The sequence below is a fragment of the Aotus nancymaae genome, unplaced genomic scaffold (genome assembly GCF_030222135.1).
Source record: "Aotus nancymaae isolate 86718 unplaced genomic scaffold, 86718_ANA_hifiasm-v0.15.2.pri h1tg000019l, whole genome shotgun sequence".
In the NCBI taxonomy this organism is placed as follows: Eukaryota; Metazoa; Chordata; class Mammalia; order Primates; family Aotidae; genus Aotus; species Aotus nancymaae.
In genome coordinates, this window is record NW_026988431.1 from 44312540 (window position 1) to 44381762 (window position 69223).

Sequence of the window (69223 nt, forward strand, 5' to 3'; positions counted from 1 at the left end):
AGATTAGAATCACTGCTGTTCACAAAAATTTCTTTGATCGTTCCCGTAAAGGAGTATCACATTGATGGCAGAACAAGGAGATTCATCAGACCTTATGTCCTTAGTCCTTGGATCTATTAAATTCTTGGCTCTTTCATCTTTTCCCTTGTACTAGCAGCCTCCACTTGAGTATTCAGGACAAGGTGACCTGGGTCACTTCACGGAACACAGTGTTTTCCATGGTGTACCATTTCTTTTTTAAAATGGAAAATTTTTGCTCTATGGAAGAAATTACAAATTGGCTTTTAATTTTACACGGCAATAGCTGGGGCTGCTACAAGTAACTTCAAGCAAAGATTATAGCGATGTGTACATAACAATTTTTTGTCTTTTTATTACCCTGAAAGTTTATGCCCTGGAGTATAACATAACTGATGTTACTCTGAACTGGATTCACAACTCAGAAATGTCTCATTGTATGTACTCGCACATACCTCATCTGAGATCCAGCACTGCTTGTATTCTGGGACTATCCTTCAAACAACAATGAGAAGGCCTATTTTATTTTCTAGAGTGACAGTTGAGTTTGCTTAGCTAGCCCATTTGTAAACCTCTTGTCTCTCTGTGGTTTTAAATTGCTTAGTTAGTGAATCCATCTTGCTTTTGAGTAGCAGTCAAGTGGTTGCTTACCTGCCACTTTGATTTTGTCCATCAGGGTTTCCCTGTCTTTCTGCCTGGCCAAGTCTGATTAGTTCTTGAAACTGCATACTACCTGTAGCACATCTCATGCCCATTATGGTCAACCACTAAGGAGAGGAAGGATAAAGAGTATAGTGAACTTGAGTGTCCTCTGGGAGAGGAAGGGGCCAGTTGAACTACACTAACTAAAATTGAGTAGATCAAAGAATGAGCCAGATGAGGGGTCTACCCATTTTGACCAAGCAGTCTGTTTGTTGCTCCTATGCAACTGAGTCTCTTTGATACCTAATGTATTAATACATACGCAACAAGAAGTATGAGCAACTGCACAGATTTCTGCCTGTTCAGCCAGTAGGCAGTCTAAAGCAATTCTATTATCTAGTACAATTTTAGCAAGATGATTTAAAGAAGTTTGTTGTACAGCTGTAGCTTTTCAGTAGAATCTGCTATAGAGCCAATTATGAGGGAAAGAACCTAGCAAATAATGTCCCTTCAGAATGGTTAATGTTTCTTGGCAATGTTCTCTTTATGATGTAGGTTGAATAGTGGACCAATGTTCTGTTTTTGACTGATTATGGAGCAACAAGGATATCATTAAAATACCTAGCTGATGTTGGCCTTCATCTTCCATCCATCAAAGCATTAGATTGCCTACACGTAAGGTTGGCCATGAAATTCTCCACAAATAAAAGTATACCCCATGGGTGACACAAGCTTCCTTTTCCAGTTCTCTTGTTCATGGACACATTATTTGGAATGTTGGAATTAGCAGTTTCTACCCAAGGGTCTGAATCAGTGTTACTACTATAGTACCTGGGCACATAATGTCAGTTTGCAAGAAACTCCATTTGGGCTTTTGATGCAAACCTGTCTTGTGATATGCTCATTGGTTTGTTTTTTGTATTACATTACTGGGTTAAATTAAAATAGGGAGTGAGAAAAAGTGGGCCTAGAAATCTTACCATTAGTACAATTTCAACAGCAGTCCTGTCAGGAATGTTGCTGGAGTTACCCACGAGGAGAACTAAAGGATCTCTTGGTCATGTCAAGATCTATGTTTGGCATGACGGATCTAACACTTCATCAAGTAGCCCCTGGAAGACACTAATCATGAAATTTTAATTTCAGCATGATCCTGTCAAGTGAAAGAGATAGGCATAAGCAAGGAAACGTTAAGAGAAGTAAGAGTTTCATGATGGTAGAGAAGTCTTGATCTGGGATCTTGGGAAGGCTGTCCACATCTAGGATGTCATCTGCTTCTAAGGGGTAAATTTCCTCGTTAGCTTTACCTTAAGGTCTTCAATGGGACAGTTCTAAGAAATTGGAGAAGCCCTTCTGAGTTTTGAGATTATGGACCCAAGTTTTGAGGTCCAGAGATTTTGCTGCAGTGTGGACTCTAAGAACGTGGTATGATCCCTTTCAATGAGGTTCAAAGGTAGTCTTTGTCTGAAGTTGTTTCCGTAAGATCCAGTCTCCAGGTTCTAGACTATGAAAGGTTTGATTGTCCTCAGTGGTGGATCACAAAAAGCTTCCTTTACTGAGTGAAAATATACATTGGCATAATGCATTACAACCTTGCAGCATTTAGTCAGAATTTAGAAGAGCAAAAGATACATGAGGTTTTATTATTAGGGATATAGGCCTTCCAGTAACTATTTCATAAGGGGTCAACTTATTTTTTCAGTGGAAGTGGATCTTATTGCTATTAATCTGCAATGTCTTTGACCAAGCCAATCCAGTCAATTCACTTTGCTCTGCCTAATGTTATTGTGTCTGTAATACCTTATTTAACTATTTTACAACTTGTCCAGTAATACAAATACCTCTATTGCTGGAGATTTCTCCAGGGATGCGCCATGAAAGAAACAAACTTTCTAATAACTTTTAAGCTACTGTTATCACAGCAGCTTTCCTGCATGGGAATGCTTCTGTATAGCCAGAAAAACACGTGTTGAAATGGCAATTGAATGAAATCTCTCTATAAATGGTCAAATGGCCCATCAGGTAGCAGAAACGTACCTTAAGTTTTGATTGTCTCCCCAGGAATATGAGTTTGACAAAACAAACATTGGTCATAAACCATTTTGGCAAGTTTAGAGCAGTCACCATACCACATTTTTATAATTTTAATCATTTTTTCTTTTCCATGATAAGTCATGGTGTGCAGAGATTTTTATAATGGGAGTTTGAAAGACTCGGGAAGTATCAGGTGACCATCTATGCTTGCCATGAGTTCACGATTAGCATTGGATTTACATTCTTCAAAACAGCAATTTTGTTTCTCCAATTCAGGTACATAGCCCTGTTTATTAGATAAGTTATATATAAGTTGAATTGGATCAATCTTACAAAGTTCATTCAAATTGCAGATGTCAACAATTTCAGTACTGTCCGACTTAGCCTAAAAATCTGCAAAGTGACTGTCAAAGATTTCAAAGGCAAATATAGAAGTTTACATCATTTTGGACAAAAAAACAGCTCTTTTAATATTAAGAAGACTCAATTTTCTTAAGTAATTAAAGATCTAATGGAAGACAACATGAAGAACAGGAAATTATCTTAATAAAACACAGTACTATTGTTCCATGGGCCAATTACCTAAAAAACCTTTTACAACTTCCTATTAAGAGGCTAATACTCGGGCCGGGCGCGGTGGCTCACACCTATAATCCCAGCACTCTGGGAGGCTGAGGTGGGTGGATCACGAGGTCAACAGATCGAGACCATCCTGGCCAACATAGTGAAACCCCGTCTCTACTAAAAATAAAAAAATTAGCTGGGCGTGGTGGCGCACGCCTGTAGTCCCAGCTACTCGGGAGGCTGAGGCAGGAGAATTGCTTGAATGCGGGAGGCTGAGGTTGTGGTGAGCCGAGATAGCACCACTGCACTCCAGCCTGGCGCCTGGCAACAGAGCCAGACTCTGTCTCAAAAAAAAAAAAAAAAAAACCCCCACAATTTTTGTTTATTAACATACCCAAATATATTTAGCTTTTCTATAATGTATAAAAACAAGATGCCAAAGTATATAAAATTAAACTTATGCTTAAAAATTAATGTTTTAGCATTTTAACCTACTTAGAAATAACCCAGACATTTTGTGAATTTCTCTTAATTTATTATGACTTTAAGACTTTAAGTTACTAAAAAAGAATTTTGAAACTATGACAAGTTCATCTAACAGCTTTTATCCTATTCCATCAAGGGGTTAAATCAAGGGACCTTTGGCCTTTACTGACCTGCTTGATCATTACCCTAAGCAATTGCTAGCTAGGTTGTTCATTGTAATTTCTGCCTTCTGGCTTTAAAATTTTCTCCAAACTGGGGTAAATAGAGTGAATTGATTTGGGATCTTGTAATGTTGGCAAACCAGCAGGGGTCCCTCTGTTCTGTCCAATCTTTGGTAGATTTAGCCTTTGTTTTAACCCTATCACTATCTGCTCTACTTATCCCATTTTTCATAATTATTAAAATTTTAAAAAATATTTAAAAAATAGAGACAGGGTCTTGCTGTGTTACCCAGGCTGGTCTTGAACTCCTGGTCTCAAACAGTCTACCTGCCCTGGTCTCCCAAAGTGCTGGGATTCCAGGCATCAGCCACTGTGCAGGGGCAACTATTAAAAAGTTATAACTCAAATTTGCATTTCCAAAATGCTTAGTAAACAAGATAGAAAATTTCCAACTCAAAAGCACAGAGCTGAGACATCAGGTCTAAATACCATCATTTGCCCAGACCAAGAAAGGAGGATATAGATAAAGGCCCAGTTAAGACATAATGGCCAAGAAAAAACACCTTAAACAGGTAAAACTTGCTATACGGTTTGAGTCGTAACAGCATTTCCTGCCGGATATTTTCCTTCTGAGTATTTGGCATAAGGCCCATTCATAGAAAGTATTTATTCAGGATTATCCAGTGGGGTATCTTGTAAATCAACACGAGGGGCCACTGATTCTAATATTACATGTACATAGTTATCATCTTCACTGTCATCCAGTAGAAGTAGTGGAGTATCACTGTTAAGTAAGTTGCAGTGTTTTATTTATTTTATTTTTGAGATAGGGTCTCACTTTCTCACCCAGGCTGGAGTGCAGTGCATGATCACACAGCAGTCTTGAACTCCTTGGCTCAAATGATCCTCCCACCTTAGCCTTCAAAATAGCTTGGACTACAGGTATGTGCCATCATGCCTACTAATTAAAAAATAAGTTTTTTTTTTTGTAGAGACCGCATCTTGCTATGTTGCTCAGGCTGGTCTCAAACTCCTGGCCTCAAGTGATCCTCCTGTCTTAGCCTCCCAATACATTGGGATTAGAGGTGTGAACCATCACACCCAGACTGTAGTGTTTTAGATGGGGTTTGGAAGAAGAAAAAAGAATTTCATAAGATGTTAGTTTACTTACTGACAGATGTTAAGTTTGACTAAAATTTAATGGGCTTTCCACAGCATATGGAACTTGCAAAAAAAGCCTATTCCCTACTAACTTCCCCTTTTTCTATTATCCCCAGAATGAAAAGGTAATTGAACAAGAAGGTTAATGGACTCAAAATACTGAAGTAAAGATAGATGGAGAGAAAAAGCCGCTCTAGGGTTAAACCAGAGTACAGTCCTTTTTCATTACATTCTTAGTTGTTATTTAAGCTTTTTATCTGCCTTTTGCAATTTTTTTTTAGGAAAGCAAATGTTGATGTATTTAATCTTTTAGATGGCTTTACATACCAGTTAAATACTGCATCTCCTTGTTTTTGCTCAGTTTTTGATTCCTTCTTTTCTAATGTCCCTTGCAAATAAACAACTGGATTCAAATTGAAACTTTCCCATTGTGGCCTGATAGGGTCTGGCTCTGTGTCCCCACCCAATTCTCATCTTGAATTGTAATTAGAATTGTAGTCCCCACGTGTTGGGAGAGGGATCTTCTGGGAGGTGATTAGATCATGGAGGCGGTTCCCCATGCTTTTCTCATGATAGTGAGTTTGTTCTCATGAGATCTGATGGTTTTATAAGGGGCTTTCCCCATTTGCTTTGCACCTCTCCTTGCTGCTGCTACGTAAAAGATATGTTTGCTTCCCCTTCTGCCATGATTGTAAGTTTTTTGAGGCTCCCCCAACCCTACAGAACTGTGAGTCAGTTAAACCTCTTTTATTTATAAATTACCCAGTCTTGGGCAGTTCTTTATAGCAGCATGAGAATGGACTAATATGTGGCCACTTTAATTTTGAGTTGTTTCTAGTGAAGTTAACCCATTCTTTCAAAATGCGCACAATCTGGGCTCATAAATATTGATACATAAAATTAGCTGGAGTCCCAAATGGTGTCATCTCAGACACCTTGAATCGTGACAATCAATTTGATGCTCAACTCAATTTAGTTTCTGTCTAATCCAGTCAGTTACCTGAGGTCTCTTGAGTTCAGTTCAGTTAACTATCAAATCTAATCCAACTCTGGACCTAGGACAGTTTTTCCAGTGACTTTCCAGTCACTGCAAACCCCAAAAGTTTATATGCCTCCTCACAGTACAAAACCATGGATTCAAAAGCCAAAAATTGAATGGAGTGCTTAATGAGAAAATAACAGAGCTCAACCTTAGAGGAACTCACAACATTTGAGACTACATGAAGAAGACATGTGACCTCAAAAGAGGTCAGCGGTGCTTCTCCTGCATTCCACAAGGGGTCTCAGAAGTTAGGTCTCATCTGGTTCACCCAAAGTGTTAAAAGACAAAATTCCAACAAATTTAACTTAAAGAACTTAACTGACTTTTATTCATGATTCCAGAATCAACATACAAACAGGATCAAAAATTTGCTCACACAAAACTCAGCTCAAAACACAAGGCTGTGGAGCTTTGGAATCTGAGAACTTAACTATAATCCTCAGTTAGGCCTGGTGGGTGCCTCACTTGGTCACTTGCTGTTCCTGGGAGTTACTGAAAGCTCTACCTCAGATCCCACTTCTGACACCAATCTGTTAAAAGGAAAAACTTTAGGCAAATTACATTTAACAGAGTTTAACTGAGCAAGAAATGATTCACAAACCAGGCAGTCCCCATAACCAGAATAGGTTCAGAACAACTCCAACTGCATGGTCAGATAACATTTATGGACCGAAAAAGAATAGTGATGTACAGAAAACAGAAATGAGGTATAGAAACAACTGGATTGGTTACAACTTAGCATGTGCCTTATTTAAAAATAGCTTAAACAGTCGGCCACTCATGATTGGCTGAAACTTGGCTGCTGTGATTGGTTGAGACTCAGCTACTTGTTACAAGAGTAGGTTACAGTCTGTTTACACATCAAGTTAGTTTATGTTTCACTGTGCATGGAGAAACTTTTAGTCCAAACTTAAAATACCTATGGAGGCAGCTTTAGGACAAACTTAATTCGATTTAACATGTCCTTTTGATTATAGTCCTCTTAGAGGGTGTGAATTGGTATCTCATGTGGTTTTGATTTGCAGTTTTTTAATGGCTGATGCTTGATGGTCTCCATCTGGCCTTGATTTGTAGTTCTTTAATGGCTGATGCTTGATGGTCTCTTGGCCAACCCAGCCTCTCCCATGCCTCTTGCTTGTAGTTCTCAGAATAACTGGCGAATGTTCTGGGAATGCAACACCCTGAGATGGGGAGGGACTGCCTAAAATACCCTGGGCTTTGTTCCTATCCCTACTAGGAAATTTAACATCTTGAGATAGGGAGTAACTGTCTGGGACAGCTTGGGCTTTGTTTCCCTCCCCTAGAAACAAGATGTCCTTCAATGTTTTAGCCTCATAATTCATATTCCTCTGAAGTATATAGCCCAAGGTGGGCTGCTTTTCAAGGTAGCTCAGCTGCAGTGCAAACTGGGGAAGCAGTCAAGTCTTCATGCACCCCAGGCAGCTTTCCTGAGCCTTGGGAGACTGGCTCTCAGTGAATCCAGGCTTCTTGATGTTGGGATTCACTTGGGGTGGCTGGCAAAATATTAGGGAAATATTAGGAAAAGTTATAAGATTACAAACCTTTGGCTTGGGAATGATCTTTGGTGTCCTCCATTCCATGGCAGTCATCCCTTGGGATTGATCATTAGTAAACTTGTTTCACAGCTAATGATGTTGATGATCTTTCATGTGCTTATTTATACATTTGTTTATCTTCCTTGGAGAAATGTATATTCAAATAATTTCACATTTTTAAATTGGGTCGTCCTTTTATTATTGAGTTATCAGTTCTTTATTCTAGATACAAGTCTTATCAGATAAATGATTTGCAAATATTTTCTCTGAGGTCTGTTGATTGTCTTTTCTTGATAGCATCCTTTGAAGCATGTTAAGTTTTTTTACTTTGATTAAATCCAACTTATCTTTTTTATTGCTTACGCTTTTGATATTGTATCTAAGAATCATTGCCTAATCTCAAATCACAAAGATTTACTCCTGTATTTTCTTCTAAGGATTTTATGGTTTTAGCTTTTACATTTAAGTCTATGATACACTTTGAGTTAGATTTTGTGTATGCTGTGAGGTAGGAGTCCAACTTCATTCTTTTGCATGAGAATATCTAGTTGTTCCACCACCATTTGAAGAAAAGACTATTCTTTCCCCATTGAATTGTCTTGCCTTCTTTCTCAGAAATAAACTGAGAAATAAAATTTAGTGCTTATTTTTGGACCCAAAATGCCATCTCATTGATCCTCAAATGCCCTATTTCAGAAAAATCTTCTTACCAACTAGAATATATATAGAAATAACAAATTTTAAATGTATACTTTTGATGAATTTTTGCAAAGTGAACGCAACTATGTAGCCAGCACCCAGACTTAGAAATATAGCATTACTAGCACCTCACAAAGCCCCTTGTACCTCTCCTAGTCACTATCCCCAAAGGTAATCACTCTCCTGACCTTTATCACCAGAAATTAGTTTAGCATTTTTAAAATTATATATAAATGGCACCATATAGCATGTGCTATTTCTTGTCTAGCTTCTTACCCTTTATTTTGTTTGTAAGATCCATCCATGTTGTTGCATGTAGCAACATGCATTCTCATTGCTGTATAGTGTTCTATTATGTGGAACTCCACTGTTTATCTGTTCTACTAATGATGGACATCCGGGATATTTCCAGTTTTTAGCTTTGGAGAGTAGTGTTGCCATACTTAAACCTGTCTTAATTTAGTAAGCATAAATATGCATTTTAGCTAGGTAGATTCAGCCTAGAAGTGTAATTGCTGGGTCACAGAGTGTATATATTCATCACAGTTTTTCAAAGAGGTTGCACAAATTTACATGGAAATAAGGACATCTGTTTGTCAAAAGATGCCATTAACAGAGTGAAAAGTCCACAGAGTGGAGGAAGATATTTGCAATACATGTATTTATATCAGAATGAGCAAATAACTCTTACAAGTCAAAAAAAAAAAAAAAAAAAAAACACAAGAGAGAGACTGAGACAACAGAATTGCTTCAGTCTTGGAGTTTAAACCCAGCGTGGGCAACATAGTGAGGCCCTATCTCTATTTAAAAAAAAAAAAAAAATCCAAGACAGTCCAGTAGAAAAACAGGCACATGACCTGAACAGACACTTTCACAAAGAGAGCAAAATGGCCAAAAACATATGAAAAGGTGCTCAAATTTATTAGTCACCAGAGAAATGCAAATTGAAGCCACAATGTGTTGTATCACAATGTGATACAATATACCTACCATAATAGTGAAGATGCAGGCAACAATGTGGAACAATGGAAAACTCTCACACACTGTCGGGTAGTTTAAATAGGTACAAATAGCCTTTCAACATGTTCTAAACTATGACCACAATATTTCCATTCTCTTCACTTTTACTAGATTGTGCAACCCTTCCCCCACGCTGCAAAACATGTTAATGGGTTGAGGAACTGGGGTGGTGTGGTCACCTAGCCACTGCCTGCTGAGCATTCCCTTTTTTTTCTACTCTGATACACTTCTAAGAAAATCAGTGTCTGATTTTAATCCTGAGGCTGTGGTATTTTCTATAGTAGGGGCGAGCAATCTTAAAGCAAGTGGGTCTGGCTGGGGCAGCACCACAAACCCAGAAACTTCTATGTGGGGCTTCAGACATCTGCATGGTTTCCGCCTGGCTGACTTCCTAGCCCTGTTTACATTTGCTCCTGTGCCTCTTACAGCTTGCTTCTGGTTTGGAATTTGGGTCTCGGCTCTTGCAGCTAGACTCTCACTTGCCTGTTGCCTGCTCCAGGCTCTGCCTGAGCCTTAGCTCTGCCTTGCAGGCATCATCATCATCTATACATGACTCCATAGTACTGGGCATGAGAAATCAAAGCAGGACCAGGAGTGCTCACATTGAGGTGTGGTCAAATATTTGGTGGGATAAGAGGGCAGGAGGAGAGCTTAATCAGGGCACAAAAGTCAAGGCAGGTACAGTGAACATTTCTTGTCAGCCCAATATCCAGTCACTTGTAACAACTCACTGATTGTCCTTGAGGAAGTGTTGTTTCTGCTCTCTGTTAATATGATTTGGATAAAGCTAAATCCATCCCCAGTTTCAGGATGCTGAGATGACTGGAGACTGGCCAAACAGAGCATTATGTTTCCCCAGTCACAGAAATGGATGCAGACATGTCCATGTGACTCTGAGCCTTGGTAACATAGTCGGGAAATAACTGCTTTTTCTGTAGGGGAGGCTGAGAAGAGAGAATGAAAGTGTAGGGTTTGGTTAGTAGGCATGGCCATCTTGCTGGTAGGAAGGGATACTTGCCTCAGAAAGAAAACAAATTGCAGAACAGAGAGACTGAAGACAGACCAGGCCCCAATCACAATGTTGGAACTCCTCAGTCCATCTGTGGAAAGCCAGGACCACACCTAGACTTGTCAGTTATATAAGTCTGCGAATGCTCTTTTTGTTTAAGCCAGTTCGAATTGGGTTTCTGCTACCAAAATAAATGGAACTAATTCCACAGGCAGGACTGTCAGGGGTTTTCAAAAATAGTTTCTGCAGGAAGGTGTGGATTCAAGGAAGGCATCTAAGGCAGCACCGTGAATGAGAAAGGAGACAAAGTGGGCAGAACCATGGGCCCAGACTCTGCTTTATACACATCAACTTTGTGTCTATCTGTTGTGCATGTTAGGATTCTGCATGAAATTTCATGTGAAAACTAGATTTTGCTCCTAAAAAATTTGCAAACACAGTGGGTGAGATAACTGAGGAACAAGAAGAAGAAACACCAGAATGTGATTTTTCCCAGAATGAAGTCTGTTTTTCTTACTTACCTGTCCTGTAACACATTTTAATGACAGCTTTCTAATACTTAAAAGCTTTTCTGATGTGATTGGTGGTGATAGTAACTACTGTGAGTTTTTTGATATTATATTATAAAATATGATTTTAATAATCCTCATAATTCATTGAATCAATATGTTTCAAATGACCAATGCATGGGGAAGATCCATTCAAAGGGTAAGATACACCAGTGGAGTTTAATGAAACAGATTTGAAAGGTTCATTGATATAGTTTCAGGTTCCACTTTGCGACTAACCCTTAAGCTGTTACCCCTTGTAGAGTTTTGGTGTAGTATCAAAGAATAACCACAAAGCTATTAAGATTGCTCCTCCCTTTTTTGACTAAATATCTATGTGAAGTTAACTTTTCTTCATATATTTCAACCTAAACAACATATCACAACAGATTGAATGCAGAGGCAGATATGAGAATATCACTGTCCCATATTAAGCTGGCCACTAAACAAATGTACGGAAATGTAAAATAATGCCATGCTTTTTACTATTCTTTCCTTGAAAAATATAGTTGTTTTCCATAAAATACTATTTTAGGTAAAAATATAAAAGGTTTTATTGTTATTTTAAATGAATAGATAAATATTTAAAATTTTTTTCAGTTTTAATTTCTGATTGGATAAATACTAACAGGTGTAACCCAGATAAATAAAAGCTCTTTGGGGTTCTTAATTTTTAGGTGCTTAAAGGGATCCTGAGATTAAAAAAAGTTTGAGAACCACTGACTAGTGGGTAGTTAGATATTTAACATACAAATAAGGATATAATTGTAAACCTGGGTATATTAGTCCATTTTCATACTACTATGAAGAAATACCTGCATCTGAGTAATTTATAAAGAAAAGGAGGTATAATGGACTTAGAGTTCCACATGGCTGCGGGGGCTTCACAATCATGGCAGAAGGTGAAGGAAGAGCAAAGACATGTCTTACGGGGTGGCAGGCAAGAGAGTGTGTGCAGAGGAACTGCCCTTTGTAAAACCCTCAGATCTTGTGAGACTTATTCACTGTCATGAGAACAGCACGGGAAAACCCACCCCTGTGATTCAATTACCTCCCAGAGGGTCCCTCCCACAACACTTGGGGATTTATGGGAGCTACAATTCAAGATGAGATTTGGGTAGGGACACAGCCATATCACTCAGTGATATAAAGGAAAAGAACAAGGTGCTAAGAGAGATGAACCAGGAGACCTCATTTAGATGGGGGATGGTGTCAGAGGTGGCACCACTGAGGAAGTGGTTTTTAAGCTGATCTGAAGGAAGAGATGGGGATGAAGATTGTTGTGGGCAGCAGGGACAGCAGGAAAAAACCCCTGAAGTGGGGACAAGCTTGGCTTGGGTGGAGCATGGTGGTGAGAGGAGAGTGGCATGAGAGGAGTCTGGCAGGAGATGAAGCAGGGGCTAAACTTTGCAGGCTCTTGTAAGTCGTGTGAAGATTTTGGCATTTTTGCCCTAAGTGCATAGAAATGATCATAACATGAATTACTCTACTATAGTTCATCAGGCTTGAATTTTTTTGGAAGATAATTAATTGCTGTGTGGTGCTGTGTGGAAAAAGGGATTGGAAGGAGACAAGAGAGACGGTGAGGAGAGCAGTTGGACAGCTATTGTAATAGTCTAGGTGAAAGATAGTGGTACCTGTATCATGGAGACAGCAGTGCAAATGGAGCTATTTTGAAGCTATTATAATACCATGTACAGGTTTTGCTACTGCATTGAAGTGGAAGAGGGGATAACTCCTAGGTCACAGCATTCCTACACACTATGCTTAGTGACACCAATCCTAGGCATCACAAAAACGAAATATCCATTATATCGATTTGTATAAATATTTAAGGTTTGTAGGCGTGTGTGCCCATGTATATGCATGTGATTAAATTACCCACATTTACTTTGATAATTATATGTTATGAAATTGAAAGTCACTCTCATAGCACCACCTTGTGGACAGTAACAAAAAGTGTGTGCGTGTGTGTGTGTGTGTGTGTGTGTTTTGTTGGATTCAATCACTAATATAAAACACAATAAAAGTTCTCCAGAAAGTTTGCCAGTTTTCAGCCACCTTAAGTCCTTCTTGGAAGGAGAGGGGCTAGAAATACATTCAGAAGAGTTAAAGTTAAACTGGCTATCCTGAAAATAATAGGTTAAATTCATTCAAACTAGATCCTCTCTGGTTGATTTTAACATAAAGAGTCATTGACTAAAAGTATCTTTTATTCAGATAGCTCCTGACAACCCAAAATAATACTTTTTGTTTTTATGTCAAAACGAGTTTTTTTTAGTGCATTTACCACTTATCTTCATGAGATTAGGGGAAGCATTTTTGTATAAATATCAAGGCTGATAGAAACGGATTTATCTTAATTCCTTACTTAAGTTCTGAACTCACCTAGAATTGCATCCTCTGAGACTGGGCTTTTCTTGCTGCCGTCTTGAGTCTCATTTGGTTTTCTCTGTTGCGCTTTCTTTTTTGCTTGTATCATTTCCTTCACACTATGTCCTTTAGTTCATCATTCTGTCCTGTTCTATTGCTCTGGGCTTCTCAAGAGACCTCTTTCCTTCACAAGACTGGCTTCTCCAGGTGTTAGAAAGTGTCTCTACATGAGAAACAGATCCCTCTCTTAATATCCCAAAGCACAGGGTTAGAATGTTTAACATCTTAATTCAAACACAAAGGAATTACAATGCAGGAAAACCTAAAATTTTACTTCTCCTGATCGTGTCTCCCCTTTGAGAAGCCCCTTGGACTTCTGATAACTTGCAGTTCTCTGCCACTTGGCTGTGTCCAGGCGCTGGGCAAGGCCCCCAACTCTGGCAGGGGCATTAGGGTGGGGAGAGTCTTTCTTCTCTCCTCTTAGGCCTACTCCTTCCAGCTCCCACAATGATTGACAGAAGAAATGCCTGCCCTCACATACAGGGCATGGTTTCTAGACACAGTTCAATTCTCATTTTCCTCTGTCTCTGGCTGTTTCTACTGAGCCTCCTTTCCAGGCTGGTCGCACGCTGCCTGACTGCTGACACTGGGAGTCCCTCAGGGCTCAGCATCGGGCCCAGCTCTCTTCTTGCTTCATACTCTCCTTGGGCAGTCTTATCCCAGGCCACCACGTTACTTGCCCTTAGTGACTCCCAGAGGTATTTATTTCTCTGGTCCAAACTTCTCACTGATTTCCAGATCCTTATTTCTGATCCATTAGTCTGCCTTTCTACTTGAACATTTCATGGCTAAGACTGGACATGTGATTTCTTGCCCTCAAAATCTGGTGTGCTTTGAGTGTTTGCAAGTTCCGTGAAGGCACAACCTTTCATCCAGTTATCAAATCAGAGACCTAGAAGTCATTCTTGATCCTTCTCTCTTTCTTCCTCATCGCCCTCCCCATGCAGCCTTTTTCAGCCTTCTCCATTACCTACCAAGGGGTGTCTCCTGAGAGGCCTGCTTCGATCTGCTTGAATTGCCCCCGCTCTGTTCTGACCATCTCTTGTCCACACCACTGTTACAGCTGCCTACCTCATCTCCGCATGGAGCTGTCTCCAATCCACGTTCCACACTGAGGCATGCGTTCAAAATGCAAATCTTACCAGGCCACTGAAAACCTTTCCAAGGTTTCTCAAACCTCATAATCCACACTGCCTTGGAGCGGTGGCCCCACCTTTGCCCCGGCTGCTTCTCAACCGCTCTCCAGCCCCACAGGCTTTTCTGTTCCTCAGGCGCATTCACCACGCGGCTTCACATCTGCTCGCCCCTCTTCCCCTCACCCCGTTATCTCTACGCAGCCTTCTTACGTCAGCTAACCATCTCCTCCTCAGAGATGCTCTTTCCTCTTCTTTCACTTCTTTATTATAAGATTGACACACCCAAAATCTCTTCCCTCAGTTCTCATTTATCTTTTTTTAAAGTGTTTTTTTGATTAATTGCCATATTCTCAGAGAGCCTAAGTTTCATAAGAAAAGAGGGGGGTGCCACATCTGATTTTGCTCACTGTGCTGATTTTCCCCAGCATTCAGCATAGTGCCTGACACATAGGGCATGTTAAAAAAAACACTGAATGGCTGAGCATGGTGGGTCACGCCTGTAATCCCAGCACTTTGGGAGGCCGAGCAGGTGGATCACTTGAGCTCATGAGTTCAAGACCAGCCTGGCCAACATGGTGAAACCCAATTTCTGCCAAAAACTACAAAAAAATTAGCAGATGTGGTGGCACGCACCTGTAGTCCCAGCTACTCAGGAAGCTGTGGCACGAGAATTGCTAGAACCCGGGAGGTGGAGGTTGCAGTGAGTCGAAATTGTGCCACTGTACATCATGGTTATTTCCACAGTGTGAAGGGAAGGGAATCTCAGGCCTCCCCTACCCTAGCCTGCTCCTACCTGGTCTTGTGACATTGGTGAGAATATTCTTGGAAAAATGATTCACACATCTTCTCTAAAAGCAAACAATAATTCGGGGGAATGTTCCAGTCTAAGTTGATATTTGAAAGAGGAAAATAGTTGCCATCTCCTCAAGGGTTCTTTCCCCTTAAAGATACAGTCAGTTTCAATGACTATTCAGAAAAATTAATATCTCCGTCTTCAAGCAAACAGCTTTCTCCTGCTTTATATTTGAGAAGCTGAAAAAAGCAGTCATTTTTCTCAAAACAAAGTTTAAGAGTGAACTAATGGCTCTGAGAAATTTCTAGTTACTTTTAAATAATATGTCCCCACTCTAAAGAAGAACATAAAATATTACTGGGTACCCTGTTTATAAGATAAGAACTTACTTTCACTGAACATTGACATACAAAGTAATATATTTGTTAAGATTATTAAACTTTTACATCTAAAACATAGGTACTTAAGATTTCCTCCATAATTTTAGTTATTTTTAAGCTTGTTCCAGGAATAATTTAACCCAAATTCCAACACCATATAAAATATGGCAAACTAACATGAATTATAAACAAATTAAAAATAAAAAGGAGAAATAAGGGAAGGAACATACAATGGATACAAGAATGAGGTCAGTTGAAAAAGTGACTTTTGTAAGGACCAATATACTACCTGACAGTCATCCTGCTTTGCTCCCTTCTAAAGAACCCTGATTTTGTTAATACCAGGTGCCCTGTGCTCAGTCTCAGAGGATGAATCATGATTGATCTGAGTCACGCATCCCCTAGCTAGACAGTTCTTGTTAAACAGAATATCTTTATTGTTTGAGACTTTCAGTGAGATCTCTTACTTGCAGCTGAGCAGTTCCTTACTAATGCACTTGGCGTGGTTTTTAACGCTCTAGCATTCGACTCCGAAGGAAACATTGAGTAAGAAACAATGCAGTGTCCATAAAACAAAAAGCAGATCTGGACCTCAGGAAAAGCACAATATAAGTAAGTTTAAGACTACGTAAGACCAGAGTCTGTGGGGATACACTCATTTGTCCAGTGTGTTTAAAATCCCCAAATGAAAACACCAATGATAAAGATATTATAATCCACGGTCCAAGCCAAATTGCCTTTCTCTTCTGACGTAATTTATTATTCACCTTGAAGTTTCATTTTCTGCATAGTCCTTAAGTTAAAACATTATTCTTTGAGCCAAATGCAAATGCATTTAATAAATTAATTTGAATGAGTGCAGAAAGATTGTTCTTTGGAAATTAACCTTTGGATTGTGAATACAGAGCCCTAAGTCTGTAAGGTGGCAGTTTAGTGGGATGGGTGGGAGTATCTGCATTATTCTCGTGTACTTTTTTTTTTTTTTTGAGACAAAGTCTTGTTCTGTCACCCAGGCTGGAGTGCAATGGCATGATCTCAGCTCACTGCAACCTCCACCTCCTGGGTTCAAGTGATTCTCCTGCCTCAGCCTCCTGAGTAGCTGGGATTATAGGCACATACTGCCCGGTTAATTTTTGCATTTTTTTTTTCTTTTTAGTAGAGATGGGGTTTCACCATGTGGGTCAGGCTTGTCCTGAACTCTTGACCTCATGATTCACCCACCTCAGCCTCCCAAAGTGCTGGGATTACAGGCGTGAGCCACCGTGCCTGGCCTCTCATGTACTTCTTTTAGAAGAAATATATGTCTACTCAGTATCTCTTCAGAAAGACCATAGGTATTTAACAGGACAGGGAAAGATTATATTCTAAAAAGAATTGTTTTCCCTTTTGGATGATGAGATAAGAGATTTTATTTTTATACATAATTTAATGTAGAAATCAGAATTTTTCTCAGTGTATCTGTTTGTGTATTTATATCCAGTGTTGAAGAAAAGAAACAAATATAGCACTAATAAAAAGAATGTCTCCTTGTGCCTACTGGAACCCACATGTCAACTGCTATAGCTTCCAGCTCACCAGGAATAGCCCCTGCTCAAGCCCCAAGAAGCCCATTTACTATTTTAATGACAAGAACTTGCTAACATGGGCATATGAACTGTGTCCTTGGAAAGGAATGCTGTGCATACCAGGAAGTCTTTGAGAAGGCTTGAGTTCTTGCCACAACTAAAATCCGATGATGTATTACCAATGACTTCATCCCCAAATGAAAGCTAGGAGCCTGCTTCCATAATCCTTGTGGAGAGTTACACCAAAGACAACTTTGGAAAAACATACAAGAAAGAGGCTACATCTTCTCTTTTGAATAAAAGAAAGAAACAGTCTATGACTATGGAGGAGCCACGATTCCGACCCTAGTGTAGGGCCAGCATTTCTCCTACAACAGTGACAGCAAGGGATTTACCAGAGACTTAAAAGATGAAAAAACTGCTAATGATATTTTTTTTGGTGGGGCTCATGAATGAGAAATACACAAATGGTCTCCCCCACATTAGGCTTTTGCATCCCAGCAGTTCTGACACTTCAGACTTCATTGCACGGCCTAGTTTTCCCTTTAGAAAAAAGGAACGGTCCCATTCCAGTCGATGGTGGCCTCGCTCCACTTGGTTCTGATTGCCATCTCCACTGGAGAAAACCGTCGTCTTGGTCCATGTTTATCCTCCTGTTGGTCTCTTTCCCAGTGATGAGAGTGAGTATCTGAAGAAGGAACAGCCAGCATTTAGACCCAAGCCTATGAGCACCATTCTAGAGGAAACCACTAAGGAAGGACAGAAGGGTGGGTGGGCAGGAGTCAGGCTCGGCAGGCTGTGCTCCTACAGCTGGTTAAGCAGAGGGATATTCAAGCAGGTGGTGTGCTGAAATGCCCCGTACGGAATGAGTCAGTGGTAACCTGAGTTGTTGTGCATATTGGGACGAAACTGTTGATATGTTGTGTAACATACCTTCCGATACCATGATGTGACACCTAGAACCAGGTATAGGTATTATCAGGAAAAAAAAAGGAAAAAGGCCAGGCGTGTTGGCTCATGCCTGTGATCCCAGCACTTTGGGAGGCTGAGGTGGGTGGATCATCTGAGGTCAGGAGATCGAGACTGGCGTGGCCAGCATGGTGAAACCCTGTCTCTACTAAAAATACAAAAAAATTAGCTGCATATAGCAGCGGGCACCTGTAATTCCAGATACGCGGGAGGCTGAGGCATGAGAAGTACTTGAACTTGGGAGGTGGAAGTTGCAGTGAGGACTCTAGCCTACATGACAGAGGGAGCAGAGTGAGACACTGCCACCAAAAAAAAAAAAAAAAACCCCACTTCTCAATGTTTCTCAGAATACATTTGCATTTTTGGATGGAGGGCAAGGCATTTTATCTAAGATAAAAGGCAAGAACTGGGTTCAGGGCTTGAGTTTATCTCATATTGCCAGGTGACACTTAAGAAGGTACTTAGCAGCTGGGCACGGTGACTCATGCCTGTAATCCCAGCACTTTGGGAGGCTGAGGCAGGAGAATTGCTTGAACCCAGGAGGTGGAGATTGCAGTGAGCTAAGATCACCGCATTGCACTCCAGCCTGGGCAGCAGAGCAAGACTCTTGTCTCAAAAAAAAAAAAAAGGTACTTAGCATCTATTGGTAAACCTCATTTATTCAATTAGTAACTATTTATTGGGCACCAGAGTCTCCACTTCATAAAAATAGAAATCTAGTACTTATTTTATGTGATTATTGGGAATGTTATGGGTCTGTGAGGCTTTCTTTTTTTTTTTTTTCTTTTTTCTAGAATTCCTGTCTTAGAGGCTTTCAACACAATGCCCAGAACAGAATGTGGATGATTCTTGTGAGTGAATGAAAAATGTTGCTTTACTCAAAGAAGAAAGTTGAACTAGAAACAATATATTGTAAGGAACATATTGTCAATGTTATACTAAGTTAAATGGGCTAATATGTATTTCTCATAATTAAAGAGAAATAATTAGAAGCTGCACAGATAAAATAGTCACTAGATGCTTTTCCACATAGAATGATAATAATGGAAGATTACTTAACGCTGGGCTTGTGGTGCAAAGCCAGACATAGCAATGCTCCATAAATGCTGCTAAGGCTACAGATACAAACTCCCAGTCTGTCCAATGTTAATACCTCGTCCAGGGGGTCAGTGTTTAAAGACATTTTAAGGTTAGTCTTTTTCCATCAGGAGTTTAAAAATAAGTCCTTTCAGTCATAAATGAAATGATCTGTTTAGTTATGTTTCTCCTGTTGGACTGGAACCTCCCTAAAGGTTTACGGAACTTTTTTTTGAATAAAAGAAACCAGTCTAGGTGACTACAGAGGAGCCACCACGCAGACTCGTGCCATATTCATCATTGTTTTCCCAGTGTCTAGCCCTGTGCCTGGCACACAGTAGGTCCTCAAAAATGTGTTTTGCATTCATTTGAACAGACATGTACTATCAGTTTGGTTGCTTATGTCATTGGATGATCATCTGATGTCTGGTCGTGAGACAGCGTCAGCCAATGCTCCCACGGGTTTTCCCAGTTATGTCCTCAGGTATTATATACCTCATGCTCAAAGATAAAAGGCCCTGGAGAATGCTTTTTGGAAATTTGGCTCCACACCTTTTGTTTTTTCTCTTACCTAAAAGTTGTTGGTTCCTCTGTGCTATCTCTAACCGCCACCCCCGCCGCCCGCACCTAAGTAAAGCAGGTTTAGAACTCCCACGTTGCAATGCTTGGGTTTAGGTCCATGGGATTGGTGTGTGGGCTTCATTTCAGAAACGGAGCCTAAGCATTTTCCTGCAGAGCTAGCATGGATATCCACACAGTTGTTCCACGTCGGCAGCCACATCTCTTTGAGCACATTAAAGTCCATAACGCTTGGAGTCTGAAATGCTCACCTATTGTAAGATGCACAGGCTTTTTTTGTGAGGGCTGGCCACTGTAAAAGTACAGATCAAAGCGACGTTCCATTTTCCAGTCTGATAAGAGCTGCCTGTTTGTGCAAAAAAGGATGCTGTAATTTCCATTGATGTTGCACAGCCAAATAGGTAATTTGGGAGTCTTCAGCATGCTGCCTACCTGGAAGGGGGAAGGGAAATGCAGAGAAATATGGAGATTTTGTCACATTGTCACACATGCCGATACATGATTGTGATCAAAAAGCAGCTCTGAGGTTTCTTGTTGCACTTGTGGCTGTGCAGGGCACTGTACCTAGAGTAAGATTTGAAATGAAGGCTTCCTCATGAATGAATTTGTGTTTATGAATGATGTGGTATAGTGATGCTGCCATTTTTATCTTAATGGATTAAAATTTTTTTGGTGGCCTCATGGAGGAGGTGAAACAACTTCAGTTTGGTTTTGGGGTGAGGTAAAGAATAAATAGATAGGCTGGGTGCTGTGGCTTACGTCTGTAATCCCAGCACTTTGGGAGGCCGAGGCGGGTGGATCATGAGGTCAGGAGTTCAAGACCAACCTGGCCAACATGGTGAAACCCCATCTCTACTAAAATTGCAAAAATTAGCTGGGTATGGTGTTGCGTTCCTGTAATCCCAGCTACTTGGGAGGCTGAAGCAGGAGAATTGCTTGAACCAGGACGCGGGAGGTGGAGGTTGCAGTGAGCTGAAATTGCACCACTGCACTCCAGCCTAGGCTATGGAGTGAGACTCCGTCTCAGAAAAAGAAAAAAAAAAAGAGAATACATAGATAAACTAAAATAGGAATGTAGTGGTGGAATAAGAGAACTCTAATTCTGTCTTTGTCATTGACTAGCATATCTGCCCCCGTTCCCAAGATAGGGCAATAATTCATTCAGCAGGTGGTGGTAAGACTTCTGGCAACATCAACTATTTATAATATAGAAAAAAGGATATTTATGATATATAATATAGCTTGTGGAAAATGAGCAAAACACACACACACACCACATATATACACATATGTCTACAGGTTACCATGCAGATCAATTGTGAAGATGTTCCTAGACAGCAGCTTATCTGTTTTTTCTAAGTACCTGTCAATCAATTTAGCCTTGTTTTTTTTTTTTTTTTTTTTTTTTTTTTTTTTTTTTTTTTTTTGAGACAGAATCTTGCTCTGTCACCCAGGCTATAATGCAGTGGTGTGACCTCAGCTCACTGCAGCCTTGACCTCTTAGGCTCAAGTGATCCTCCCAACTCAGCCCCTGGATTAGCTGGGACTACAGGTGTACACCATCATGCCCAGCTAATTTTTGTATTTTTTGTAGAGACAGTATCTTGCCATGTTGCCCAGGCTGGTCTCAAACTCCTGTAAACAAGCAATCTACCTGCCTTGGCCTCCAAAATATTGGAATTACTGTACCTGTCCTGGCCTTTAATTCTTACAGCTAGTGAATTAGATTTACAAAACCAGCACTTGGAGGGTAGGAGCAGGGAAGGGGACATGGTGAAAGGAGAGCAGTCCTGCACACTTCCAGTGCATCTCTATTGGTGATAGCTTCAGTTTGTCTACACAGGCAGGGAAGCACATATTTTTAAAAGATTTTCATCAAAAGTTATTGGAGGCCGGGCGCGGTGGCTCACGCCTGTAATCCCAGCACTTTGGGAGGCCGAGATGGGTGGATCACGAGGTCAAGAGATCGAGACCATCTTGGTCAACATGGTGAAACCCCGTCTCTACTAAAAATACAAAAAATTAGCTGGGCATAGTGGCACGTGCCTGTAATCCCAGCTACTCAGGAGGCTGAGGCAGGAGAATTGCCCGAACCCAGGAGGCGGAGGTTGCAGTGAGCCAAGATCGCGCCATTGCACTCCAGCCTGGGTAACAAGAGCGAAAATCCGTCTCAAAAAAAAGAAAAGAAAAAAACGTTATTGGAACCGTTTTTAAAAATGTTAAAAATTATTTCAACTTAGAGAGATAAACATGAGTGACATGGACAAACCCGTGATTTCCCTGTGATGCCAAAGAGAATACCTAGGCCCCTCAGCTTCGCCCTTCTTCCCATAACTGAAGCAGCCAATGTTGCATTCTGTTTCTTTTCTTCTCAGTCCTCAGAGTTGTACTGTTTGTTCAGGAACAAATTCTGTTTTGTGGAAATCCAGCTTTGAAAAATTATCACGTGTTTTGTCAACCCAAGTAGTAAAGGCTAATAATTTGACATTTTGATTTCTCAATAATTCTATTCAAATCTCTTTGTTTCCTTTAGTTTAAATTCTTCAGCTGTGGGTGAGTGGGTGAAATCAGAGATGCTTTTGTGTTTAAGTGTTTCACTTTTAGCTACCACAGAAAAGTTCTGCTATTCTGAAAAGAAATGACCCCAGCTGGTAGTTCAACAAAGGCTGGAAACCTAGCACCCGAGTCGGGACATGTTCATAACAGATGCAGGATTTACTCATGCGCATAGTGAGTACAGGATTTACTGGAGTTAGCACCTCCGGGCTGAGTATAATGTGAGTGTTTCACATATCAAACGTGGGGCAAGTCTGCCCACTGGCTACATCAGAAATAAAACAGTGAAGACGTGTCACAGAAGCAGTGGCATATGTTTGGTTCCAGATATCCGCCACTAATTTCCAAATAACTTGGTGATTTTTCATTAGTTATAAAATAAGCACTTTCTTTCTTAGGCCTTCTTCCTATGGCACCCTTATGTATTAAGATTATATGTAATCAAAATATGTTAGGCAGGAAGCCATGGAATTATCGAGATTGAAAATCTTGAATAAACTAGGAGATTGAGAGCTGTTTGTCATAAAATGTGATTCCATTGGAACTTCAAGTGGACATTCTGGTCCGTTTTAATCTAATGAAATTCCCTGTAAATTAGTCTGGGCAGGTGTGATAGAATATACACATAGATGATACTGTTTCACAGAATATCTGCAGTGTAGGTGAAATTCACCTGTGTTTATTCACAGATAAACACACTCTGCCAATAGTACTGACTGACACACTGTTGTTACTTTATGTAACAATACAACAGTTTTCTTTCCTGAGCTCAAAGCTACTCAAGATTTTGCTCTAGTAGGAAGAAAATGAAGTAGTCAAAATGCAACCACCTTGTACCCCGCAAAGTGACCATACAGAGCTCTCCCACTGAGCAGGCAGAGCCTCGCTTGCCCTGACAGATTCTGATGAAACAGGAAATGTCATGCGTGACTGTCGCTGCACTTGGAGTATTAACTTTAAGAGGCGAGCCTTAAGATTACAGTTGAGAACACATCTGGTTTAAAGTGAGTCCTGCAAAAACAAAGCAAAGCACCTTCCAACTGAATCCAGCCAGAGATTACATCCCCCTTTCTTCTTGGCACACCGTATAAGCAGTTTGACTGGCATTTTTGGTTTTAAGCATTTGTATTGCTTTTGGATAGAAACAGTTTACCAGCTACTCCCCAAAAGCAGGATTCTGAATATGTTTTATTGGTAAGATTCCATCAATGCTGAATTTGTGCATGTTGCTTCATGTTGCCATGGTAAAAAGGAAATTAAATTGTGATACAGTGGAGCTATAAATAAAATACCTTTCTCTTTAAGTTCACTCATTGTGTAATAAGCCCAGTATTTTCAGCATTACTTGCAGCAATCAAGCTTTTCATAACATATATCATTTAAGCCAATGTAAAATTATAAGGACAGCAAGGAGGCTGGACAAATTCCACACATCAGAGTGCAAGAATTGAGACCATGTAATTCTTTTTTTATGCTGTCTAGAACAATGACGCTTAGAACATGCCTTTGCATAATGAGCTTGATATTGCAAGTCCCAAGGCCCCAGGCTGGTAATCTGAACAGGAGAAAGGTGTTCGAAACGTTATGCTTTCTTTGCTGATTCCTGGTGACAATTCCTGTGCATAACTGTTAATGGTCTGGCTCTCATCTCTGCCACCTGGAATACAGACTTGATGTAACTTCTCTCACTGAGTTTGCAGGTATGTTGTAAAGACAAATTAGTTCGTGTTTGCAGGGTGCTACCTCAGTGACTTAGTGGCAGAGTGCAGTGGATATAGCTTCATTGGGTACTTCCATGGTTGGGTTTCTTCCTATCAGACTCTCTAAAGGGAAAACATAAATGAGGAAGAAGGTATGACTGAGGTAGTGGCATGTGCTGCCAGGGCTGCCGTAGGAGTAATTCTGGCAAGACCTAAATGGCTTCAGTCCCTGAAACATCAGAGTGGATTTTTCTTCTCAGTGGCAGGTGTGAAGATAATGTGAACCTCCCAAGGCTTTCCAGATGGTGTTAGACTCAAACTGCTTTATGTTCTCACTTAGGTATTGGAACCTCACACTCAAATCTGTACCTTCAAATAGAAAAGTGACAGGGAGGCTTCAAAATAGTGCCTCATCTTGTGGGTAGCTGGCTGCGTTCTGCAGGAACCATCAATCTGGTGGACTCTTGGGGGCTTGTCATGTCATCTAATGAGAACACCACCTTTTTTTTTTAAGTCTCACCCACTGGGCTCTGACATTGGGACTGAAAGACGTGTTTTTGCAATCTCTGCAATTTTATCACAGAGTAATAAGAGATTTACTTAGGGAAGACGGAGCAGCATTACAGGATGCATTTCACCTTGACAGCAGAATCTAGCTGTCAGGCTGCACACTGGTTTTCTTCTGAACTAAGAACTCTTTCTTATATTAGGTTTTTATTATCAGAACATAAAAATAATTTTCAGATTTGTCGCACCTAACATAGGCAGGAGCTACTAAATATCCACAAAGCACTTATATATCTAGCTGGCATTTTCACGGGTCTCATACAGAATCACCATGGTTTGGAGCAGAAAGGAAAAGGTAGTGGCTGCAGCGGTCTTCAATCCAGTGATACTTAGAGCACTGTCCCAGGAGTGCATCACGTTCTTTCTTGAGCAAACTTCTGTTCTGCGCAGTATTTCAGTTCTATGCTAGGATGTTGTGAAATATTAGACTTCTGGGGATAATACAGTCAAATGGTCTTCTGGTTAGCATGTCTCTGAGCACCACTGAGCTTGGTCTCCCAGGGTTAAGGATTTCCATACACCTGACAAACGTGATCTCCCAAACCAGGAGGTAAAGTGGGGGCAGTTCACCATCAACACAAACCAACAACCACTCTATCCTAGAAGTCAGTGGATAAAGTTCCAGCTTGTTGAACAAAACCGTCATGCTGTGATTTGCTACCATTTAAATGTTACCAACATGAGTATACCTATAATAGATATTATAGACTATATCTATAAATAGATATAATAGATGATAAAAGTGCTGATGATAGAATATAATTCCAAGAACTGGCATTTATATAGTTAGCACTTTATCAGAAAATAAGCGAAGATGATAATGGCAGGCAGCATGGCCCAGTGGACAGAATGTGATCATTGAATGTAGATAGAACTCAGTTCATATCTCTGGCTCTGACACTTGCCTAGCTGCTAGCTTTGGGCAAGTCCCCATACCTCAGCCTGGCCTTTCTCATCTCTAAAATGAATGACCAAGCAATAGACCTTGGACTTAAAGTAATAGTGATCACAACTTGGAGAGGAAATGGGGATTAAATAAATGACCCATAAAGGGCCAGGCACACGATAGGTGCTACATGCAAAGATTATTAGCACAATGAATAAATAACCTTACTATATACTTGAATATAAATATACTTAAGTATATAAGAATAAATAAACTTGACTATAAGTAGACTTCATATATGTTTCCTGTATAATAAGCTGATATAAAAAAGCACCTTCATATAAAATCAACTTGAAATGCATATATCTAACATATTCATACATGCCAGGAGTTCAAGTCAGAAAACTAACTGCCAGTCTGTATTTGCTCTTTTTTTTTTTTTTTTTTTTTCAAAAAACCAAACTTCAAGTGCATGACAGAGACAACATAATAAACATCCTCAAGGTTTCAAGCCATTAGTGCACAATTTCAGGCAATTTTCACTGAGGGCAGGATTCACAGGCGTCTCTCTGGGGAGAGAAGACTGAGTACAAGAAAGAAGGATGAAAAGCCACGTTAGTCACTTTTCAAAAAGACGGAAGCATTGCAGTCTAATGTCTATGCAGATTTTAAAGCTAGCCTGGGCAGTTTCCATCCTTTGCCCTCCTTCCAGTCTGTGAGCAGGCATCGGATGGTGCTCCTGTTGTCTGCTATGTTTTGCCCTCTTCCTGGCAGGAAAACTCTTATTTTTTTAACTTGTGCTGTGGTCTCTTGACTGACTTTAAGGTCCCAGCAAACATCCACTTTATCATTGGTTGATATTTTAGGCTTTGCAGGTAATTTTCTTCAGAGCATGATTTAGCAGTTCTGTTGCTCTGAGCAGACTTGTGTAGAAATAAATGTGATCCAGAAAAAACAGCAGTGCTGGATCCCCGTGAATTCTTGACTCTCTCTGCGGTGGCATATTCTCTCATACAGTCCCTTTTCTCACAACAACTTGGTAGCTATTTCACAAACACCTGTTTAATTTTGATTTAAGGTAAAGCCTGCAACTTGTTTCCAAAGCCTTGCAAATGTTAAAAAGGAACCGAAAGCTGTTGACCTTTGTAATACTGATTGAAAGAAGATATACTCTTTCTTGTAAGTTCAGTTGAAATAGCTGCTTGCCCAATCCTGCACACCACGGATTTAATCAGCTAAGCCTGAAGAGATTTTTTCCTCCTTCCTCTAAAGGGGTGGTTCTCAACTATGGTCACTTCTGCTCCTCAGGGGGGCATTTTGAAATGTCTGGAGACACTTATTGTTACACTGGGCCAGTGCTGCTGGTATCTAGTGAGTAGAGGCCAGGAATGCTGCTCAGTAGCCTACAGTGGACAGGACAGCTCCCCACAACAAAGAATTAACCAGTTCACAATTTCAGTAGTGCAGAGGTTGAGAAGCCCTGCTTTGGAACAGAGGTTTCTAATCCTGGTTGCACTTTAGAATCACCTATGGCTTTAAAAACTTCAGTTGCAGGCTGGGCATGGTGGCTCACGCCTGTAATCCCCAACACTTTGGGAGGCCGAGGTGGATGGATCATGAGGTCAGGCATTCGAGACCAGCCTGGCTGACATAGTGAAACCCCGTCTCTACTAAAAATACAAAAAAATTAGCTGGGCATGGTGGTAGGCACCTGTAATCCCAGCTATCTGGGAGTCTGAGGCAGGAGAATCGCTTGAACTCGGGAGGCGGAGGTTGCAGTGAGCCAAGATTGTGCCGTTGCACTCCAGCCCAGGTGACAATGCGAGACTCCATCTCAGAGAGAAAAAAAAAAACCCACTTCAGTTGCCCAGATGCTTCCCAGACCAAATGAAGCAGAGTCTTTGGGCAGTGTTGGCCATGTAATTTGAGGCCCAGTGCAAAATAAAATTGTGAGGGCCCTCGTTCAAAAATTAACAATTTCAAGACAGTGACATCAGACACTAGAGCACTAAACCAAGTGTGGAGCCCTCCAAGTGCAGGGCCTTGTTAGGCTACATGGGTCCCGTGCTTATAAACCTAACGCTGTTCTGGGGGATGACCTGGGCATTGAGAGTTGGAAAAGATTTCCAGGTGACTTCAATGTGCTGCCAGGGTTGACATCACTGCTATCTAGCTTTTAATGCGTGTGTCCTTCCTATAGCAATCAGTGTATATATGGTCAAGTATGACTTATCTTTGTATCTGGACAAAGAGCCTTACAATTAGTATTCAGTTAGCATTTAGCTGTGCTGAGCGAACATAGCTGAATAAAGTGCCGCAACATTATGCCTTGTTATCATCCATTATAAGGTCTTATATGTCTGTAGAACATTCTGGGCTTCCAGTGAGCTTCAGCATCCATGATTTCCTCTGATCTTCATATTAATCCTTAATCTGATCAGGTTGCAGGGCAGGTGCGTGTGGAATGAATGCACCTGTGTTGTCGGTGAGGAAACAGGAGCAGAGAGGGTAAAACTGGTGCAGGTTACACCCCTGTGAATGGCATGGAATTTCCTCACCTTTACACCGGGTCCCCGTGTGTGTGTGTGTGTGTGTGTGTGTGTGTGTGTGTGTCCCCATTGGCAGCATGTGACATGAAAGTGGATGGCACAAGGAGTGAATTTTAAAAAACAAATGTTTAATTAAATATATATTAGGGAAAAAAAGCAGTTAGCACATCAAGCCCATGGCTTCTATTACTGCTGCAGAAAAGGTTAGAACCACATTTTAAGTGAGTTGATTGAAAGAAAAACATTAAGCAAATAATAGCAGGGGTAGCAGAGAGGCATGAAAAAGCTTCTGAATTACCTACTCAAATGACTGAAATAGGAGAAACACTGTTTTAAATTTTTCTAGTTTATAGTGAGGATCTAGTGAAATAATCTTATAAAGGAGCTTTTGTAATAATAGACAAAATATTAAAATCATTATTGTATTTCTGTGTCGCCACCATTTGAAACTTGCTTCCAGTGTATCACTCTGTTTTCAAACCAAGTCTTGGAGTATTACTCGGTTCTTATGCTATAAAATGCTAGACCATGGACACCAAGTGACCACACATGGTTGAAAGAAAAGAAAAATATGTAAAATGAAATCTATAAATGCTCTATTTCTGGTTTAGTTTTATTCTTCATTATATGAGTCAGATTTTAAGATGAATTCCCAAATTATCTGGAAAAAGTGATTAGGAACTTCATAACAATAATCAGTTCCCTGTCCAGGGTGTATTCAAAGTGCAGTCTTTCACATCCACACAATAGAGCTCTGCATCCTCTAAATATAATGTGAGTCCAGGCAGTGGCTCACGCCTGTAATCCCAGCACTTTGGAAGGCCGAGGTGGATGGATCACTTGAGGTCAGGAGTTTGAGACCAGCCTGGCCAAAATGGCAAAAATCCTGTCTGTACTGGAAATATAAAAATTAGTTGGACATGGTGCTATGCACCTGTAATGCCAGCCACTCATGAGGCTGAGGCAGGAGAATCACTTTAACCTGGGAGGCTGAGGTTGCAGTGAGCTGAGATGGTACCACTGCACTCCAGCCTGGACAACAGAGTGAATTCTGTCTCAAAAATAAATAAATGGAGGGTCATATCCTCATATTTAATATTAAATGAGGTATTTGTGTTAAATGAGAAAAGCGGGTTTCAGAAGAGTAGAATAAGACATGGATACAGCTGGGCACAGTGCCTCACACCTGTAATCTTAGCACTTTGAGAGGCTGAGGTAGGAGAATTGCTTGAACCCAGAAGTTCCAGACCAGCCTGGGCAACACAGTGAGACCTCTGTCTCTATTAAAACACACACACACACACACACACACACACACACACACACACACAGAGATATGAGAAAAAAAAAAAAAAGAATTTCTGAAAAACATTCTTGAAAAGATTGACCTCTGGGTAATGAAATTCGTTTTACTTCTTTTACCTTGTCTATCACTTCACATTTTTCTATGATGAACAAAGAATACAAACTCAAGGAATAATAAGCAAACTTTTAACGCACACTTGTACACAAATATATCAATTCTGTTATAGTCAGACACCATTTTTTGATGGCATCAGACATATGTATGTGTTGCAAGATGCTGATGTCATGAATGACATAGTAGCTGGAGACAATAGTAGAAAGAGAGACAGATGAAGCCCTATATACACGAAAGGCATTTTGAGCAGGAACCAGGAGAGCTGGAGGACGGGACAGTTGCTGAGCCGTGAAGCTTTGTTTGCTGCTGGTGTTTGGAAGAGGTGGTTGGAAGGCTTGTGGGGGGTTACATCCTCCATCAAGTTGAATGACATCTGAACTGGTTTCAAGGCCATTCCAGAGAAGTGTTACTTGTTATAGAAGCTGCCTCATCTTCCCTGGGTTTTAGGGTGAAATTTTTGTGAAATACCACAGACGCAGCTTCGATTTGTGGTTTGGGGTAGGTATGTTTGCTTTCTTACTCTTCTTCTCTTTGTTTTTGCAGTATCACATCTTACTTAATTCCCTGGTTGTGCTTTTCAACAGGACATTTTACTTTCTGGTCGTCAGAGGTTATAAATCCCCTGAACTGGAAAGCTTTTTGACAGGAGTTTCAAAAGTAGGGCCACCCCTGGTTTTCCAGTGGGTTTTTTTTAAGCTTTGAGCAATAGGTAGGCTGTGTGCATTCATTTGCATAAATGAAGGATTGGTAGGACACCCATCAACTGGTAACAGTATTTACTTCTGCAGAGGGGATGTGTAGCTGCATGAGGATGACAGGGGACTTTACCTGTGTGTGTGTATAAATATGTTTGTCAACCTTGTTAAACAGGGATGTCTGTATATTTCAAATATTGCTTTAAAATTTATTACTTTTATGACCTATATTTTATGTACATAAAAATATGTAAAATAAAATATGAAGCAAGTGGCCTGGGATACTTCCATCTGTAGGAGTTCTCCTGAATGCCTGTGTGTGGTGGGAGGAGGGTACACAGTCAGACAGTGAGGGAGAAAGCAGGCTCAGGTTTGAATTGCCTTAATAGACAGACTTTTAAACTGTGAAAATATTGGCGTTGTGTTTGTGTGGTTGAGGACTAGAACACACTCACCTGTGAGAGTCCGTCATCTTCCGAGGCGTCCTTACCCCACTGCAAATAGCCGATGTCACTGCGAGTCAGGACTCCATGTAATGTTTCCTGGGACTTTCCTTTCTCACAGCCATTGAAGACATGGGGACTTGCTCTTCCCGTTAAAATCATGTTCAGAACTGCCTACATAGCATATTTTACAGATATTTACATTTTACGTAGCAATGAAATAATAGCTTAATTTTTTTGCTATTAAAAATCATTATTTTTACTGAAAAGAATTAAATCACAGGATATATAATTCAGGAAAAATATGTTCTAAATATTTGGTAGAATTAAAATAATCATTTATGAGCTTTTTTCTTAAAACTTAAGAAAACTCCCTCTGTACCTGACTCTGATCTTCCTGCCCTTCCTCCCTTTATAGTACTTTTAAATGTTGATTTCCACGGTTGCGATTTAAGAAGCATGAAGCTAAGATTTTTTATAGCACTTTTCTTTCCGTGATTAGGGATTCCTGGTGGGTCTTGTCAAGATATTTTCTACTGTTGCTAGGATCTCAGGGATGCAGGGCTCTCGGAGGTAAACTAGGGAGGACTGTTAAGAAAATTGGGTGGTAGATTTTGATGCAACCCAGGGTAGTGTCTTCATATTCTTTCAAAGATAACTGGATTGCTCTTTACTTAAGAAGAGAATATATTTAATTAGAAAACAAGCCTAATTCAGATTGATTTTCTTTTTTCCTTTTTCAAACTCTGCATGTGGCATTTGACTAATTCAGATTGTACAATAGAAAGCAGAGTCTTCCAGCTCACCTGCCTGCACAGGAAGCCTCCAGCATTTGGTTGTAGCAGCTGAGTGGTGGTGACATCTAGGTCCATTTGAAGCCTGCAGGATGGGAGAAGCCATCGGCATCCAGTCAGAGACAATGATTGCACCGGGAGCCTGTAGCTTCTTTTCCCCCAAAACACAAAGCAGCAGTAACATGGGCTCTCCTAGTCACTGTTGCTCACTTGAACTTTTCCATCTCTCACAGGGAAAGCCTCTAGGACTGGGGTTGCAGAGGTAGATGCAGCTGGGGGAAGTGAGTAATCAGTGGTAACGAAGAAGGTGCAGATGTCTCAAGTGTTAGAATCCCTGTGTGTGCGCTCTGGGTGGATTCTGGGTTCAGTGAAGAAGTTCTTTGTTCTATGTGACAAGGAATGCACTTGGCTCAGGGTGGTGACACATGACCACACCAGAGTGCTGGTCGAAGGCAGAGCTCAATAGATTGTCCAGATGGAAAACTGGCCACCACTGGCCATTTCTTGCCTGAGCCCATTTCTTGCCTGAGCCCATTTCTTGGCTGAGCCCATTTCTTGGCTGCAGAAAGGCAGCTTCCGTGGTTGTCAGGGGCCGTGGTCTCACCCTTGACAATATAAGGTCAGGGTCATGTGGCTTCTGCTGTCACTCAGGGAGAAGTGCTGTGTACTAGTAGGTGAACTATATGTGTTCTTGAACAAATCTATTCATGGGACTGGAGCTTCTGTCTTTCTGTGAATGAGACTTAAAGACTAAGTCGAGCGTGGTGAGTACCATGGTGGCATCAGATACAACTCAGGATAATGTTCTCAAAGGGTGGTATGATTTTAGGTGGTATAGACATGAACATTTTAGAATTGTAATAGTGATGTATTTATCTCAATGTATTTTATCTTTAGCATGGTACATGATTTAAAGAATATGAACGTTTAGGAAGAGATTGATATTTAAATGTGTATTAACTTTTTTTAAAGTTAAGTGAATAACACCACGCACCATAAAAATGTGATGGTGGCATATAGAAAACAAGTTTCAGGCCCACTGCTGCAGGGCTTGTCATTCTTCCCTCCTGAGAGCCCTCTGTCTATTTCTGGCTCTCCAAAGGTTACCTTTCTTTCAAGGTTCAGAAGAAAGTCCATTTCTTTCCTGAAGCCTTCCCTGCCCACCCTGTCTGCGGAGGCCTCTTCCTCCTCTGGAGCCCACTGAGATTCATTCTCTATACATCTCACTTGGCAAATCAGGTACCTCCTGGGATTTGCCCGGCCTCTCTGTGTGCGCGCTTTGCCTTTCCCAGCCTGGACTCTGCAGGATGTACTTCTCTTCTTTGTACCTCCCATAGTGCCAAGAACAGAGCTTTGCATATCATAGAGACAAAATACGTATTTGAGGATATACCTTATTGTGAATCTAAATATATTTATGAAACTTGTACTAACAAGCTTTGGTGTTATGCGCCAATATTTACAGCCACAAGAAGGAGGAAACTACTAGGGTACTATAAGAACAGATTCAGACTTGACTGATGACATCCACTTGCCCATTAAGATGGTCAAGCCAACTATAGGAAAGGACGTGTCAACAAAAGAGAATCCACTAGAAAAAAAACCATTGCATTCATGTTTCCAATATGGAGATTTTCAATACAGGAGTACATTGTTTATGTGATCCCAATCATATATTTTCTATATATAGAAAATACCTGTGCAAACATCTTTAGAATTTACCTTTCAAATGTTCTGGAGAAGATCAGGCTGTACAGAAACAGGATGACACCATGGCTTCCTTCCCCTCTGAACTGTTTGGAAAACAAAAGCATTTTTGTCTAAAAGCAATACAGACACTTATATCTGTGGGTATGAATTTAAGAATTTACAGGCTGAGTTTTATTTATTTATTTTTTTTGAGACGGAATCTTGCTCTGTCGCCAGGCTGGAGCGCAGTGAGTTGCACGATCTCGGCTCACTGCAACCTCTGCCTCCTGGGTTCAGGTGATTCTCCTGCCTCAGCCTCCTGCGTACCTGGGACTACAGGTGTGTGCTACCACGCCCAGCTAATTTTTGTATTTCTAGTAGAGATGGGGTTTCACCATGTTAGCCAGGATGGTCTTGATTTCTTGACCTCATGATCTACCTACCCACCTAGGCCTCCCAAAGTGCTGGAATTACAGGCATGAGCCACTACACCCAGCGGCTGGGAGAATATTTTTCCCCCTGGCTGCTGAAAGGATCGAGCTTCCTACTCTCAAATTTATTGTTTCCCTGCTTCCTATCTGTCAGTGGTGCTATCGTTCTCTTGGCCTTCACCTTATCTTTCTGTCCTGCACTTCTAGCGTGTGATTCTCTTCGAACCTTGGCCAAGGCGTAGTGTATCCTTTCTGGCCCACCTCACTGCTGCTCTTGGTTGCCCTGCCCTGCCTCTCCTTTTCCAGCCTCTTCTCTCCTCGTGTCCTTCCTCATTACCCCATTAAACTGAGGGGGAGCAGAGAGGCTTTGTAGAAACCACTTTGGAGTTATACACCTTGGTTCTACTGCTTCCTAACTCCTACTTACTAACTTCTTTGAGTTTCAATCTAATCCACAATCATAGATAAAGAGAACCTTTTCTCCAGGTTCATTGCAAAAGTTAAATGAAGTAATTAATTCATCGAACCTTCCTTGGTTCTTGGAACATGCTAGATCCACAGCAAAATTAGTATGTGGCCCTCTCGAATGCACTTCTCCCTGTCTCTTTTCTTGGACAGGTTTCTTTTCTGCTTAGAATTTTAAGGTGCCTTGCAATCTCTAGGATCAAATCTAAACTATCTAATAAACATTCAGAGCCTCTCATTAGTTGGCTTTATTTTAGCTTGATGTCAACACGCTGCTTGCTGACAAGTAGAGTAACTTCTCTGGCTGGCTTTCTAGGTGCGGAGTTAAAACATCTTTGAAGTCTTCTTTAGGAAGACTTTTGCTAAAAGGCATATGCTTTTCCCTGTGTGGATTAATTCATCCATTTTGCTGTATGCGACCTGACAGCGGGCAGGGCCCTCAGATAGGAGAATAAATTCTAGTGCCATAGGAGCCAGACAGGAACTGAAATGAGTAGGAGAAATGGGAAGGGGTGGGGCCTAATGCAGACAGGGATTCTTTTACATATAGATTCCTTATTGCAGCTGTAACAAAGTGCCACAACTTTGGTGGCTTAAAACAACATGAATTTATTATCTCACAGTTCTGGAGGTTAAAAGTCCAACATGGGTCTCACTGTGCTAAAATCAAAGTGCTCACAAACCTGTATTCCTTCTGGAAGCTTTTGGGGTGATTCTGTTTCTTTTCTTTTTCCAGCTTCTAGAAGCCCTCCTCATTCCTTGGCTAGTGGCCCCACATCACATAACTTTCTCCCTCTGCTTCCCTGGTCACATCTCTCTGACTCTCCTGCCTCCCCCTTTCCCTTATAAAGACCCTTTAAATTAACTGGGCCCATCTGGATAATCCAGGATAATGTCCCCTACCCCCTCTCAGATCTTTAACTTGATCATCTGCACATCCTTCAATCAGTTAGGTGACATATAGTAGTCTCCCTTATCCATGAGGGATAAATTCCATTATCCAGTGGATGCCTGAAACCATGGATAGTACCAAATCCTGTATATACGATGTTTTTTTCTATATATACATACTTTTGAAAAAGTTTTACATTAGGCACAGTAATTAATAACAATAATAGTGTAGAACATTTATAGCAATATACTGGCAGCATTATTCTTGTGTTTGGGTGCCATTATTAAGTAAAATGAGGGTTACTTGAACATAGGCATTGTAATGCCACGACATGACTGTCACTGTGTGACTAACGGGTGTGGAGCCTCCACAGTGTGGACCCACTGGACATAGGAATTATTCACATCCTGGGTGGGATGGATTGAGATGGCAAGATATTTCATCACAGTGCTCAGAATAGCATGCAATTTAAAACTTATGAATTGCTTATTTCTGGAATTTTCTATTTAGTATTTTTGGACCCTGGTTGACCAGGGTAATGGAATCAGCCGAAAGCAAAACCAAGGATAAAGAGGGACTACTGTGGCCGGGCGCAGTGGCTCAAGCCTGTAATCCCAGCACTTTGGGAGGCCGAGGCGGGTGGATCATGAGGTCAAGAGATCGAGACCATCCCGGTCAACATGGTGAAACCCCGTCTCTACTAAAAATACAAAAAATTAGCTGGGAATAGTGGCGCTTGCCTGTAATCCCAGCTACTCAGGAGGCTGAGGCAGGAGAATTGCCTGAACAGGAGGCGGAGGTTGCGGTGAGCCGAGATCGCGCCGTTGCACTCCAGCCTGGGTAACAAGAGCGAAACTCCATCTCAGGAAAAAAAAAAAAAAAAAAAAAAAAGAGGGACTACTGTATTAATATGTTTCTGGGATTAGGATGTGGACATCATTCAGTCTATGAAAACTTGTCTAATGAGGGTAGCTGCCTCATGTCAGCTAATTGAGGACATGCAAGAATATAGGTCCTGTGTGGCCAGATTTTCTGATTTTTTGATAAAAACCAAAAATGTAGGTTTTTATATGGAATTTCCTGATTGCTTCTGACATTCACTGATTCAGATTTGTAAAAAGCAACACTGTAGGCTAATTATAGACAGGTGTGTTTGTATCCTGGGGCTGCCATGAAAGACTACAGAAAACCAAATGGTTTAAAACAATAGGAATGTAGTCTGTCACAGTTTGGGAAGCTAGAAGTCTGAAATCAAGGTAGGGCCATGCTCTCTCTGAAGGCCCTCAGGGAGGATCCTTCCTTGCATCTTCCTGGTTTCTGGTGCTTGCTGGCCTTCCTTAGCTTGTAGAAGCATCACTCTGATCTCTGCTTCCGTTATCACATGGTGTTCTTCCTGTGTGTCTGTGTTCAAGTTTTTCCTTTTCTTATAAAGATACCAGCCACTGGATTAGGGCCCAACAGAATTGAGTACGACCTCATCTTAACTTGATCACATCTAAAAGACCTTATTTTCAATAAGGTCCATATTCACAGGTACCGGGAAAGGAGGTTAGAACTCCAACGTATCATTTTTGGGGGACACAGTTCAACTCATAACAAAAGATCTGCAGCTCACATGTAGCCCTCAGACTTCTAGCTTGAGATCTCTGCCAAATAGAATGAGACACAGGATTGATGCATTTTGATAGTGAGGGGGGTTTGGTAAAGTTCTGGATGGGGTGCTAATCACAATGTGCAACCCTGTCTTGGGGAGGTCCTTGAAAGGAATATATATACCATCAAGTCCCCCTCACTCAGGAAATGGCACCTGCACTTGCCCAGTGTGGCTAAGGTAATGTTTAGCTCTCGTGTCAAGCCCACTTATGTTTCAGAGCCCACTTCTGTACAGGGCCTTCATTATTCCAGCTCAACTGTTAGTCTTGACTGGGGAAGCTTGTATATAGCTTCAGCTCTGATCCTCTGATCTCAACCATGGCTAAATTTAAGAATTTCTTGCAGATATGGGTGGGGCCGGGGGGGGGCGGGGCAGGTTCTTCCTATTTATTGAATCAGATTCTCCCAGATTTGAGTTGAGGAGATGGAAGACGGGGTGGCCAGGGGAGGGATTTGCCTCTTTTTGCTAAAAGGGTCATTTCTTAAATGGATACTCTGTATCTGTGTAACCCCATTCAGTGTCTCCTGCCCACAACGAAGAATCCCTAAGCAGGCTTCTAGCTCAATATTTCATGTCAGGTACTTCAAATCTATCATACTAGTTTTACTAGGTTCATATTGCTGCTGTAACAAATTACCGTAAATGTAATAGCTTAAACAATACAGATTTATGATCTTATAGTTCTACAAGTCAGAAGTCTGAAATGGGTCTTAATGAGCTAAAAATCACGATGTCAGCAGGACAGCTTTTCTTTTAGCAATGCTAGAGAAAAATCTGTTTCGTAGTCCTCATCAGTTTCTAAAGGCCCTGCCCCATATTCCTTAGTTCGTGGCTCTGCTCTTCGGTCATCGAAGCGGATCCAAGCCAGCAACAACAGGGGGCGCTCTTCTCCTATCGCTTCTCTCTGACTTCCTCTTTTGCTTTCTCTTCCGTATTAATGACCCTTGTGATTCCACATGGCCCACCTGGGTCATCCAGGACTTTTCCCCTATTTTAAAGTCAGCTGAGTAGCAACCTTAATTCCCCTTTGCCATGTAATGTAATGTATTCACAAGTCCCGGATATAGAGTTTGGACCTCTTTAGGGGGACTAGTCCTCTGTCTACCATACAAGTTAACAACAGACCTGTGAGATCAGCTTTCCCTGCTCCATACTATGAACAGTTGTATCACTTCATGGTTATCTTGCTAATTGCCCTCTGCTTTCACATTGTATATTTCTGATTTTTCAGAAAATCAGCTTTTATTCTTTTCTCCATAGAGGATTCTTAAAAATGTACCTTTCATTTTCTACCATCACTGCACCCTTCTTTGTCCCCTGTCCACTCTGGGGGTGAGGAAGAATTGTTGCAGTGGAGGACATTGTACGGAAGGTGCTGATAGACGAGGTGAAACAGGACCACCTTTTTAAGGCCAGAAGCCAATTATGTGGAGTCAATGTGAATGCTTTGACAGCTTAGATAAGAACCTTATTTTATTTTTTCACCATTTTTATTTTTCATTCATTAGATGACACAAGACTGCTTTAACATTCTCTCTTGCTGCAAAAGAAATATTGGTTACATACTCTAATGTATTATTCTCTGGTCTTGATTAACCGAAGAAAAAGAGGCATTTGTGGGTGGGTCTGTGTGTGATCTGGCCTCTTTCTAGGTTGTGAGGAGGAAGAGGCAGATCTTTTTTGTTCTCTCATTCTGCCCTTCTTAGCCCTCAAAATGACCTGGTTTTCTTAACAGGCATCATTGGAAATAGACTTTATCAAAGGAAGAAGATCCCTGTAAGATCAGGCAACATAAAGGAATTAACACTTAGACACTTACACATTGTAGGTGATCATAGATGAATTTCTCAGCAGCTTCTTTCTCTAAAAATTCAAACAGCTGGAGCTATAAATCAGGAACAGAAGATAAAAATGAAAAGGAAGATGAAAGTTACATCTAAGAGATGTCAACTCACTGTTTTGCCACAAGTGAGATTTTTGTTTCATTGCATAATCACATTACAAAAAACTGACATATTATCTTACAGAGGGCCATGCGAAACATATACGATGAGACTGGGTAGCCACCAGCATCACCAGCATTCCTCAGGTTGAAATCATGTAATATCTTGAGCAGTAAAACTAGAAAGAGATTTTTGTCTAATAGGTGAAATTTAGCTGTCTTTCAGACTGTGGATATGGAAATATACTTTGTGATGATTTCCGATGGGAGATACTCTTGTTCAGGGTGAATTCCGGAAGGAGGAATTTACAACTGGACTCCCTGCTTTGTCTGCTTGGATCACTTATAGCCCTTGGTATTTTCCTCCACTCACATCAGGAGCATGGATGGGGCCCCACCTGCATATCCATGGTAAATCTATTACATGCTCAGGATTCGTTGGCCTTTCATCTGGCAGGACAGGGAGGACTGTTATTACCATATTTCACTTACTCGCTTAGTGAAATTGTCCACGGAGTAGTCTGGAGTCGAGGCAACATAAGTCTCCTCAGAAACAAGACAGATGGTGGCCTTCTGAGCTGCTCCTGCAGCCCACAGGATGCCAGCAAGTGCCGCAGCCAGGGCTTGGTCCTGTTCCTTCTTGCTTATTTCACGTAAGCTACAATGCAGAAGCAGGGGTAGGAAACCATTGTAAAGAACATCACCTAGCCATGTGCTGTGGCCTTCAATTTTGTGTTCTCTTCCGAATATGGGCAGCAGAGGGTGTTGACCTACAATGTGAGAATGTCACTGAGGGCCTTTTCCTTTCTGCTATGACCTCAGCCAGTCTTACCCTGTGCAATATGACCCCCAGGAATCCCAACACTATCTTTTCTCCTGAACTCAAGCAGGAATCAATCCAGACTCGTCAGCTGATAAAAAAGGCCTGTTTCAAGCTCAGTCACAACAATCCTTGTAGCGTTATCTGCAGGTTTCCATTTTGCAAACCCTCTTCCCCAGAGGGACCGGTCCTCTGAACAGGCACTCCATCTCCATGTCTTTTCTCATGCACTTCTGCTTTTAGCGTCCACATCTGTCCTTTCTGCCTAATCACATCCTATGCACCATCCGATGGCCACCGCGGATCTCCCCTATTGGTCTGTAGGTTACACTGACCCGGCACTCACTGAGCCTCAGCACTGTGTATGCACTTCACACCTATCCCACAACAGCCCTGTAATGTAGACACTAGTATTACTCCCATTTTGGAGGTCAGGAAAGTGAGACAAAGATATGAGAAGTAATTTGTTCCTGGTCATTCATCTTCAAAGTCAGAGAGCAGTGATTTACACCCAGCTCACCTGGCTCCCGAGTTCCTGCCCTTGAATTTTATACTGCGCTGAACACACTCAGGATCTATCCAGTCTTCCCAAGAAGTAGGAGCCAGTCTTTACACAGTGGGAGACCTTTACGCTGCTTATTTCCTAAATATTTAACATTAAGAACTGTAGTCTCTCTAAAGAAACATGGATAAGGATTAATTAACTCAGCAATGATTTATACAATCTATCTAGCTCTGTGGAGGTACAGAAATAACAAAAGGCCAGCCATGGTGGCTCATGCCTGTAATCCCAGTACCTTGGGAGGCTGAGGCAGATGGATACTTGAGGTCAGGAGTTCAAGACCAGCCTGGGCAACATGGCGAAACCATATCTCTCCTGAAAATACAAAAATTAGCCGGGCATGGTGGTGAACACCTGTAGTCCCAGCTACTCAGGAGGCTGAGGCAGGAAAATGGTTTGAACTCGGGAGGCAGAGGTTGCAGTGAGCTGACATTGCACCATTGCACTCCAGCCTGGACAACAGAACAAGACTCTGTCTCAGAAAAAAAAAAAAAAAAAGTAACAGGGAGCCTAATACTCCAAAACCCTATTGCAAGATAGAATGAGAATAACAGAGTCTATGAGAAAAAACGGGAAGTAGAGACCTTGTGACTGGGGGCTCAGGAAGGCTTCATGCAGCATGCCTGCAGATGTAGTTACTTATTCACATTTATTTAATATTTGCCACAGGCCAGGTGCAGTGCTGTGCTACGTGCCTTACATTTATGTGACAAATGTGTGTGTTCCATTGGAATTCCCTGTAATCCATTTTACTCGGGAGATGGACTCATCCCCAGCTGCTTTGGGTACTGTGGCCAGTGGCTCCCACTTTTCTACTTTCTCTGAAGGATTGAAGCCACCTTGCCCAGAAGTGACCAGGAGTTATGCCTCCTCCCTAAGAATGGCCCACAGCCAGTGCCTGATTGGAGTAAGAGGTACAGAAGGCCTGCTCCCTCATCTGAAGACGGGGCTGGCTCTGCAGGGCAATCCGTATGCCGAGCTCCCAGTGAAATCAGACTGATGTTGCTGGAAACCACGGTCTTCCTCAGCTTCTCCTTCCCTGTCCTGGTTCCCTCACTCCCTTACAGTGTTCTCCTGAGGGCATTTGCTTTATAAATCACTTGCGTCAAAAATCCCCGTCATGGGCTCTGCTTCTAGGGAACCTGGCAGTTCACAATCTGAGAATATATTATACATTTAGTGCCTCTTTGGGGGGTAATAACTTCACCTGCCTGAGGTTAGAGTATTTATATTTCCTCTAATATCTAGCATAGGGCTTTGCACATGATAGGGGCTTGTTAGCTTCTAAGAATAAAGTAATTTGAATAAACTTGAGCTGATCTTTAAAAATAGGCAAAAACTAAACATCATACCTTACCAGCCTGGTTAAATAGGAGGTTTGATCATTTATCAGGTTGTTTATATCACCCCTTTATTCCTCCTAATTGTTAGGTTAGCGCTTCCCATCAAATACGAACAAGCAGGCCCACCTGAGACCTGGTGCTTAATTCTACCTGACAGGGTGGTCTGCAGTAGAGCATAAAACCTGTCAACATGATCTCTGCAACTGAACATTCAGAATGACTCCAGCAAAGCCCTTCCCAGTGGCGAAATCCAGCCTCTCTGGGACAAACAGGGCCATTTCTGTCTTAGGAGGCAGATTTCCTTCCTGAGACAACCTGAATTTTTCAGTTATGATTATTTAGTATATAAAGATTCTAGTGAAATGGATAATTCAAGTACTTTTCACAGTCCTGTTACCTGCCAAGGTTACAGTCTTTTCCTTTCCTGGTAAACAACAAGTATTTGATGATGGATCCTTGCACAGCCATCTGAATGCTTCGGGCCCCTCCCTGAAATGAGGATGAATGACGAGGTGTGAGACGGAGCGACTTTACAAGTGTAGGGGAACCACATGGGCCAACATTACAAAAGAGAACTCTTGGAAATTAATGTTATCGATTCTTCTCTGCGGGCTTTTCCCTTCTGGTATTCCCTGGAGCTTTGCAAAGGGACACCATGCTATATTTGTTGCACTCCTTTCTGCGGCCACGGCTGGTGCTATGGCTGGGCTGGATTCTGCAATGTCCAGCATCTTTGTGGAGACCTGTGTGCTGGTGACTGGGGATGTATGTCCTCCATCCTGCCTTCACCATGTCCCTGCTTCATATCAGTTTTTTTTTTTTTTTTTTTTTTTTTTTTGAGATGGACTCTCACTCTGTCTTCCAGGCTGGAGTGCAGTGGCCTGACCTTGTCTCACTGCAACCTCTGCCTTCCAGGTTCAAGCTATTCTCCTACCTCAACCTCCCGAGTACTTGGGATTACAAACATGTGCCACCATACCCAGCTAATTTTTGTATTTTTAGTAGAGACGGGGTTTTACCATGTTGGCCAGGCTGGTCTTGAACTCCTGACTTCAGGTGATCTACCCACCTCAGCCTCCCAAAGTGCTGGGATTACAGACGTGAGCCACCGTGCCCAGCCCATATCAGATTTTTAGATGTGTTACAAGGTAATTTTAAATAGTCTGTTATCATTTAAGGTTAAACTTTATATTATAAATATATTTCTACATATGATTATAATAACATGAATTTACATGGATGTAGACAGAGAGGGTACATGGATAAGTAACATGGGATTAAGATTTTTTAAAATTATAAACTGGCCATTACCTTTCCCACTTCCAGAGTGAAAGCTAGTTCAGAAAAAGGATCGTGGAATCTGAAATAGGCCTTTTTCCAGTTATAGCTGAAGACACGGACTGTGTTTCCAAACAGAATCTGCTGCAGCTTCTGAAAAGGGGATAGAATTGATTCAACCAAAGATAATTTTTCCGAGACATATTCCTCATGGTGAAACCAAGGAGGTGGGCCTCGTCCCTTCTGCATTCAGGCTTACATATTACTCTAGTCCTCAGTTTTAATTGTGTGAAGTCCTGGGCAGAAGATGCCTAGACAACATTTGTCCCTCGCGTCTCACCTTCCTTTGCCAGCCATCTACCTTGTAGTTCACCGCAGCTGCTCTGTGTCTACAGCTCTTGCCCCATAACTGTGACTGTCACCCGTGCCTCTCCCATCTTTGGGTTTTTGTCTCTCACTCCACAAAAAGGGAACAGGCAGGACCTCATGTATCTAGCCTAGTACAGTCGCAATTTTAATGATATGAAACAAGCATTCTCTCTGTCTCAGGGTCTTTGAGGTTTTCCTAAATACTCTGCAGCACGCTGAGATTCAAGACGATCTTTTAGAGCTTCCCAGAAAGATGGGAACAAGATTTTTATAAACCAAATGTATGGGAAAAAAAGGGAATCTATTCGTAATCAAAGACTGATTGATCATTTAGCACGTACTAGGTCCTGTGTGGGATATAGTTATGTAAAAGTCTAATACCCCACAGCTGTGTACAAGACAGAACATGTGACTCTCCTTAAGTAAACGGCGGCAGGAGAGAGAACTGATTGAAGCACTCAGGAGGGCTTCCTGGAAGAACTAGCATTTGAACGAGGCTGGTCAACGGCATCTAGCATTTACTGAGCATTTTCTATGTACCAGGCACTGGGATAAATGCTTCCCATTTATTCCCTTCATTTAATTTTATGAAGTAGGTGCCATTATCCAGCTTTTGTCTGGATGAGGGAACTGAAGCACAAAGAGGTGAGAGTATTTGCCTTTGTTCACCCAGCTAGTCGACATAGCTGGGTTACCCGTTCTCTTAACACCTATCTTTAATCATGTATGTGCCATCTTTATGTTTTCTATCATTTTTGTGTACCAATTATTATCTTATTAATACTTGAAGAGGCTGAAGATAGGGCCCCAATCTCTTCTAGCTTGTGGGATTTCTGCTGAGAAATCTACTGTTAATCTGATAGGTTTTCCTTTATAGGTTACCTGGTGTTTTGGTCTCAAAGCTCTTTTTGTTTGGTTTTGTTTTGAGGTGGAGTCTCACTCTGCTGCCCAGGCTGGAGTACAGTGGCATGATCTTGGCTCACTGCAACTTCCACCTCTGGGTTCAAGTGATTCTCCTGCCTCAGCCTCCTGAGTAGCTGGGATTACAGGCGTGTGCCACCATACCCAGCTCATTTTTGTGTTTTTGGTAGAGACGAGGTTTTGCCATATTGGCCAGACCGCTTTTGAACTCCTGGCCTCAGGTGATCTGCTCACCTCGGCCTCCCGGAGTGCTGGGATTATAGGTGTGAAACCACCTGGCCTTGTCTCACAGCTCTTAAGATTCTTTCCTTCATCTTAACTTTAGACAACCTGATGACAATGTGCCTAGGTGATCATCTTTTCACGATGAATTTCCCAGTTGTTCTTTGTGGTTCTTACATTTGGATGTCTATGTTTGAAAAGAGGGGAAAGAAATGAGAGCCTTCCCCTCTAGTAAGGCTGGGGACGTTATCTTCAATTATTCCCCCAAGCATGTTTTCCAAACTTTTAGATTTCTCTTCTTCCTCAGAGATGCCGATTATTCTTAGGTTTGGTCATTTAACACAATCCCAGACTTCCTGGACGCTTTGTTCATATTTTCGGATTCCTTTTTCTTTGTCTTTGTTGGATTGGGTTAATTTGAAGACCTCGTCTTCGAGCTCTGAATTTCTTTCTTCTACTTGTTCAATTCTGTTGCTGAGACTTTCCAGAGTGTTTTGCATTGCTGTAAGTGGACCCATTGTTTCCTGAAGTTTTGGTTGTTTTTCATTTATGTTATCTATTCCTTGAATATTTCTCCCTTCACTTCTTGTACAATTCTTTTTTTGACTTCCTACATTGGGCTTCACCTTTCTCTGGTGTCTCCCTGATTAGCTTAATAACTAATCTCCTGAATCGTTTTTCAGGTAAATCAGGGATTTATTCTGTTTGGGTTCATTGCTGGTGAGCTAGTGTGATTTTTTTTTTGGGGGGGGGCATGTCAAAAAACCTTGTTTTGTCTTATTACCATAGTTGGTTTTCTGGTTTCTTCTCATTTGGGTAGACTCTGTCAGAAGGAAGATCTAGGAGTGAAGGCTGTGATTCAGATTCTTTTGTCCCACGGGGCGTTCCCTTGATGTAGTGCTCGCTCCCTTTTTCTATGGATGTGGCTTCCCGAAAGCTGAGCTGTAGTGATTGTTGTCTGTCTTCTGGATCTAGCCACCAGCAAGTCTACCAGGCTCCTGGCTGGTATTGGGGGTTGCCTGCACAAAGGTCCTATGATGTGAAACATCTATGGGTCTCTCAGCCATGGATACCAGCACCTGTTCTGGTGGAGGTGGCAGAGAGGTAAAATCTATCTAGTTAATACTCTTCACTAGCTTGGGATGCATTTTGTAACTTAGAAAATATTTAAGAAGGATACTTTATATAAACTAAAGAGGAATCAAAATCATTTGCCACACATGCTAAAAATATGAAAATAAAACAACATAAATTACAGCTAGAAACTGCTGCCTGTGAAAGCTCTGATTGGGCCTTGTACTCTTACTAATTTAAAAGGAAGGTCAGAAGTATTAAAGAGGTGTGAATGTGTACTGCCCTTTACTGTACTGTCCGTCTCTCTGATCTGTCAGAGTAGAGAAGGGGATCCCTTTCTCACTAGGTAACTCAATGATACATAATATGTTACTTAATGCCGTATCCCTAGAAGCATCCCTTGTTACAGCAGAGAGACACATCCACACTCTGGAACACGCCACACACCAGCCTATTACCTGTAACAGTGGGGAGGCTGGAAAGAGAGAAAGATCTGCAAACACGCACACATCAGTACCTGGGGTGTCCTGGGATGAGGAGTAAGAGTTCGGTGTGACTGGAACTGTGTGTGTGTGTGTGTGTGTGTGTGTGTGTGTGCGCGCGCGCCAAGGGGTGGAAAGATGAGTAGAAGCTCAGATTGGAAAGTATCCTGAGCCTGATCCTGGATGACTTTGAATATCATATTCAGGTACTTGCAGCCATTCAGAGTGTGGACAAATGGAGCATGGAGCTCACTGGGCCCAGAGCCAAGGTGCCTCTTCCCAGCTGTGCATGGAGCAGGACCCGAGAGCAGGCCCTACTGGTTTTATAAAAGGAAAGATGTGGGAGAAGCATGCAACTGTAACATTCTTCCTATGATTGGCCCAGGGGCTGGTTTAAGGTTAGAATTTATTTCCTGGCCATCTCTACTTCCACCCTCAAAAGAAAAGATTGTTTGTACCAAGAAAAGGTGCAGGTGCATTTCAGTGTGAGCAAGGACCCACTTGAAGAAAAACCGTGCGTTCTCTGTCTCCAAGCAACAGCACATCAAGGAGAGGCAGCGAAGAGGCACAGAGGCTGCTCTGGAAGACAGACTTGGTATGTGCTATGGCCAAGGAGGGCCCTCGACCCTGAACATCCCTAGGACAGGCATTGAAAACTAATGGAAAATATCTCCCTGACATTGAAGATTGCACAGTACAGAAAGACTGCTCCCAACTCAAGGGCAGGGAAGCCCCAGTTCTGCTCCTTACTGACCATGTGAACTTGGACAAATTACTGAAACTCGCTAAGACTTAATTTACTTAACCAGAAATGGGGTGACCCTTGCTTGGTCCACATCCTGGCTCTAACTGAAAGAGAAGCATGGAAAAGGACTTTGGGAACCGTAAGTTCTAAGTGAGTGTAGGGTGTTACTACCTTTGTGAAAACACAGCCTGTCTACCCAGGAACATCTTGTGCTGTATGGAAGAAAGTCCTAACACAGATGGAAGAAGACCAGAGACTGGCATCAGTAAGAGAGGAAAAGCCGTGTAGAAATGCAGAAGATTAAGACCGTTGAAACTAAGAAGGCTTAGAATTTAACTTCAATTTAAAAAGTTCTGCAAGGCAAACCACACTTGTGTTTCTGTTGCCAGTTCCCACCTCCAACTAGAAAGCTTCTCTCTCCAGCTGTCCCTCTGAGGAGGCTGGAGAACGGAGGGGCTGCGGGTCTCTCTGGCCAGGCCCCACTGGCCAGTGTGACGAACATGACCCGACTTAACTTGTGTAACATTTACTTTCAAATATCAAATACTATTTAGACTGAGATTAACCTGACACATAACTACATGTGCTGTTGTGCTGTCTAGTAACTAGAAGCAGATGGTAAATGGTCCTAATAAGTGGCTGCCATGATTATTAATACAATCAAGCATGGTTTATAGTTTTCTCTTTGTGCTTTGCTAGTATTCTATATTTGTGAAGAATTCCTTTCTTTCCTGGCACTTCGTTCCATTTGATTGCTATGATGACAGTGACGGTGATCATCATTTATCACACACACATTCAAAGATAGAGGCCCTCATTCATTCTTTCCAACAGGTTTAATCTTTTTACCCTGACTGCCTTGCACTTTGTCCCTGGGTTTAGAGCTTTCCTGTGACCACCTGCCCACCCCTAATTTGAGGTAGACCAATCCTCTTTGAAGCTCCTTCCCTAAATCTCTTCTTGCCTTGTGAATTACTAGACCATCATGGAATCAGAGCTTTCAGAATTAGTGAGTTCTAAGAAGACATTTCTATCCTAGACCGACGAATAGAGTAGGAAACTCTTGGTTCTATCATGTCTGCCATCAATTTCTTAGCATCTGGTATAGTGCCTGGTATGCAGTAGGCTCAAAATAAGTATTTGTTGAATTTTTAAAATTCTAATTTGACTCTTTCATTTTACAGTGAAAAGACTAGAGGCCCAGAACAGCTAAGTGGCACTTGCAAGGTCACATATGTAGTTAATGGTAGTGCCCAGACTCAAATGCAAGCCTTTCAACTTGTAGCAGCCAGTGTCCCAGCAGGAAACAGATGGCATTCTCAAGTCAGATAATTAATTTGAGGAACATTTAAGACAGAGACTATTTATAAAGATGTGGGTTGGGTGTAGGGACACCACTGTGGGTAATGTAGTGTCCCAGCAACAGTGGGAAGTCATTATGACCCCTAGCCCTGAAGGAGCACGCAAAGGAATGGTGACTTGAACCAGAAAGAAGAGAGAGCTGGGGAGAGGACCGCTGTGAGAGGAGAGGGAGCCACGAGCAACCTGACTTCCTTCACTTCCCTTCCCTCCCTTTAGTTTCCTTTCAGGCTCCCCATTGCTCAGATTCAACAGGAAGCCAGAGGAGCAGGGTGCCCTGTTGATGGAGGTCAGCCTCTCTACAGGTCCGCCCCGCTACTGGGCAGAGAGTAGGCTGGAAAGGGTGGACCATGCGTCTGGAGGGTACACAAAGGACACCCCTACTCTAGCCTGAGGTGCACTAGTAGATTATCCAGAGGCACTGAATTAATTTGTACCTATCAAGGCCCATCTATGAGCTAGACCTTATGGGGGGATGCCAGGCTGTGCTTCCTTCTCCCAAAAAGCACACCCTGCCTATTGTCGCCTTTTAGAGATTCATTTATTTGAGTGTCTCCAGAATATTTTGGTCTCTTAGTATTACATTGTTGCTGTGATACTTCTGGATGATATTGCAGCTACAGAAATGTGTTCAAGGCTGAGTCCAGAAAAGGGATTGGGAGTGGGAGACGGGGAGAAACTGCCACTGGAGAAAAGGAAGACCATTAGGTGAGGCTGGTGGAAGAGCCTAGAGGTGATGCTCACCTTTCCCACGATTTCACCTTGGCCAGAGTTTGCTTCTCCACACACATTCAAAGATGTCAGGTTGGGTGAAGGAAGAAGGCTGTAGTATTGGAAAGAGGGCAGCAAAAGGTAAGAAACAGGAGAGCTAAGGAAGGCGAAGGTGCATAGAGTGCTTTACCCAACCCCCACTTTCAGAGAAGATTCCCAGCAAAGAGACGGTGTGTGCCAGTGTCAGGAAATGCCATGCATTCCTAATCCAAACAGAGAAAAGAACAGCAGAATGACAACAAAAGGCCTTCTGGAGTGAGCATTAGGATTCAATAGCTCTGACAATTTGCCAGGTGGCTGCACTGCTGAAGCATAGATTAGAATTGGTCAAACTTCCAACCTGCTTCCTTAGAACAAGCATATTTAGAATCCCAAGCTCATCATCCTGAATTCCCAGGATGTGTTTAATTAATGCTACTGCTATTTAAAGGACACATGATCATCTGGCCCATATAATGGGAATAAATCCAAATTCTTTTTTTTTTTTTTTTAAGAAAAATCAGTTATCTCTATTTCTGGGACTTTCTTAACACTCCATCAACTTCATTTCTAAATCTTTTGTCTTCCAGCCTTTTCCAAAGGAGAACACTACCCTTGGCATAGTCATGGGCAGCCCCCGGTTGTATCATGTTTGTGATTGTAAATAACTGGGAATATCCAGACTCAGAGTTTTTAACCTCCCTAATACAGAGAAAGACTAGGAGATTTAGCAAACATCTGTGAATGCTTTTTCTGTTTTGAAAATTTGTGCGTGTGTTTAAAAAATAGTATATTCACGTGGTTCAAAATCCAGAGAAAGGAAAAGGTATGTGGTGAAGACACTCTCCCATCCACGTCTCCCTTGTACCCACTGTTGTGTTTTAGGAACCTTCTGGAATTTACTTCTTTTACAGGCAAGTATCAATATAGAATCATAATTCTCTCATTTTCACATAAAAGGTAGCCTATTTTTCAGATATGTGTAAATTTTAAAATAACATTCTCCAAAGAAATTCATTGCAGAAGCCAAAAATATATTTTTATTAAACTTTTTCATTAAAAACATTTCCTTGTCAAGTAAAATGCAAATAGTTGCTCTAACTTCTGGTCTATTTCACAGTGTAGGCAGCAGAATCACTGAGGCCTGGGGGCCCTGGCAGGATTACATGTTATCTGTCTTCATTGCTTGAAAAGGCAGCGATGAACTATCTGTATAAGGCAAAACTTAAGGTTCCACCAAGAGGCTTCAAGGCCACTGAGTCAAGTGCAGTGTTCCAGGAGCTCTGTGGACCTGCCCATCTTCCTGTGACTTCAGGCATTTGAGCAAAAAGAGGGAAGCAAGGTGGATTGAGGCAGATAGATTTCTTTTCTTTTTTTCTTCTTTCTCTTTATTCTCTTTCTTTCTCTACCTTTTTCTTTCTTTTCTTCCTTTACTTTCCTTTTTCTCTTTTCTTCTCTTTCCTTCTTCCTTTTGTACTTTGTATTTTTTGAGACAGAGTCTTGCTGTGTCACCTAGGCTGGAGTGTATTTGCGGGATCTCTGCTCACTGCAACTTCCACCTCCTGGGTTCAAGCAGTTCTCCTGCCTCAGCCTCCTGAGTAGCTGGGACTACAGGCATGTGCCACCGTGCCTGGCTAATTTTTGTATTTTTAGTAGAGGTGGGGTTTCGTCATGTTGGCCAGTCTGGTCTTGAACTCCTGGCCTCAAGCGATCCACCCGCCTCGGCCTTTCAAAGTGCTGGGATTCCAGGCGGTCTGAGCCACATGCTCAGCGGAGGCAGACAGATTTTCGACAACGAGAAAAAGCAAGTGAGGCCTCCCAGGGCATCTGTACTGCACGTGCGACAGTGGAGAAAGTTGTCCAATGAAGCCTGGGAGGATTTGTATGATTAAAAAAAAATCCAGGGGCTGTGGTTGCTGCATCTGATTGTGTCCTGTCTCAGAGAGCTTAAGTAAAGGTTAAATTGAGAGCTGGAAATACTGCAGTCGGGGCCACCAGCCTTCGTGCTCAAAAAACTGATGGAGACTCTGTGTTAGGCTTCATGTGGTTTCCCCCAAAGGGTTTTAGTCCCCACTCATCCTCTCAGCTGGTGTCTTGTGTGAAGTGCACAAACTGTGCGACTTGATGTACATGGCAGGCCTGACTGCAGGGCCAGTGTTGCTGGCCTTTGCCCAGATGCCTAGGCTGGTCCTGGGCTGTTTCTGCAATCACGCATGTGTGGCAGCACGTCCTCAGGAAGGAAGTGCCTCTTCCAACTCTCAGTCTTAAGGCCTTGGGTAGAGCTCTCTGCCTGAGCTTCTAGAATGTAATGTGGAGGTGTAGGAGATAGGGCAGTGATGGGGAAATTGTCTTGCGAAGCCCTGAGTTTTGTTTCTGATTCAAAGGGCTACTTTGGAGGGCAAGCCAATGAGAGGGACCTCTTAGCTTCTCTGGTACTTTTACCTTGGCTTGACCCTGGCCTCTGCTTCCCCAGTTTCCAGTGGCATCTTTTTGACCATGACAGCTGGTCCTTTTGGACATTTGCCAAGGCATTGCTTCCAGTTATGGCCTCTTTGACCCAATGCGATGCCTCTAGTTTTGCCTCCTGGCTGGATCTCTGCCTCAGCCCCTTGCCCCTACTCTGGGGAAATCTTAAATTGAGCAAATGGTGCCTAGGACCAATAGCTTACAGATCCTGGTGATTTGGATCCTGCAATGTCATGTTCTTTCCAAATCTGCGTATTCATTGGCAGCCCCAGAAAGCTGTTTATTTCATGCGATTAGCTTCTTACCCAGGACAGGGTCTGGCAGGTTCCCCCAGCCCTCTCCCTCCTGCACATGTCCAGGCTGGGTACTTTCTTACACATCTACACTGTCTCAGACAGTCTGTCCTATCCTACCTTCTATAGTGAGTTATTTTAATGTAACTCACTCTCTCAAATTTCACTGTCAAATTGAGGAAGTGAATAAATAGAGCCTCCGAGTTTGGGAGGAAAGGGCTGTACCACCACCAATGTCCTTGAAGAATACCATAAATAAGTCATTTTAATTATATTCTCCTTTTACCAATAACAACCGTCTGTAGTCTTATCTTCAGTAATACTCTCACATGACAGCAGATAAGATTCCCCAGCCTTGTTGTTTTGGGAAGATTACGTTTCATTTCATGTTTAATTGACAAGCTATACTTACCGTGGTCATTGTTAGGGAGATAGGAAAGCCGCCCAATTTTGAAGAGATGATAGAGGGGTTGGGAATAGAACAAAGGCCACTTGATGGCAAATGTCCTTGTCCCTTGGGCTGAGGTATTCCTGTTGTATCTTCATTTTCATCAGCAGATGTATGGTTACATTCATGATTCTGTACAAATACCACCACCCAAAAGACAAAGCAAACAGAGCTGGTGATGACCTTGTTTTAAATTTTCTCTTTCTCTCTCTCTGAAATACCAGTGTTCAGAAAATGTCGTCTCACTTTGAAAGATGTCTAAAAATTGTGATAAATAGCAACAAAAGCGACAGAACCATCCCAGTGTCTGTGTCAAAGGGGTTTCTCATAAGGTCTGTGTGACTCGGAGAGGTTAAATGTAACTATGGAAACATAATTAATGCCATCAGGACCTTGAGTTGAAATTATGTTTAGAGAAGAATGTAAATGTCACTGTCTCTTGTTTTGAGAAAACAACATTTTACAAACTTAGAACGAATCTTTCCAGTCTACACAAAGTATTTCTCATTGCATTGTTAACTGGCCAATAAATGAAGGCAGGTTATCTCTTTTTAATTCTTTCAGATTCCTACTCCCCAACAAATGAGTATAATAGTTCTTTTTCCTTAAAAAAAAAAACTACCCTCTACCTTTAAAAAAAATTATTTTCACTTTTCTTGACTGATTCTCATGACATGTCACTGTAAGTTAACATCAACTCTTCTTCAAATTTACTTAGTTTATATACTAATGTCATGAAACAAATCTGTCCTGTTGGTGGCTGAAACATGGGGGAAACTGCCTTTTTAGTTTTTCTCTATTCCTAGAGGCAAAGACTCTTATCTCAGAAGCACAGCATCCAAGTCACAGACTACTGATCAGCTAAGATGCAATTTGTAAATCAAATGGAAAATCTTTACATTTGTGCCAATGGGTTTTCCTCACCTTGGGTAGGGCATAATTTGACTTTTTTTTCTTTTAAAGATTGTTTTATCTTTTGAATGTTCTATCCCCACAAATGATAGATATCTCCATTTAATACTTCCAAGAGTAAGATAGAAGCGTTATTGCTCTGATTCTAATTTAGACTATGGTTAAGAGCGTTTTAGCATAAATAAGACTTTTGATCATAGGCTATTTGGAGCAAGATGCTTTAGCATTATAGTTAAAATATTAATGATTCAATTGTTTGATCATATATACTAGTGCCAGGTAAACCACCGTAATATTTTGTGCTGTTTGCTCAGTGATTGAAGTAATACCTGAAATACAAAGTCCATTACCTTCTAACCTTTTCAATTTACATGAGGCATGAACATCTTTCATCTTATATTGTATATCAGATTTTAAAATACCTTTTTAGCACCAGAATTCAGTCATCTTTCTCTTATTTGATATGGTAAAGGAAAACAATTTTTTACAAGCTGAATAAAACTATTTTCAAAACTGCTTTTCTTCAGGGACACAGAAGCACTTGGTTGTCAGAATCCACTGTTATTTCACAAATATAGGAACTTTAGATTTTAATATTACCTTTTTTCTAAAATAATAACCATATGATGCTCTTAATGATAAAAACATAGCTCTTAGAAGTAGAAAGATACATCTATAAAAAAGCACAAGAAAAAAAATCGACAGGCTTTCTAGTTTTATGTTTTCATGCATTAAATGCCAGTGCCTGAATGACATTATGTGCAAAGAATAAATGCAGATTATGCTGCTAATGTGATTGTTTGAAGAAGCAACTAAAGGAGAACACATCGGCTTTGAGAAAAGTAATTACCTGAGGGGTTGTATTATTGGTTTCCAACCTTTAAATGAAAGAGAAAACATCAAGTAAGTTACTCACTCTCTTCACACTCACATCCACAAACCTCCCAAACCCCAACCTTGCTAGGGAAGTCTCTGTCCACAAATAGTTATGCCTGAAGCATTTTAAAGGTAAACGTATAATGGAAATTTCTCACGTTGCCAGCCTGTAAGTTGATTACTTAAACACCAAAAATCCTTTTGTTTCTGAAGAAATGAGAAAATGAGAACATCTTACCTGTGGTAACTAAAGATTTGCCTCCATTTGTCAAGGAATGAAATTTTCCTTGAGATCTCCTCTAAATCCAGCTGTTCGGAGCTTTGTTCCTGGCCCGAGACCTCCGTATTCATTTGGATAATGCAAGGAACTGAAAAGAGGAAGTTCTTATGATGGGAGAGAGAGGTCTGGCTGTGGAGAAGCAAGCAAGATGGCTGGCACAGACGGCTAGATGAAGTGTGCTACCCCTACTATTGACCAGCGAACAGATCACTCCACACAATTGCTGCTCTGAGCTCACCGTAAGCCCCTGCTATCAGATCGTGATTAAACTTTCATTAGAGGTGGAATACTTTTTGTGTTTTTTTTTTTTTACTGTATAGGGGCCATGAATGTTTAATCTGACAGATTCATAAACAAAGGGATTGCAATTATCTGTATCAAAGCAATTGAGATAATTTAATTTGTGAGAGATACGATGCTGATGGTGAAATTTGATAGTTTTTTATGCTGTGATGCCTTCTTGGAAGTGTTTTTGGAACAGAAATACATAGCCAAAGTGGGTAAAAACCATCCTGCTGACATCAGAGAACTTTATCAACTACCGTTGGATAATATATAGGCCAAAAAAGACACTGGCCAACTTACGTTTGCTGTAGAGTTTAGTACACAGAAATCTTGCACAGTGGTCTGATTTGTTTCAGGAAGAAATCCAAAAGTTATATCATTATATCTCTTCTTGTTGGGTTAGTGAGTTATAACTGCAGTACCAGGTGTAATAAAGACTACTGATGGTCGTGATGATTAATTTTATGTGTCAACTTGGCTAAGCTGAGATACCTACATGGTACCCATCTAAACACCAATCTAGATGTTGCTATGAAGGTGTTTTTTAAAAGATGTGATTAACATTTATATCTGTTGACTTTGAATAAAGCCGATTACCTTTCATAATGTGGGTGGACCTTATCTAATCAGTTGAAGGCTTTAAAATGGTCCCCCAATGAAGAAGGAATGCTCCAGACAGCCTCTGGACTCAAGACTGAAACATTGCCTCTTCCCTGGAACTCCAGACTGCAGGTCTGCCTGGCAGTCTTCAGACTTGCCAGCCCTCACAATTGCATGAGCCAGTGTGTGTGTGTGTGTGTGTGTGTGTGTGTGTGTGTGTGTGTGTACACACACATATATATCTTGCCTATTGGTTCCATTTCTCTGGTGAACCCTAATATAATGGTGTTTATAAAAAACAGTACTGTTTACCAGTAAAAGTTTTCTTGCTCCTTCTGACTTGGTTGAATATAAAATGAACTTCTTTAGCCAGGAGGTCATTTTCTTTGTAAACATTTCTAATCATGAGTTATATGAAATCCAGGGAATGCTAAGAGGTCAAGACAAATAGGCTATCTGGATTTATTGTGACTGGAGAGGTCAGGGTTGAGGGTACTGGTTATTTACAATATTACAGAGACCTTGAAACATAGCAAGGCACTAAATAAACCAGAGGTGGATTTAGGTGTCCACAGTCTTGCTTACGGGAGCTTCACCACCAGTTTCTTAAACTAATTTTTGGTGGTGGTATAGCCATTTCATATCCTCAGGTCTCATAAATGTCCATCAGATTTACTATTTTTATTATAAACATAAGAGGCCTAAATAAATCACTTTTTATTTCCCTTCACTAACCATAAAAACTCCTTTCTTCTTTAAAAAAAGGGACTTCACTACTGTTTTCTGCTTATAGTTTTATAATTTTAATGGTGGCATCAGTATTAATATTTATTAGGCACCCACAGTGTAGAAAAAAGAAATTACATGATTCTTGCTCTCAAATAATATAATGAGAAATGCTCTGGAATTTCCTATTTAAAAAGTTATATTAAAAAATAAATTCTGGATCTGCCATTTAAATTATTTAACAACCCAAAACCAGAAAAAGGGAGCAGCTAAGCAAACTATTTTTTTTAAGACTCATTATTGAATCTGTGTATTTTTGGCTACATCTGTGCCCTGATTTACAGAAAATTCTGCAAAGGTAGAAGTGTAAATCCCAATGATTAGATAACTTACCAATAAACCATCCTGTTGAGTTCGATAAACATATTTTGACTGTTCCCTACATACCAGGGACTTAGAGGTCCCAAGGTAAATCAGACGAGGTTCCTGCTCCTCGTAATGCAAGAAATAGACACACAGCGAGGAAAATGATGTGGAACTGTGGGAGTGTGGGGAGTGGGCAAGAGAGCAGGCTGTTAAGAGCATGGCCTCGGGGCCCAGACTGCTTAGTTTTGAATCTTGGTTTCACCTCTTAGCTTCCTCTCTTACTTGCTGTATCACCTCAGACAGTTTATTTGATCTATGCCTCAGTTTATTCATCTATGAAATGGGGATAATTTCATATCTTTACCATATTGAGACTTCTATGAGCCTCGTATATCAATCTATTTGCTTAGATTTATCTTCCCATATCTTTGCTAACCATAAAAACTCCTTTCTTCTTTAAAAAAAGGCACTTCACTACTGTTTTTCTTTTTATGATTTTATAATTTTAATGGTGGCATCAGTATTAATATTTATTGGGCACCTGCAGTATAGAAAAAAATAAGAAATTACATGATTTAGACTTAATCCTTAGAGGGGAAATGACTGAATCAGATAATACAGTCATTTTAAAGAAATTTGATACAAATTACCAGGTTTCAACATTGTTCGTGATCATCTCGTTCCCAGCCCATCTTATTTATTTTATCCCAGGGTGGAATTCACGATTCCACTCTTTTCAATAAATAAAGTGATGTCTTTCCTTCCCTGCCTTTCTCTCTCTTTTCAGTTAGGTCCTTCATATGGGAAGGGCTGGTCTCTGGAATGCACGAAGTGTTAAGAATGCAATTCAGCGACGTCCAGGGGAAACCACCATTCTCTTGGGCATTTTGTTAAAAGACTTAGAGGAGGAAGCCTGGGTGTAAGAAAGAGGGTGGGAAGCAGAGACGGGGTTGGAGGATCCTGAACCAGGTCTGGAGACGGGGGAGCAAGGAGGAGGGTACAGAAATATGTGGAATCTCAGATTTCCCTCTTCTATTTTTATGCCCTTGCTCCTTCCTTACAGCATATGAAGTCACCTAAAGCTCTTTTCCCAAGACTGCTCCTGATGCAGCAAAGAATTGAGACTGAATATGGGATGCCAGGCAGCCAGGGGTCTGCCGCAGCAACAAGAAAGCAAAATTACAAAGCAGGGGCCGTGGTGGAGAAGGAGAGTTTCTCTGGCCCCGCAATGGGGCAGTCGGGGGTAGTGGAAGGTCCAAAATCTTCCATCTGTAAAGGAAATGTACTGCGTGAGTGCAGAAATCTGCAGCGAGTCTATTTACTTTCTTTGTCGATAATTAAAAAAAATATACTAATATGAGAAAAGATAGTATGAATTTCAAACCTGGAAATTAATATGTAAAATTTAATGCTATTAACATTTGCTATAGTCTCCTAGAAAGCGCTGACTGATCTTTACAATTATTTACTCAAGTCAGCCTTATAGTCAGAGTTGAAAACCTTGGGCTTGCAAGCTTTTTGACTAGCTTGCAAGATCATCCCCAACCTTTCTTCTTGCTGTTTTCATGTGATGTTTCACAAACAGAAATCTGGAAGCAGAATTTTCGAGGCATTTAATTTTTTTTAAACAAAATCTCGTTAGCGTTTAATTAACCTTATCCCTGGAAAGCTCTTCCTTAGGATTAAGTTAAATCCTTTATGGTTTAATTACCATGCATTTTCTTTAGTACTACTTTCTATGGAGATGGAAATTTCCTGATTATATCCCTTCCTAAAAGAATTCTGCCAATCCACTGGAAACTAGAAGATGGCTGATATATTCCCCCTTTGTTCTTTGGTGGTATGGGGAGCAAAAAGAGTATGGAGGTCAGACCCAGGGTCAAATCCCAGCACCTCCTCCGTGACTGTGTAACCTTGGAGAAGTCACTCGGAGTCTCTGAGCTTCACTTTCCGCACTCCTTTGACTTATCTCATAGATTCATGATGTAAATGACTTATGTAAAAACTCTTAACCTTTAATCAACATTTTCTTGTCTCCCTTAAACACTATATTTTCTGGAGGAAAAACTTATTTTGTATGCCTTTATGTATTTTAGGGGTGGCAGCATGAGTCGGGGATACAGTTGGAACTCACAAGTGCTGAAGTGAAGTGACACAGCACAGGCATTGGTCCCAACTTGGTTCCTCGGTCACTGGTCTTTGGTTGGTCCCCTAGTATGGGCCCCAGTCGTCTTCAAAGGCCTTAAAGACCTGTGTGGTAGAACAGGAAATCTGTATTTGGTCTTTCTCCTTGGTTCCTAAAACCTTGGAATTTCCTGAGTGATGAAGGTGATGGAAACATCTTTTATTCTAATGAGGTGACTCTTGGTGGCCCCCTAAGCAGCTTCAGAACAGGGTCTGGTCCCCAGAAAGACCAAGCCTTGATTAGACGTTTGGAGCTTTTAGCTCACCCCCCAGCCTGTGGGGAAGAAAGAAGGGGTGGAGATGAGTTAATCGCCAATGGCTGATGACTTAATCAATAATGGCTACGTAATGAAACCTCCATGAAGGCCCTTAAACAGGGTTTAGGGGACTTCCAAGTTGGCAAACACATCCAATGCTGGGAGGGTGTTGCATCCCAACTCCACCAGGGACAGAGGCTCTTGCACTCAGGACCCTCCCAGACATTACCTTGTGTACATTTTCATCTGGCTATTTATTTGCATCCTTTATAATAAACTAGTAAGCATAAATAAGGTGAATTTCTGAGTTCTGTGAGCCAACCTAGCAAATTAGCAAATGATCAGCGAGTCACGGGAACCCCTGATTTGCAGTCAGTCTGTCACAGGTACAGGTGACACGATCCTTGCAACTGGCATCTGAAGTGAGGGCAGGCTGTGGGACTGGGCCCTCACACCTGGGGAGTGTGACGCTAATGGGTAGTTAGTGTCAGATTGAGCAGAATTGTAGGACACCTAATGTTGGGGGACTGGGAAACTGGTCGGTGTGGTAAAATACCCCTCTCCTTTGGTGTCCAAAAGAACCTGATCACCAGCACTTGTCACAGAGCTCCTGGAGTCACACTGGGTGGGAATCTCTGCACCTCTTCTGTGTTAGTTGTCCATTGTGTGTATTAAACCACCACAGGCTTGGCAGCTTAACACCTCCCATTGGTTATCTCACAGCTTCCATGGGCCAGGAGTCCGGGCATGGCTTAGCTGGGTCCTCAGCTCATAAGGCAGCAGTGAAAGTGCTGGCCAGGTCTGCAGTCACGTGTAGATGTGGGATCCTTTCCTAAGCTCACAAGGTTCTTGGCAGAACTCATTTTCTTGTGATTGTAGAACTTGTTTCTTTAAGACCAGCAGGAAAGAGGGAATCTCTGCTGCTTGAAGTCTCTGATCCTGAGGAAACCTGTGCTTTTTTTTTTGTTTTCGAGACAGAGTTTTACTCTCTTAGGCAGGCTGGAGTGAAGTGGTGCGATCTTGGCTCACTGCAACCTCCACCTCCAGAGTTCAAGTGATTCTCCTGCCTCAGCCTCCAGAGTAGCTGGGATTACAGGCACGTGCCACCACGCCCAGCTATTTTTGTATTTTTATTAAAAACGGGGTTTCACTGTGTTGTATAGGCTGTTCCCGAACTCTTGACCTCAGGTGATCCACCCATGTTGGCCTCCCAAAGTGCTAGGATTACAGGCATGAGCCACCGCGCCCAGCCACCTCTGTGTTCTTACAAAGAACTCACTTGATGAGGTCAGATCCACTCAGGATAATCTCCCTTTTGATTAACTCAAAGTCAAACTGATTAAGGATCGTAGTTACATCTGCAGAATCCCTTCACCTTTGCCGTATGTAACCATGGGAGTGACGTCTCATCACCTTTGCCATATTCCACTGGCAAGGAACAAGCACAAGTCCTGCCCATGCTCAGGGGAGAGGATTCCACAGAAGCATCACTGGGTGGTATTGGGGTGGGGTCGCCCTAGCCATGTGTCCATCACATCTACTTACTGGCAGGGATTTTGGACCAACCATTTCACCTCTTTTGCCTCAGTTTCTAGTCTTGTAAAATGGAGATAACAATATTAACTCTTTCACTAGGCCACTTTGAAGAGTCATTAATACCTGAAAAGCATTTAGAACAGTGGCACATAGCAAGAATTCAATTACTTTTTAGCTGTTTATCTTCAAAATCAGGACAATTCCTGCGTGGCTGGCCTCTTGGGGTCGCTATAAAACTTTCAGGGGGCTGGAAGTTCTCTGCTAACTGAAAAGGACTATGCAAACAAGATGGGTTATTATTTTAGGGTCTGTCTTTCATTTTATTTTGTCTTTCTTATTTAACCAGGACTCTTGTCTGTAAAGACCAAACTCAGTTTAAACTGGTTTAAGTAAAAAGGGAATTTAGTGTCTCATTTGATTTCAAAGGAAAAACTCAGTTTAGATATGATTGAACATGCTCAAATGACACTGTTGGAACCTAGTCTCTCCCCATCACTGGGCTTGCTTGCTTCTGTGTGGGCTTCATTTTTAGGAAAGCTCTCCCATCATAGGAAAGGTGGCAGCTCCAGGCTTACTTGTATGAGTTAAACCACTCCAGCAAGCATACCCCTATTTCCTATCAGAAAATTCAGCAAAATCCCAGGATTGATTGTCATGGAGTCTTTGGCCCAATCTCTGTGACCAGGGCAATGTGAAGCACTAATTGGCCAGGCCTGGCTTATGTGCTCACTCTTAGAGCCGGGGGATAATTTAGACCCCCGACTGAGGGCAAGGAAGAATGGATCTCCAGTAGAAACTGGAAAAGCTGTTACCAGACTGAGAAATGGATGCTCACTTGTAAATATATTTTAAAAGAAGGCTCACTGTACTCTTACAAAGTGTGAACACCAAGACTAGACCTCTTTGCCATAAAGCATAAACATAATGTAAGAGCTATTTCTGAAAATACATGTGGTCTTCTCCTGTTGAATCAGACTGTCACTGCTGCAGGGATCCCAGAAGCCATCTAGTCAACCTCCTCCTCCCATGTACCCAACAGATGGTCAGCCAGGCACCCCTGGAATACTGTCAGCTGCTTTATTTTCCTCTACTACTTTCTTCTGTATAAAAGCTGTCCTGCGGCTGGGCGCGGTGGTTCCCACCTGTAATCCCAGCACTTTGAGAGGCTGAGGTAGGTGGATCACAAGGTCAGGAGTTAGAGACCAGCCTGGCCAATATGGTGAAACCCTGTCTCTACTAAAAAAAAAAAAAAAAAATGCCAAAAAATTAGTCAGGCATGGTGGCAGGTGCCTGTAGTCCCAGCTACTAGGGAGGCTGTGGCAGAAGAATTGCTTGAACCTGGGAGGCGGAGCTGCAGTGAGCCGAGATCATACCACTGTACTCCAGCCTGGGTGACAGAGCAAGACTCTGTCTAAAAAAAAAACAAAACCCCGTTCTGCATCTCAGGTCGGTTCATCTGCTTGCTCAGCGCTTCTGAAGCCTCTCTTCTAGTCCTTGTTGCCTTGCCCTCATTACTATCTTGTATGCCTAAAGGGTACATGAGGCGTTATGGGGAAAAGCACTTGGTGGAAAATTGAAAGGGCAGTGTTGGATTTGCTCCCAAAATAATGACAGATTATTTTATCATCAATATGTAGCTGTTCACTTAAAACATGTATCTGTATGTATGCATATAATTAAAAATACACCCCAAACCCTATTACATCATGAATCAGGATGAGGGAAAAGACAACCATTGCTTCAGACACACTGTATAACATTCCTGAGTGATTTCTCATTTCCTTCTTCCGAAGAACAGACATCCCGTGTGCACTTGCAGAGCCCCAGCCGAGTCACTAACCCTAAGAACTGCATTCTACAAGCAGCGTGTCTCAGGCATCCATTGGATGCCTCCACCGACTTGTGACCCTCCGGTCTCTTTTTGTTCCTTATTCTTTTAACAAATGCCACCTCTTCTCCTATTTTTGTATAATTGTGCAATGACACATAATTGTCTATTTAAATTTGTGGACAGAAGGAAGCAAAGGCTCTGCATTGATTCATCGTGTTGGCGTTTCACATCTGTCCATTTGCCTGCTTTGAGATATTTCTGCCCTGTTTTAGAAGCTGCTCAGGTATCAGAAATGTTATGAGGCAGTGAGTAACAAGATCTGTGTTCATCGAAATCTGCTGTGTGATCTTTTGTAACTCACTTACCTCTCTGGGCCCCAGGAGGTAAAATACGGAGTTGGACAGCACTAGATAATCTCTGGATAACCCCTTCTTGGCTTACCCTCTCTGATACTGGCTTAATTTGTTAATTCTACCTAACACCACCTGGAATCTCTTGACTCTTAGAAGAGGCCAACGAGACCTCTTCTATTTATAGGCTGTTTGTGGTTTTCTAATGCTTTGTGTTCCCTCTCTGAAGTTCAAGTCATCCAGTTTTCTGTGGAACCAAGAAGGCCCTTATGAGGCAGCAGAGTTCATTCTCAGGAGCGTAACTCTACAAGTCAGAAGCATACTCGTGCTGACAAAGTCAAAAAGGGAGGCAAAATTAACAGATGCTCCGAGTAGAGTAATGAACAAGGTGCAGAAAGGTTTCTCCTCATCACTGCCTCCATGGAGTATAAATAGGAATGCATGCCTTTCTTCCCATCGCCCCTCACACCATCTGTTATTTGTGTCAGGCAGTCAGTAATTGCTATATGTGACCCTTGTTGTTGGTAACAGGGACAACACTGTACATTGCAGCTTTCTTTGCTTTCTCCCATCTCCTGGCAGCTGCGGCTCTAAGGTTTGTGAATATGCTAAGATGGTAGATTAGGATTTCCCTGGCTCTTGTAACTAAATATAATCAAATCACTCACTCTCCCTATTGGGAAATCAGTTATAAATAACAAGTCAGAGCAATCTTTCATCAGGGAGGCTGTGGTTACTAGGAGACGAGCACTACAGTCAGGCTCTCTATTGTCATTCTATATCCACATGGCTTGGGGTGTAAGCTCAGGCTCTCTGTGGCCTTTCAAATGGTTAATGAGTATATTGTTCTTGCATTAAGGTGTTCCTTTGTAAATGTTAAGGAATGAAGACTTGGTTTCTAATATTGACCTTTCTCATCAATTTGCTGTGTGACTTTGGATGAATTGATTCACCTCTCTGGTCCTCAGTTTAATTCTCAGCCACAGATGAGGAGATTGGGTTAGATCAGGGCAAATTGTGGCCCATAGGCCAAATCTGTTCTACTATCTATTTATGTATAGCCTGCAAGTTAAGAGTAGATTTTACATTTTTAAATAGTTGGAAAAAAATCGAAAGAAGAATTAATAACATAAAATATTCTATTTCATAGCGTAGCAATATGTAATTATGTAATATATTTCACAAAATATGAAATTCAAATTTGTGTCCATAAACAAAGATTTGTGAAAGCACAGCCACACTCACTTGTTTACATGTGGTCTGATTGCTTCCATACTCAACCGCAGAGTTGAAATGCTGGGAGAGAGACTGTATGGCCTGCCAGGCCTGAAATATTTACTATCTGGCCCTGTACAGAAAGTTTGCCGACCCCTGAGTTAGACCATCTCCTATGTCCCTGTAGTTTTATTTTAAAAATTGACTAATTCTCAACGTAGCTTCTTCTCAACCTGAGAAATTCCAGGCTGCAGGCAAACCGGGCCTGGGCTGCTTCTAGAGGGAATCTGGTACCGCTGCCGAATCTTGGAAAGGACTGGGGAGTGTGTTGGCCACAGATAGGAGAGGATGCTGAACTTCAGCCCTCCTGTTCTTGCTCTGGGTCAGCCCAGGCCTGGGAGCCAGGGTGATGAACCATGAGCTTGCCCTGAGAGCTGGGGACTGCAGTGGTTGTGGGCTTAGGATGTTGCTGTTGTGACACAGAGATCCCAAGGAACAGTGACTTAAACAAGCTAGAAGCATGTTCCTCTTTCCCACAAAAGTCCCGGTAACTTATACACTGAAAGAGACATATCGATTTATTGCAATGTATGGAATTTATTTGGATCCTGTAAAAAAAAAAATACGAGATAATTGGGGAAACTTAAACCCTGCATTTTGATAGTAAGGAATTATTTATGTTTACCTGTGATAATGGTATTGTGATCATGTTTTCAAAAGAGAGTCCTGAGAGACATACTAAAATACTTATGGATGAAATGATGTGATGTCTGAGATTTGCCTCTGATACTCCAGATGGGGTGGGTTGGAAGTCAATGAGGCCACATGGCTGAAACAAAATTGTCCAGGAATTGGTAGTTGAATACGCATAATGGGTGGACCTGAAGTTCATGATACTACTTTCAGTAATCATGTATATATTTGAAATTTTCCATAACAAAAAGTTTAAAATAGTTAATGTTCATAACCAGTGATTAAAAATTTACACTTTAAAGAAATTTTGTTCATGAAAAAGCTCACATAAGTGCCAAAAATATATCATTACAGTCATCATAGCTGGGTTTATAAAATACCTGGGAACAAGTTTCCCTATGAGAAAAAATTTCCTGAAAAGGAAAGGTTGTGTCAAAAGTTTTAAGCATTTAAAAATTTGAATTGGTGGAGTATACATTATTAATAATTTTATTATTGATATATAGTAACTTTTAATTTTTACATATATAAATAAAGAGCAGATAAAATACTATTCCCTAATAAATTATACTTACTTTTTTTTTTTTAAAACAGAGTCTCACTTTGTTGCCCAGGCTGGAGCGCAATGGTGCAATCTTGGCTCACTGCAACCTCTGCCTCCTGGGTTCAAGCGATGCTCCTGCCTCGGCCTCCTGAGTAGCTAGGACTACAGGTGTGTGCCACCATGCCTGGCTAATTTTTGTATTTTTAGTAGAGACGGGTTTCACCATGTTGGCCAGGATGGTCTCAATCTCTTGATCTCGTGATCCACCTGCCTTGACCTCCCAAAGTGCTGGGATTACAGGCGTGAGCCACCACACCTGGCCAATTATACCTACTTTTTATTTTGTATTTCTAGCTGGTATATTAATCGTGAAAGCATTTAGCAATTATGGGAAGTTTACTATGACACCATGAATGATATATGGCATTTTATTATTTCTTTACTATGACTGCTATGAAATTATTTCTTAGACTCGAAAGTAAGTCTGGGTGGACGGGATTGGTGTGATGGTTTCTCAATTACGAGGCTTCCAGGCTCCTTACATTCTGTGCCTCTGCCATCTCATACTTGTCTTGCGTCTCATGGTCCAATATGGCTGCTTTGTTTCCTGCCATTAACTCTGCATTTCAGAGTATAGGAAGGAGAAAGAGAGAAAGGACATGCTCTATAAGGTCATGACACGAAAGTCGTACATGTCACTTTTGCTCACATCCCTTAGGCCAGGATCATGTGGCCGCTAGTTGCAAGGGAGGTTGGAAATGTAGCTTTCGGTTGGACAGCCATCCATTCTACTAAGAACATTCTTACTGCATAGGAAAGGGAAGATACCTGGTGGGGAGCCACGGATAGCCTGTGCCTTGGATGCCTTACGGTTGTGTTGACCTGCGGACTCCAGGAAACTTCCTCTTGATCTGAGCCTATTTCTTGCCTTTCCCTTTCTTCCATCTGTATGCTGGTGCCTCTCCTCTTCTCCCTGCCTTCTTGTCAACGGCTTGGTTTAGGAGCCCAGGTAACCACATTCATTCAGTCCCAGTGCTGCTGATGTAGACACCCACTCATATATTGCTCATGTATTTCTACTCGTTCAGTCACTTGTGTCTCCACACCCACATTCACATACTTGGTTTTACAGCCCACGAGATGTGGATAAGTCCTGCCTGTCTTACTTAGTCTACCTGCAACCTTGGGTAAGTTGACTAACTTTTGTAGCCCTCATCTTCCTCCCCCTGAAGAAGGCATCATTGCATCACAGCAGAATCCTTGCTTAGCCTACCTTATGTGATCATTGTGAGGATTCAAAGAGTCTTGGAGACTTGGGGTTTTAAGGGGTGAAGAATAGGGTGGGGGGGTGCTCCAGTGTGCTGTGTACTTTCCCCTAATCTGACCAGTGTCTTTCTCACAGAGGGAGCCCCAGGGATCTGCACAGGACCCCAGCCTTGGCCATAGCTCATTGGTTCAGGCATGGAATCTTATCCTTAACGAGCTTGATTATTTCTTTTGAGAATAATGGCCTTTTGACTCAAGGGTCATATAATGATGACAGAGTCCTACTAGTGGCTGAGGTCTGTAGAGAGACCACCCACGTACCTGAGGTACTAGAGTCTTCATTCCCAACTCCTAGAGGTCAGAAGTCCTCATACTCTGAGAAATACCTTATTCCTTCAATACATTCCACTTCTTTGCTTAAATTTGTTAAGAGTAATTTCTCTTTCTTACAAGAGCCTTAAGCAATTTTATTATTGGCAAAATTGACCAAATTTAATATTTGGTGCTTTAGTCTTAGAAATCTGTGCCCTTTTCACCCCCTCAAGGTGAAAGGTAAATTGTGGTTTCTTCCTCATTTCCATTCTCTTTCTCGGATCAAAATTAGTCATTCAAAAAGACTCCAACAGCAATCATTGACACTGTAAAAAGTTGTGAATTTGTAGATCTCTACCTCTTCTAGAGTGACTGTGTAGCCTTAATTCTATTACATATTAAAATACATTTTTCCCTGAAAAAGAAATTATATACATTGGGAAAGAGAGGAGGAAGTTGGTTTTCTGAAGAAAGTGAAGACTTTTCAACCCCCCGCACCTCTGCTTAACATGGCGTGATGCAGGGGACTACCTGGTTTGCTTGTGTGCTTGTCCACAGAGGGGCATCCTCGCGAATGTAGACAGCCACATCACACTGTGTGCTGCACAAGCAAGCACAGCTGCACTGGGTTTGAAGGCAGAAGACCTGGCTCCTTACGCATTCACCTGGCTATTGCTCCGAGCCCACTGAGGCATCATCCAAGCGTTTTGAACTCTTGCGTGAAATCTCCAATTGCCTCACTGAACTTTGGGCCCCACTTCTGAGGCATTAGTTCTGCCTTCAGTATTCTCACCCCTCATCCACTTGTAACATTTGGGTGGCTTGTCTGTGCATAATAGAATTTTTTTCCCATTGGACACTGATTTAAAACAGCAAGACAGATTTTATTAGGTTGCTGCAAAAGTAATTGCGGGTTTTGGCATTAAATGTAATGGCAAAAACCAGTTACTTTTACACCAACTTAATATTGAGCTACTGCAGAATAGACTCGATCCAGAACAGAGCTTGACTTTGAACACAGTAAAGAGTCTGTTCCTCACTCCTCACATCTGATCCATTACCAAATCTTGACGACACATTTGCATGATGCACATTTCTGCGTCCATCTACTGAGTCCAACTCTCATAATCTTTCGGGTGAGTTTCTGTAAAATGTTCTCACTGGTTGACCAGGTTCTGTTCCTATCCCTCCTCGACAGGCCCCAGCATGCTGTTCTGTAACGCAAATCAGAGTATGTCATTTCCCTTCAGTGATCTGCTGGATAAACTCTGACACGCAGAAGGCCCCCCTTTCTGGGATCTGCGCTTGCATCCTCTGTGCTGCTGCCAGAGTTAGCCTTCATCAGAACACCAAGCATCTCTCCACAGTTGGATGGATTTAAATCAGCATTGCCTGTGCCTTCCTCGGCTCTATCAGCTTGCTAAATCAACACAGTCCTCCCTAGGTATCAGGATGATACTTCAGCTGAAAGCAGCGATTAATTTGACTTAGAATCTGGAGTATTTGCGACTCATGAGCTACTGCAGATATAGCTTTGAACTTCTGAGCAGGGAGCAGATTTGGAAAGCCCTCAAGGTGCCCTACAGAGAAACTTCCAATTTCTCAAGCCATTTTAAAAATATGATATAAACCTTTTACTGCTTAAAGAAAAAATGGGAAGGCATACTAAGATAAAAAAAGTGAGACAGAAAGCTTAATGATGAGTCGCGCATAGTGAGGCTTGACATACTGACTGCTCATCTTCTTGTCTCTTTGGTCCGAGTGGTGGGACCATGTACAAAACGGAGTTGCAAATGCCCACCTGGTTCTGGTGAGCCCTGGTGCCCTCTGCTCACCACAGTGCATCCGAAATGAATGTTCCTACAGTGAGCTACACCGTGTGGTGGTTCAGTGCGCCCAAGAAGGCACAGGTTTCCTTGGAATCATTGGCCCTGCAGAGATCTTTTGGGTGGATCCTCTTTCATGTAGTGGATAATCCAGATGTGGATTGAATCCCGAGTCTCCACAATGTGGGCTGGGGACCCTTCTGGATGCATTGATAAGACATTAATGAGAGCTGATGGGCATGAGGCTTCTCCTTTTTGGTCACAGAAGGAAATGTGGTAGCTAGGTACCTGGAGAGGAGAAAAGAGGGACCTGGGACAAGAGGGAGAGCAAGCAGAAGAGCATCTCAGACAGAAGCAGGGTGGTTAGGGGCATGAAGACTGGGAGTGCCACAGCAGTGCGAGGGGCTGTTCTCTACCCAAACCACACTCTACCGCAGGCCTCAGCGCATTCGAGAGCCCTGGGTTGCAGAGCGTCCCTCAGTGGACAAATCCTTTGTCTCAGCCAAGCAGTCTTCTCACAGAAGCCTCAGGAGCAGGTCAGCTGTGAGCTGTGTTAGTGTGGAAACTAGGATGACAGTCTTGTTCCTGGGGACCCAGGAGGATTTAGAAATTCCCAAAATGGAAGGAGAGGCACTTGGGGAGTGGGCAGGGCTGGGGAGCAATGCCTTGGTTCTCTACTTGGAGGGGCTTGGAAGAGCCATCAAAAATTGGAAATTAAGGCTAGTGTGGTGGTGATTTATGAGCATATATGAGGGCAGTTTGGAGACATTTAATTAGTTTCTGATAGGTAAACAAAGTTCAGGAACTGTTCGGTAACACCCCAGAATCACAGACCTGGTGAGAGGAAGCGTGTGGGCTTAAACGTAGTGCCCTTTCCACTTCATCAGGCTGCTTTAACTTGAATTTACTTACTGAGAAAACAAGCTGTACTTTCGTACAGTATAATTTCTGTGATTTTTGGAAACTGATTTGAGTTCTAAGAACAGGGGCTATGGCCTGTACTTTTCTTTCAAGCAGGACACACAGTTGAAGCTTAATTAGTATCTTATGAGTCATTTGATTCATTCATTAGAACAAGCATCAGCATCTTCTCTTGAGTGCAATGGACAGTTCCTGGCAAAGGATCAGGAAGATATGGCAGGACAATAGATCTTATGACTCAAAATAATCGCCTCTTTCAAAGGAAAGTGTGAAAACTTCATCAGATTTAGAGTTAGATGGAACCTAAGGAAAATGGTAATGGCAGGAAGCTGACTGAGTATGGGAACCTCAGCTGAGATTGGAAGCAGTCAGGTCTCTGGAACAGAAAGGAGGATTGAAATTGGCCCACGGTCATTCAAGAAACAGTTTGTAAGTCCTCAGCACATGTTAGGCATTGTTCTACAGACCAGGATTTAGCAGGGGACAAAACAACTGGGTCATAATTTATTTACATTTCTTCTTCTCATGTAGCTTTAGTACTGTATGATGAGATTTG

General features: G+C 41.7%; 1 protein-coding gene across 1 annotated transcript; it reads right to left on the reverse strand.

Moving 5' to 3' along the window:
* Positions 1-17144: 17144 nt before the first annotated feature.
* Positions 17145-53826, reverse strand: MINDY4B (MINDY family member 4B). Its single transcript, XM_021669547.2, has 12 exons — positions 53714-53826; positions 53450-53477; positions 51652-51819; positions 42592-42711; positions 41678-41769; positions 39048-39213; positions 38433-38498; positions 33205-33275; positions 31495-31567; positions 30701-30862; positions 20124-20304; positions 17145-17935 (listed from the first exon to the last, which is right to left on the reverse strand). The coding sequence occupies exons 1-12, from the start codon at positions 53824-53826 to the stop codon at positions 17793-17795; spliced, it is 1383 nt and encodes a 460-aa protein (XP_021525222.2). The 3' UTR covers positions 17145-17792.
* Between the last annotated feature and the right edge of the window lie 15397 nt (positions 53827-69223).

Bases quoted from the DNA above. Each gene is read 5' to 3' on its own strand.
- MINDY4B (XM_021669547.2), bottom strand. From the start codon at position 53,826: ATGAATACGGAGGTCTCGGGCCAGGAACAAAGCTCCGAACAGCTGGAT. The intron at 42,712-51,651 runs GTAAGTATAGCT...TCCCCTTTTCAG, and splicing joins TCTCCCTAACAATGACCACG to AAGCTGCAGCAGATTCTGTT. The intron at 39,214-41,677 runs GTAACAGGACTG...TCTGCATTGTAG, and splicing joins AAAGACTGTAACCTTGGCAG to CTTACGTGAAATAAGCAAGA.